Source organism: Equus quagga, chromosome 16 (genome assembly GCF_021613505.1).
Source record: "Equus quagga isolate Etosha38 chromosome 16, UCLA_HA_Equagga_1.0, whole genome shotgun sequence".
Taxonomy (NCBI): Eukaryota; Metazoa; Chordata; class Mammalia; order Perissodactyla; family Equidae; genus Equus; species Equus quagga.
In genome coordinates this window covers 14,974,512-15,046,600 of record NC_060282.1, presented here as the reverse complement: position 1 = coordinate 15,046,600, position 72,089 = coordinate 14,974,512, and the positions used below count along the sequence as shown (strand labels likewise).

Sequence of the window (72,089 nt, the reverse complement as noted above, 5' to 3'; positions counted from 1 at the left end):
TTATCAAATGCTTATATGTCAGGAATTGTTGTATTTAATATTCCCATAAAGAGATAAATATCAATATCACTCCCAATATTGCAGAGGAGGAATCTGAGGTGTACAGAAGTTAAGCAATTTGCTCAAGGTCACTCAGCTTGTAAATTTCAGAACAGGACCCAGCACCCAAACCACCCGAGTCCTGAGACTGAAATCTTAGCCCCAACATTATGGCAGCACCTTAGGTTGTATAAAAAAACCATGAATTTCAGACTCTGAGACTTTAGAATTGGATTGGTTTTTTGGTGATGGTGATATCTAAGGGAGTGGTGGTGTGCGTTGGGTGGTTAAAGGGCAGTGAAGGTGAAGGTTAGAGAATTACCTCTAGATACTGGGTCAACAACAGGAACGCTGAAATTTCCCCAGTCAATTGCCGGAAAAACCCAGGCATATAGAGCTCTCTTGGACACCATCATCTCCCCTTGTAACCATGTGTGTGCACATGCAGATTGATCTAAATGTACAGAAGCTGAGTTAGCATCTGTGTTTGGGAAAGCTGCACAAGATGCCGTGAAGTTCTTTTTCCTTCCTCTATCTGTCCTCAGCGTGTTTCCCAGGGGGATCACTTGCACTTTAATAGCAAGAAAAAAGACATTCATCTCCATGGCTGAACAAGTTTTCGGAAAAATAAGAACTAATGTAATCCTAACTGTCTGGCTTTTAAGTCAACTCCTTAATTGGGAGTTGACCAGTTATTGGCAATTAACTTGGAGTTTGATGAACCTTGGTCTTCTTTGTCATTAGCTTGACCACACTCTGATAGATTTGCCTTCTTACTGAATGTGGCGTGTCCTGGTCAGGCATGTATTACCAAAAGATACTCAGGTTTTGTAGATAGTTGTTAAGACGCTTCCAGCCTAGGAATTGAGAAAATCCTCTACACAACCTATCCAAGTCAAACAGGTTTCAAAAAACGAGAGGGATGACGCCTGATTGATCACGTATCCTCATTTCACAAGAGAAAAAACTGAGGCTTAGAGAGACAGTAGTTTTCCTTCCCAAAGATCTTGGATAGTTCATACCATAGCTGGCTTACAAAACATTGTGTTTTTCGTTTTTAGCTATTTCATGGATGACCATGGCAGAGATTATCTATAGCTGAGCTCATAAACCATTCTACTTTTTTGTTTAGTATCAGACCCTAAGTTTTACCTGGGCGTATTGCTGCCTGGTCAAATTTCCCACCTTTCAACAAGATGTGGTCATGTGAGTACATTTTGGCCAGTGTAATATGAGCAATAGTGTCATTGGGATCTTCCAGGAACTTGCTTTAAAAGAGAGGAGGCTTGTCATTCTCTCTTCATTCTTCCTTTTTGCTTCCAGAATGTGAGTGTGCTGGCTGACTTCAGAAGGAAATTTGGATCCTGAGGATATTTTGGGAATGGAAGTCATACATTTGCTGTTAGTGCCATTGAGTCAATTCCAACTCCTAGTGTACTCCAGAGCAGAACCCTGCCCCATCCTTTTGCGCCATCCTCTTACCTTCCAGCACTATATCAGACAACGTTACTGCTATTCAGAGGGTTTTCATGGCCAATTTTTTAAGAAGTGTGTGGCCAGGCCCTTGTTCCTGGTCTGTCTTGGTCTCAAAGCTCCGCTGAAACCTGTCCACCATGGGTGACCCTGCTGGTATTTGAAATACCAGTGGCATAGCTTTCAGCATCATTACAACATACAGCCACTGTAATGACAACAGATGGATAAGTGTAGTTCCCTGACTGGGAAACAAACCCTGGTTGCAGTGGTGAGAGCAACGAATCTTAACCACTAGACAACCAGGGAAGCCATACAATAGAGGACTACATATGGAAGGATCCTGGTTGCTAACATTGTGGACCCCATGTATCAGCTCTTGAATGCCCACCTCAAGACTTGTTAAACATGAGAGAGAAATTAACTTCTTCTTTATTTAAGCAACAATTTTCTACATCTCTTTTAGTCATAGCAGAACTTAATCCTAATGAGCTCAAATATGTATGACTTTCTTCCATGGAAATACCATTCTGATGTCATTTTAACCTCTGGTGTTTGAATAAATACAAAGATACTTTGGGTTCCCACCTACTTTTCCATCGGTGTCAGTAATCTTGAGATGCTGACAGCACTGGTGGTTTGACACATTCCCTGTTCCTAAATCATCCATTGTGATGTTTCGGTCTCCTACATTGCTGAGGAATTAAAGAAAATCAGGATTCTTTGTGGCTAGCTAGATTTTGAAAATCAGGATTTCTGTGATTTGGGGGCTCCCATTCTGTTCCAAAGATATCAAAAATTAGGATTTCCCTGGGTCTCTGGCCTTCTGTAACTGCCTCCAGCTTTAATGGTCCCTCTGAAAACCCCAAGAATGGTTGGTGGCCAAAATCAATCTGATCTTGACCAAAGAAGTCATTTTCCAGTAATGACACCTCCTCCTATGTGGAGCACTCACACACACAGCTCTAGGCTGAACCACTTGCAAGAATGAGTGTGAGAAGCAATTTTGCAACATTCTAGATTCTTTATGTGGAAAATCCCAATAACCAGAAACTATGTGGGAGAAGGACATATGGCAGTGTTGTTCTCTCAGTGCTTGGCACGGGGTCGACCCTTTGAAGAATGAGTTAAAAGAAAGAAAATAGAAGAGAAACAAAAAGAGGATACAAAAGATGAAGAGAGGATTTTATGCATAAATGTCTAAATGATATATAAATATGTGTGTGTTTAGATCAGCTTTAGGCAAAACTTTTTGATAACTAGACTCCTCTTTTCCATTTCTCACCTAGGTTCTGTCGGTTATTAGTGAATTTGGCCAAGGAAGTTATTCTCTTGAATGTCAAGATGCCACTGCCTTTCACCCAATTAATCTCCCAATGCAGAGTTAATTCTGCTGCTGGTTTTAAAAGGCCCCAAGCCATTGACCAAACGGATCCCTCAGAGTAATTAGCTTTAACCTTCCAACCTTTGTTTCCCATTTGCTGCCCCTACAGGCTGGAGATTTCTGCAGCTTCCTTGAACTCTGCTATAGGGCATCTTTTTGAGGAAATGGTTTTCAGGAAGGGCTTTGGGAGATTGGTCAGTTTCTATGAATACTTGGCAGGCCCCGAGGCACCTGACCTGTGACATGGAGATTGTTCTCGAAAGACTCCCATTTCAAAGATTCTTGTTGAAGAAAGACTGGAAGGCTCAATCTAGCCCCGTGGGCTCCTGTGAAGTAAGGGAGATCATGAGCTCATGGCACCCAAGGAGATGATAGGAGGTCACCAGCTGTCTCATAATCAGGAAGGTTAATGGTGGCTTTATGTCTCTCCAACTTAATTGCAGCCTAAGGGCATAAAGATACCTCCCTTAGCTTTGCGACACCTATACCTGCGGTAGCAGAAGGTACAAAATAAACAAATGAGGTTACTTTTTAAAAATCACGTTATTGAGATATAATTCACATATCATACAATTCACCCATTTAGAAGTGTATAATTCAATGTGTGTTACTATATTAGAAACACTTTATTCAAAGAACTGCTGATCATCCTCCAAGATCTTGCTCAGGATGAACCCTTATTCAGATGACATTGCCACTGCTCAAAACATGTTTGGACATTCCTGAGAACCGCCTTCAGAGCTTATGGCACATACTTTGCAGTCTTCCCCATGGTGCTGAATCTTTATTCTTTGAAGGTAGAGTTGATTCTTTGGAAACAGAGCCAATTCTGTTGAATTAAGGCTGTGATCATGTTGTGTAATAATATTTGGGGTCAAAAACCAATGGGTGGATTTAAAATCTTCATTTATTTTCTCATGTGGCTAGGAAGCAGGTCCTAAATGGAGTGAAGAAATCATTTGACTTTAATCTCACTAGCTAGCCTTGTTGGATTAATTGGCCAAATTTCCTTTCAAAAGGATAAATCAATTTCTTTCCCTTATAGTCACACTTATATGTACACATGTTCTCTTCACCAGAAAGAGAGGGGTGGACAGAACACTGGACCAGGAAATATAAGATCAGAAGAAAACTCCAGGTCCCACCACTTAATATCTGTTTGACCACAAGTCTGCCGCTTAATAGGTTTCCATTTCTGCTTGTGTAATTGAGAATAATACCACCTACCTCATGTATTAGGTGAAATTATACATGTGAGTCTGCTTTATAAACAGTGAGTTGAAAAGTGCTATACACGTGAAAGGGAAAACATCTAGTCTAAAAATGCTCAGCGTTGCCACTTCAAGCAAAAATATCATACAGAGTTGAAAACCATGAGTGTTAGTGATTGGATGGAGATTTTGCCTGGAGGCATCAATTTCTCAGAGGGTCAGGTCTGAGAGAGTAAATCTATGAATCTCTTATCCTGGTTCAATAATCTTGGTTAACTCGTCCTTAAGGAATCCTTATGGTTCACTTAAGATACATTTTTCTGTGTTTCTTTATTCCTACTCTTCACCTGGTTAACTCCTGTTCATCCTTCATATTTCTGTTTAAATATCACTACCTCTTGTGTTCCTTCCTGATATCCTCTTCGCACAACCAGTTAATGTCTCCCTGACACATGGTTCTATAATGTATATCCTTCTAGTCTATGCAAATCTTTATCTATTTACAATATTTGTTAATATCTTTCTCTGTTTAGCTTACCTCTACGTTTCCAGTACTTACCATGGTGCCTGGCATGAGTTAGCAGCACAGCAAATATTGACTGTGTTTACGACCAGTTTCTTCTTTCCCTATTATCTTTAAGCTTGATAGGATATTTCACACAGGAGCTCATGCTATATTTTTCTAAAAGTTCTCATGGGGTGGTAAATTTGAAGAAGAAGTCTTAATTTAATGCCCATATTCTGCTGAGGGGAAAACTGAGGCTTTAAAAAAAGAACTGATTTGTTGAATGTTAACAAGCTAACTAGTGATAGAATCTGGACCAGAACTCCCCTTAGTTGTTATCAGTTATCCAGTAACTGTTTCCCAGTCCGGTGTTCATTGTGTTGCAGCAGGTTGAATGAATAGCTATTTTCTAAAGGTTTCTGAGTGTCAGCTCTGTATGAGTCAGGATTCACTTTAACGATATGGGAGAGAAAACACCAAAACACAGTTTTTGTTTTTGTTTTTATAAATTGAGGTCTATGTCTCTTTTAGGTCTGAAGGGGTCCATATTAGGGACGAGAGTTTTCCTATCTTTTACTTTTTACATGTGTCTTCCATGCCCAAGTTCTTCCCAATATCCAAGATGGTCATCCCAGCTAGCTCTTCTGGAGAAAGGGGGAAGCAAGAACAGGCCCCTCTGGTTAAGGACCTTTCCAGGAAGTTGCGCTCAGCACTTCTGCTCACGTCCCATTGGGCAGAACTAATCACATGACCATATCTAGTTTCAGTGGAGGAAGGAAAGTACTGTGTTTATCTGGGGCAACCATGTGCCCAACTGAAAAAGCAGGCTTCTGTTACAGAGGAGGAAGGGGTGCATTGGAGAACAACACCTACAAAACTCTTAGATTTCAGAGGACCTTTTGTTCATGTATGTATGTATGTATGTATGTATGTGTGTATGTATGTATTTAAAATATCAGAGTGGAATTTTCCAGGGCTGGAAGAAAAAACAATTGTGTGGTTATGAATGTAAAAACATCAAGAGAGTAAAATACCATGGCATTTTGTCTTCAGATAGACTAACTTGGGGAGTGGGTAGGTATGTGTGAAATTGAAAATTCACAGCACTGGTCTTATAAAATATTCCATTCTTTTTTTCATTTGTACATTAATTCACTAATTCATTCACTGAACACGTATTGGGGGCCTGCTAGGTGCCATGCATGAATTCAATTTCCAAATGTTGTCAAGGCTAGGATAAACAAATCTTGACTCCCCACTTCTGCAAGTCCAGTGCTTTAACTGAGTGCTGATGGAGCCAGGCAGCCACCATCCAAAATGTTCTGTCATCTCAATGATCTTATCTCAAACCTTGAGAACTAAGAACTAATACAATATTTCCTAAGAGAATGAGCAAATGTGCTCTCGGGCAAGAACGTGAATGTTCAAGTCACACCGTGGGAACCCCCTGAAGGGCTGTGTCCTTGTTTCTACAGAGCTAACTGCACTTGGGGCAGGAGGAGGCTGATTGCTAATGTCTGTGCACAGCCAAGTATCTCTGCAACCAGGCAGTGGACCATTTAGAACTTTAAAGCAGGACATTCTTTCAAGAATTACATGCAACTCCTTTATTTCACAGTAGAATAAATGGCAGCTGAGAGAACTTCCCATGAACACACATTGAACAGGAGTAAGACAATAGCCCAGGTCCACTGCCTGCTGCTACTGAAGACACTTTCCACTCCACTACTTGCGGAATGAGTAAAGAAGGGGTAGATTCATAAGACAAAAGGATGTGTAATCACAGAGTATAAGGATCTTCTGTTTACTGTATTTAGACGTTAACATTTGAGAGCTGTGGAAAGATTAAATTAGGGCTGATTGGTAAATGCTGGAGGGAAGGACATTTAAATCATTTCCTACCCCCTCTTGGACTGCGTGGATATGAATAAGGCCACTCACTCCCTTCCCACTGGAAGTGGTTCACACCTTAGTTGTTATCAGTTACACCTTAACTACCCTATCCTGTAACCATTTAATAAGGATTAGTTGATAATCAGTTGAATAGAGGCAGATGATGTCAGAAGGAGGATCATGGGGCCTCCTAACAGTGTACTTTATATATTTCCTTGGTGCTGATCATATTTCTTGAGAAATTTCATTTGTGCCAACATCATATTGCAGAAAGTGCTCCTCAATTAGAATCCTGGTTCCCTCATGTGCTACACTCAATTGGGGCACAAGTTAAGCCCAACTTCAGTGATAGGAAACTAATGCTCCCTACAAGATGTGTTATGACAGGGGCCCTGTCAATCTGTTCATCGATGTATCCTCAACATCAAGTGCATGCTGGACATAGTAAGTCTTCAATTAATAATTGCTGAATAAATTGAGACTTGTGAAAAATACTCAGAATTAAAAGGGTACTAGGAGTTGGAGTGGGACTATTTAGAAGCTATTTTCATAATAAGGAGAATAAGGAAGGAAGAGACTCTTTGCCCAGTACAGAAAACATGATGTTAAGAGATGACAGTGAGGAAACAGCGCTATACAAGTCTTATGAAATACATCACCTCTTCAAGGAGAATAATCTTCCAACTGCAAAGGGTATAACATGGAGAGGAGGACGCAAGAGGAAACACTATGAAAGCATGGAGGTCAAGATGCAGAAACAAAACACACAGATCTGCACGGGACAGGGACGGACTTTTATTAAAGGACATGTCAGGCACTGTGTTAGGAGTTTTAGATATGCTATTGAATTGCTTTCTCATAACAACTCTGGGACACACAAATTATATCCATTTTACAGATAAGAAAACTGTGGTGCAAAGAAAATAAATAATTTGCTCAGGGTCACCACCTTGAATAAATTACTTTAAATAAAGACTAGATCTGAACTCACATCTAAATGGCATGCATTTCCTACTAAGAACATAAAAATACAATTGGAACTCTAAGTAATCTCTAAGGAACTGAAGAGGACAATTCCAGAGGACTGAAGATGGACAAATTACTCAATGTTAAATAGGAAGGAAGATGGATGTTAGAATTTACATGTAAATTTTATATCTATCTCTAAGAAAACTCTGCAGTTGAGAAATATATATATATATATATTTCTCAGCACTTAGAGAAGGAAGCAGTGATCACAAGGAACTGGTATGGATTACCCAAGAATAAGAAGAGGTGATGACAGGAAAGGAGATTCCCCTTTTTCCTTTCCTGATAAGTTTGTTAGACCAGCAGAGCAGTGGGTGCCACTGAGGCCGTATGTGTCAATTTCAGCAAGGGACTTGGAAGTTTCCTTCAGATTATTTTGGAAGAAAAACTGGAGAAATGAAGGCTGAATGATGGCAAATTTCAATAGATACACACTGGTTGAAGAGCAGGGTAACCTTTGGCTACCCGATGTATCTGTCTGTCCTCGCCTTTCCTTGTAAATATGCAAGTTATTGTGTGAAATGAAGACTGAGTTCGTTAAAATGTCTGATGCCATGGCGTCGGGAAAGATTTCTGGATAGGGACCTGGGATCAAGACTTCAGTCCAAGAAACAAGTGTGATGAGAATGGACCAGTCATTAAGAAGGGTGAGTTTAAGACAGGGACACACTCAGGAAATGTCAACAAGACCCAGTGAGGAACTGAGCTACCAGTCGGAGAGTTGGGCAAAGGGACACAGAAGGAATATAATTGTAATAATGACCACATAATTGCTGAGCTGGACCATCAGCAAGCTTCACTTTACAGGAAGTCTCCTCAGCACATCACGCTTTACTTAAGAACAACATCAGTAACAAAGTTTTAAAGAAGGAGAGTTGAACCCGCCAATTGACAGTGTATGTGTGCATGCATGTGCATCTGGGGAGAGAGTCATGTGACTCTGGACCTGGGAGTCAGAGCTAGGCAGAAGTGGTATTTAAGCTGATGGAGAAGAGAAAGATTATAGGGATTCATTAGTCATCTTCAAATAATCAATAGGCTTTTTATGTGGAGAAGAATTCATTTGTTTCTTTATTTTATTCATATACATTTGCTCTTCATGTCTTTCTTCCAAAAAGGTTTTGAAGTCACTAAAAAGTATTCAAAATTGACTCTGAGTAGCTTCAGATGTCAGAACTAGGACAAATGGTGAATACTATAAGGAGCCCATTCTAACTACTTGAGTTATGAAACAATGGCGTGACTTGCCTGGGCAAGAAGTTACCTCCCATTCCTGGAAGTATGCAAGTGCAAGAGTGACCAGAAGTGATGTGTGCACACACACACACACTCACACACATGCTTACACTGATTTGACTCAGTTAGCTTGCTAAGGTGTCTTCCAATGTAGTTTCTATACATATTTACGTAATTAAGTTGGATCATTCTCTTGCATATATTGGTTTATTTTCAAGATTTTCTTTTTTGCTTTTTTTGGTGAGGAAGATTGTCCTTGAGCTAACATCTATGCCAATCTTCCTCCATTTTGAATGTGAAACGCTGCCACAGGATGCCTCAATTTGTGGCGTGTAGGTCCGAGCCTGGGGTCCGAACCTGCAAACCCTGGGCTGCCAAAGAAGAATGTACGAACTTAACCACTAATCCACAGGGCTGGCCCCTAGATTTTCTTTTTAATAACAAACATGCTATGTTCCAACAAATTTTAGGCCGTGGCTCCAGTCGTTAATGTCCTGCACAGCTAAACCCAAGCTTGTGAGGATAAGATTGTCTTTTGGAAATATAGCTAGTTAGATCTATGTTCCTGAAACACATAGTGATCACGAGCTTATTATTAAATAGTTTCTAGTTATTTTGGAATGAGACTAGAAACTGTGGCAGAGATGGGAACAAAATATACAACAAGACTTTTCTCCAGTGCCTCGGCCCCTTGCTCTCTAGGCAACTCTCTTCTGCATATATGGACTTTTCGTTTTCCCTCTTCTCTGCCCATGTGCAAACTTGCTTGCCCTTGACTACTCTTTAGGTCCTGGGGGAGAGGGGACTAGAAGAAGCTGTTGACACAACCGAGAGAGGCATTTCACATTTCATCAAGGGAGTTTATGTTCAAAGAAAGGGAAAAAGAAATAGAACGACTCACTGCTCCCCACCCAACCAAGGACAAATCAAGCAGGTATGAAATTACAACCATCAGACTCTCTCTGTTGTCTTTAAAGTCTTGGCCAGAAGAATATGGACTCTCGTATTTCTACAAGACTCAGGTTTGCAAATGCAAGAAAACAGACAGCATTTCCTGAGGAAGCCTTCTCTGGCTTCCCTTGGAAAGTTATCCTTTCCTTCCTCTACCCTTTGTACGTGCATCTTCTGTGTTGTCATTTATTTCCATATACTTGTCTGTCTTTAAGAGGAAAAGTAACAGAATGCTTGGAGCATGCAACCTGGAGCAAGAGTGCCTGGGTTCAGATCTTGGGTTTGCCACCTACTAACTTTGTCTTGGACAACTCACTCATTGGCATGATGAGAATAATAATGTCTACCTCATGGGGTTGTTTGAGCACATCCTGAGATCACGATGCATTCAAGACCCTCGATCAAAGTTAGCTACTGTGATGACAGTGGTTAATAGAATGGGCTCTGGAATCTGACCTGCCTGGTTTCAAGTTCTTTAGGTTTGTTACAATTCTCCCCCATTATCCTCAGTCTTCCTTGGCTGTAAGATGGGTATAACCATGATCTCTGTCTCAAAGGGATTGAGCAGTAACGCAGGGGAAGTGCCTGGCTCACAGCCCTCAGGAAAGGCTATACACCAGCCTCAGGTGTTTCAGGGCTGTGACTTGTTTTAATTCATTTCTGTACTCTTAGCAACTATCCTGGGGCTGGCACATAGTAGGGACGGGAGAATCTTTCAACTCTGACTCCCTTGGCTAATCCCCCTTATCCTGCCCTCCCTCAGCACACACACACCACAAACACCATACCTACCACACATATATCAGCACAACACACCACACACATAAGCACCACACACACGTATACCCTGCATATACAGCATACACATACAAATACCACACACACCACATACCAAGTTCACAGGCTCAAACACCATACACGCCACACACACTCACACATACATACAACACACATTACAAACACAAACACCACACACACACATACGCACACCTTCGCCTTCTCCCTCAGCTGCTCTATTGAGCTGAAGGGAGCTATGTCAGTTTCAAGGATATGATTCAACTTCCAGGGCCTGTTGCTGCAAGCATGAGGTCCCTCATCAGCTGTGGCCACGTCCCTGGAAAGGCATTCAGGGTGAGTTCCAGATTTGCATTTTGGTCTAAGGGAAAGGGTGTGGAATTATTTTCTTTCCCCTTCTGATTGTCAAATAACAATCTGCTACAGCCAAGAGACCATTTCTCCAAACAGAGCTATAGGTGAGGCTGGTTATTCTTTCTGAAATTCCACACACCTCTAATGAATGCCATATGTGTCACATTTAACAGGCGTTTCTCCCTGAGTGGCCAGCAGCAGAGAAAATGATATACTTCAATGCTACCTTCCAGAGAGGCACAGAACGTCGAGGCTGGAAGGCTTATTGGAGAATATTTCTCTTGTCCAGTTGTTCTCACCTTACTGGATTTTAAGAATCCTTGGAGCTCATATTACTCATACATATTACAAGGCTCCAATCCTCAGAGATTATAATTCTGTATGTCTGGGGTAGGTCTGGAGTAGTATCCAGAAATTTGCCTTCTAAATAAACAACCTAACTGATTCTGACACAGATGGGTATACAGATGATACTTTGAGAAACACTAGACTGTCTTATTTTATTTTATTTTACTTTTTTAAGTATGCTTTTTGGTGAGGAAGATTGGCCCTGAGCTAACATCTGTTGCCAATCTTCCTCCTTTTTTCCTCCCCAAAGCCCCAGTATATAGTTGTATATCCTAGTTGTAGGCCATTCTAGTTCTTCTATGTAGGCCACCACCACAGCATGGCTTGATGAGCAGTATGTAGGTCTGCACCCAGGATCCGAACTTGTGAACCCAGGGCCACCAAAGCTGAGCGCAGGAGCTTAATCACTTGGCCATGGGGCTGGCCCCCTGGAATCTCTTATTTTATATGTGGGGAGAACTTGATCCCAATCATCAACTGACTCATACGGTTAGTTAGTAGCAAGGCTGGGACTGGCCTCCCTTGGTCTGCTTCTTCTAGTCCAGCACTTTATAAGTATTTGACTTGAGTCCATTTATTCTTTCTGACTTTACATCTCCAACCTCTTTAGAGTAAGTCTGTGGCAGAGAAAAGCACTGAATTTGTCTCAGAGGGAAACAAGGCTCCTCTGTGGCCACAGTCTCATTCTTCCTGGGAGACTCAGTTTCCCCCACAGAGCCTGCCTCTTGGCTGTCAAGTCTATTGGTTATCCTGTAATTCTTAACCAAGTCCGGCTAGGTTCCAATTGCAGAATATCACAAAAAGGGAGAAGTTAAACTTCTCAGTTGAATTGGCCTGGGCCTCCTCCTGCTCAGAAGCCAAACCTATTCTCCAAAGCAACATGCTTCAAATCTTCAGAGACTTCCAGAAAGTTTAGATCAGTTTTCAGAAAATTATAGCCTGCAGCCCAAATCTGGCCCTCCATCTATTTTTCTAAATAAAGTTTTATAGGAAAACTGCCATGGACATTTGTTTACATATTGTCTATGGCTGCTTTTGTGCAAAATGGCAGAGCTGAAACATAGGCCAAATAGCCTGAAAAGCCTAATATATTTACCATCTGGCTATTTACAGAAAAAATTTTATTGACTCTTGGCTTAGATTGTTACTTGGGGCACTCCCAGTGGCCACAGAACATATAATGCAAATTAATTCCAAACACTCGAAACAAAGAACCTCCAATAAGAGCTATGATATACTCTACAATGTCGCTTTCCACCCCATAGTGTATAGCCTTTATTGATGATGAAATCACAGCAACCCAAAGACTATCATGCTGAGCACTCTTGGTCATTTCAGAAGCTTATTTAATAGACTAATGAAATTTTCATTAGATGAAGTGACTTTTTACTTCGAGGAATTTATCGAAGAGTCTATTGTATGAAAGTATGTCTTAAGACAGGCTTGATAGGACATGATGTTGGTTTCTTTATTAAGTGCCAGGCATGTCTTCTTCATTCTCACCCACTATTAAACATGGTTAGTGGTGCTTCATGGTTGCATAGGTACGTCCCTTCCTGGATCCAGCCACTTTGTGAAAGCAGATCTAGAAGGGAAGGACCCAGAGCAGAGGGATGCTTCCAGAAGCAGATTCTTTCCCCTTCCCATTTTTGTTGTAGTTGCTTAGCAACAATTTGAGAAGGGCAAGAGAGATTCCAAGAGCCTGAGGAGTTGGCACAAAATGATGCAACGGCCATTACTGAGAAATGATCCCTGAGTTATATTTTTCATTGAACTTCTCAATTTCGTATGTGCTTGTATATTCACACACCCATGGGCCATTCAAATAATTTGCTCTATAAGAAGAGGTTTAATGTACAAATTCTTCAACAAAGAGTTTTACTGGGAGACAAGAACAAAGTATAGCAAAAGGCCATCATCATGATAGATGTTCCTATAGGAGGCATAATTTCAAACCTGCTTTTATAGGAAAAGCAGCCTCATGCTTAAGCCCATGGAGTTTGGGGTTAGAACACTTGACTTGAAATAATAATGGTGTCTACTTTATAGGGTTGCTGTGTGGATTAAATAAGAACATTTATTTATAGTCTAAGCACAGCAGTTGGTGCTACATGAAGGCTAGTTGTTGTTGTTGTTGATGATAATGTGATTTCCAGCAGGGATTAAATTAGGTAGGGCATTACAGCTATACTCTTAAGAGGTACGCAAGTCAGAGCGAGAATTTGGAAAGTGGTAAATCAGTTGCACTGATGGGCCCACTTAATGGTTTCTTGTTATTCATGCCTTTTCTCTTGTAAGTTGAAGCCCCTCCCCCTGTGACTTTGGACTAAGAGTGTTCTTTGCCTTGACTATTAGGATGCTGGCAAACATGCCACAAGCAGAGACTCAGAAAGCCCTTGAGTGTCTCTGCTTCTCTTGCACTATTGAGTTTGCTTGAACATAGAATCCTACCAACTCCAACAGCACCCAGCCTGGATTAGCCTGCTGGAGGATGAGAGATCAAACAGAGCTGAGTTGTCACAGCCAAATTCATCTTAGACCAGTCCATTCGCAAACATGAGACACAGAGCCAGCCCTGATGGCCTAGTTGTTAAAGTGCGTCATGCACTGCTTCGTGGGCCCAGATCTGCTTCCCTGTCATGGAACTACACTACCCATCTGTCAGTTGCCATGCTGTGGTGGTGGCTCACATAGAAGAACTAGAACAACCTACAACTAGGATATACAATCATGCACTGGGGCTTGGGGAGGGGAAAAAAAAAAAACATGCAAAATAGAAGCTCAGCCAAAATCAGCAGAGCTGCCCACCTCACTTGGTTGACTGCAAAGGTGTGAGTGAGCCCAGTCAAGATCAACCAAGCTCAGCTTAGATTAGCAAAACTTCCCACATCGTCTATAAATTAATGAGAAATACTACATGGCTGTTATTTAAAGCTACTAAATTGTGTACTGATTTGTTGAACAGCAATAAGCAACTGGTAGAGAGAGTGTAGTGTCCGTTCAGTACTACCAAATGATTAGTTCATGAAGGGACTTGAAGTGTGAAATGTTCTGGTGACATCAGATATTTTCCTTCCCCATACAAATGGTGGTGGTCTAGAAGCCCAGAAATTAAAATCATGCTCAAGTTAACATCTATGTCCTTTGTCAAAATATCAACCCAGCCTATTGAGATGGCTAGTTCATAAATACCATGATTGCTAACATGTTAAAATTGAGGATGCATTCTAAAGTATTTCCCACTGCCTACAGAAAGGAAGTCTCCTGGAAAGAGACACACCTAATTCATGCTAAAAATAACACAGCTAAATTTCTGGGAAAGAGAACAGGATTGGAGGAAAAAATACTCAGCCAAAAAAAAAAAGTGGTTTTCTTTTTCTATAGACATCACGGGCTTCCTGAATGTCTGTGCCAGCTTGCTTGTGATAAGGGAGGCTGAGTGAGATACTATTATGGTTTAAAGTGCAGCAAGAGACAGAGCTGGTTTAGCAAGGGAGAGCAGAAAAGCATAAAGAGAAGACCATGGGTGAGAGGGATGTTATCACCCAGCTTCGATATTGTGATTTGTGGATGATTCAGCTCTGGGTTGAAGAGTTCTGCACCTCCCTGGCCAAATTTAAGTGTTCTCAGCTCTGGGAAAATCAAAGCAGAGAGGAAGAGCTGCAAGTTCTTCAACTGTAGGCTTGCAGCGAAATTGTGAGGTGCGGATTGTTCAAGCTGGTAGGCAACAGGTGATAAGGAATCAGAGTTAGTTATAGAGAGTACACAGGTATATGCCATTCATTCATTTATTCATGCAATTCTGTTATAAGATAAATTACAAACCGTAAGTATGGTATAAAGTTTTCATTCATCTGTCCATTCACTCATGATACTTATTGGGCCAGATAATGTGATAGATACTGGAGACATAAAAACAAAAAAGAACATCATCGCTGTCTTCCGGAAATTTACAGGCTAAGGAGAAGACACAGAAGGAGAAACTGGTATTGACTATACTGAAAACCATCATGAAGGAGGTATGAGGTGCTGCTTTTTTCTCTGTCAAGTTCTGAGTCCATTGAGAGGCACAGGGGAGGAAAATCATGGACAGAAACATGTCAGTTCTATTAGTGATAAAAACTGGACTTGAGGATATGACGCCAAATCTGTCACCCAGAGGTCCCATTAAGAACACTTCAGGCTGGAAGTGAACTTAGCCACCCAGCTTCTGTTATACTAGGACAGCCACCGCATCCCCCACAGAGAAATGCTCTTACTAATTGGTGAAGAGCTGCCCATAATGCAGACATCCTGCAGATAGTCAAGCTTCGGGGAGTAGAGGAACGGAGAGAGAGAAAAGAAAGGAGAGGTCAAGATAAACTTGCTGAGTCCCTTCTCCCGGACTCAGGAATCAGATACCTCGCTCTTTCTTCCATGGGAAGAAATGAGTGAGGAATGGAAAGAGACAATCCAAGTGTGTTTCTCTCTCAGTGCTGTCTCCTTATGGAAGGAGGGAGCCAAAGACAGATGAAGGTTTTCCCCTAAAACTTTGGGATAACACAGAAGGAACCCTAAACCTAACCTGCACTTGAGAATCAAAGGACATTTCCCTAAGGAGTTGACCCATTCTTATCCCTGAGGAGGAGCTGTAAAGAGAAAGAAACAGTGTGTTATTGGGTTTCAGAAAAGACAGCCGTGAAGACATAGTTCACAAAGACATAGTATCTAAAATGGGCCTTGATTGGTCAGTATATTGCAGTAAGTGGAGTAGCTTGGTAAGCTCATTCAAGACAGGGGGAAAAAAGCTAGCTGCCATACAGTGATAGGAAAGCCCATGTTCACGGAGATGAGCTGCCAACTTCAGTGTGGAGAATATGTAGAGTGTGGGGGATAAGACAAGAACTGTGTTTGGGGCCAAGTACTGGAACTTCTAGGATGCAAGGATACCAAGATGGAATGTGAGTCCATTTTCTTTGTACTCTATCACACTTGACCTCCTGGCAGGAGCCCAGTGAGGGGTAATGAGGTCCTGGTATGAAGTAAAGTGGGATGGAGAGAGGAATAGATATGGGTAAGATATCATGGAGACCAAGAAAGTAGAATCTATGGGACCCAGCATAACTAGTATTGGTGAATGAAGACCCAAGTATGATAATAAGATGTTTGAGGAAAGGGAGATGCGAATAGAAACTAGAAAGTCAATACCCATGGGGACCATTCAGTTCTCTGAATGTCCGGTTATAGAACAGCATTCTCCCCAAGGTGGAAATGCCTGGCAAAAGTAGGAAAAATGGACAAGGTAAGAAAAAAATGTTGAGTTGAGATTTAAAGATTCTGGCTAAATTCTGAGAGTAGATGAAATCTCATACATATAAAAAAGTAGGGAAGAGAAAAAAAAAGTCAAGAAAATTACTTTAGAGAAACTCTTCTGTCTAAGAAGTAGGCACAAGAAGAGCATCCCTCAAAGAAAAACAGAAGATGTAATTATGTTGGACAATTTCCAAAGTGCAGTGCCACTAAAGTGACAGATATTTAACTGGAGGTGTTAATATATTAGGATTGATGTCCACTCACTTTTATTTCTGATTTTCTTTATTTTTGTCTTTCTTCTTATCTGCAAAATGGGAAGCAAAACTGCTGCTCTAGCATTTGGGGACTGAGAATCTGGATATCTAAGGATAAAAATAATGTTATTTTAAGATATCTATCAATTGATTTTACTTTAATATTTATGCTGTTCCACATCCTGACTGCCAATATAGCACAGGGAATGGGGGAGGGTTGGATGTCCTTGGGACAGAAGAGGATCCTGCATAGGGTAAGTCTCCCTCTCTCTGAGCCTCCAGGACTGAGAAGGAACCCAGAGATGGGAAAGGAAGGCATCCCCATTTCCCCCATAGGATACCTCCAGTGCCTGCTCTGGAGGGGGAAGGAGGTGTGCTGGATAGACTGGGAGACTCTGTAGGGCAGAGGGCTCTGGCCCAGCTCCCTGCTGAGGACTTCAAGGAGGACACTATAAGGCAGAGCAGCCACAAGCCAATACAAAGAGCTCTGGCATGGCTTAAGAGGATGACCTGACATACAGAGAAGGTTTTATTGGCAATTCTGAGATTCCCTAGGTTCCAGTAGCAGCATAAAGAACACTAGGTTTAGAGCCCTTGAACTTGCAAAGGGCTGGCTAAAATGGGGTTGAGGAAAGCCTTCAACAGAAGCCAAGGGATGGCTTCTCAGCCAAGGCTAGAGGGAGGAAGTGGTGTAGACTCAGAGAATTCTGTGGTGTCAGTGAGAACTGAGGAGGGTCTTGGTGGGGGCTTATGGAGTGGAGGCATCTGACCCAAGTGGGCTGAGAAAAGTCTGCAGAAGAGTTTACTATTCATCGATGTCAGCATCAGTGTCCCTGAAAACCTGGGGATGAAGCAAAACCAAGGATATTTAAGAAGATGGTGACCAACATACACTCAAATATCAGTCCTTGGGAACTGCCTTCCACACAGCTCCATGGGGCCATGTCAGCCATTCTCTCACATAGCCAGAGATGAGCAGGGATGCAGAGGGCACCCAGAAAAACAGCAATTTTTTCAAAGAGATGGCCTTAAATACAAACAAATTATTTGACTATTGACTAGATTCATTCTTTAATTAGCAGGGACTAAATTTTCAAATATTTTTTTCCTTAAATATTTAGCAAATTGGGGTTCAGGTGAAGAAGAGTGAAGTAACAGTAGAGAAATAAAAGAGCCACGTGTCCTTTGTATATCGAAGTTTCACTTAATTCTGCTTCAGAACTTCAATCTCTCTGGTTTGCCATAACTCATCTACTGTCTGCCTAACTCATACAATCTCGTGACTAAGATAGTAAGCTCTGTTAAAGGTGGGTGCACTGTGTATTGTTTGCTGTTTAACTTGATGTTTGTGAAATAGTAGGTATTTGATACATATTATGAAAAATGAATGCTTCTTTCTACTGTTTAGCATATCTGAATCATGGGTCTTAGCAAAAGTATAAGAGGGTTGACATTTGGTTTGGGGCCATCTCTTCACTCCCTCTCCATCCTTATGTCTCAGAATCCGTGTCCTAGTCTTTCTCCAACCAATTTTTAATTGGAAGAAAGGATCAGAATCTCATTTAGACTAACAAATGGCAGATAACAATGTAATATGTCATGTCTGCTACAGATGTTGGTTCATTAACTGATTCCGTCCTTGGCCTCAGGATGGCATTCCTGCAGTGAGGTGGGACCTATGACAACAGTTGGAGGAGAGATCTTAGGTTGAGAAACCCTTCAATTTATACATCAATGGCACTGGGTTATTCTGCTTAGGTGAATTCCCCTGCTCCCATAGCAAGTTCTACTTGTGATGACTAACCCATACTGCAGAGATTTTCATGAGGGACAGAGACAACACTCTCTTAATCTCCAGAAAGGGAAAGAAAATCTAGTCTTGAAGTTTTAAATTCCCACCCAAAATGGGCTTTTTAGTTTAGCTTTTTTTTTTTTTAAAGTCCAATTTCATTGCTTCCTCCTTGTGAATGAAATATCACACAGGCATGGGTTTCTGAAGGTTATCTATAGCATTGCCTAAAATGGTTATAATTGGAGAAATGAAATAGCGCTAACTGCAAAGGCTGAATAAAATTATAACATTATGCAAAATGAAGGCACTTTAGAAGAATAAAGGAACGATGACAATGCAAATCAGAGCCAGTGAAGGTCAGATGTTTTGCATAAAGTGCCTTGCAATCTAATTCATGTGAACTTCGCCCGAGGAGAGAAAAGTGAGTTATTAAAGCACAATGCTTTTTCAAAGAGCATTACTGTGGAGCTCTGGATCTGCTTACAAGTCCCACAGGCAGCTGCAAGGATTGGGTGAGGAGCTGGTTATAGGCATAGCCAAGCTGAAATTATAGAACCTTTGTTCAGAAATAAAATATCTCAACCTCGTGATTGCACTCAAGCTGGCTTTCTTAACCCTTTGACGGCTGAACTGAATGGATGTTGCTTAGGGAAACAGACGGAGCAGTATTTTAGTTACTTACAGGCTACCATGATTATTATCTCCTTCTGTTTTCAGAGCCATTTAAAGCAGAAAGTTTTATTTTGTTCTTTTTACAATTGAGGCTTTTGAACCTCAGAGTGTTAAAGGCATTAGCTTATGGGGCCCATACTTGTAAGTGTTGGAGCTGACATGCAAACTCTGTTAGACTCTGAGGTTGAAGGTTAATCCACTGTATCATATGACCTAGAGATAAGTGTTATCTGTGCCTTATGAGAATATTAAGTCCATGGACTTAGGGTTAGGTCTTAGATGATAGGAAGCTTCTTTAGCTTGACATCATTGCATTCTAAGTCCCCTGACATCTAATGGCTGCCCTTGTTTCTCCTATATCAGATTCCCTTGCTCTAAGACAAAGGTCCAGCCCGATCCTGGGTTCTAACTCCTCACCCTCCTTTCTGGCTCAGTAGAAAGGATAATACTTTATAATACCATTGAGAGGCTCAAATGTGATCTAGATGGAGAAGCACTGTATGGAGCTAAAACCAGAAACTAAGGGTCAGACTTCCTGGATTGGACCCCTAGCTCCACCTTGTACTAACTGGGTGACCCTCCGCAATTTTCCTTGATCTGTAAAATTGGGTAATACAAATACCCAGCTCAGTAAGTAGTGTAAAGAAGAAAGTAATCAGTCATTTAAAGTTCTTAGTGATTTACATTATAGTAGAAGTTCTATAGATGTTAGCTCTGTTACGTTTTCCAAAAGCTCCTAAGATTCTGCTGGTACACTCAAGCTTAGGACCGGAATAAATTCTCCATCATGACCAGACCCAAGAAAGAATTTGTACTTTTCCTTCAAAAAAGTCATATATGTGGCCAGTCTTGCACAGGCTAGCCTGATCATTTGAACCCCCTGAAACTGTTGGGTGAACATCTCAGTTCCATCTTAGAACTGCAATCTGGGGTACACATGAAAACTTAGAGGGGTTTTAAAAAATGCTGATGTCTGGCCTCCACTCAGGTCCCACCCAAGCCTAGTTAAACCAGCCATGCTGAACTTCCACTGTATACCACAATTTTAACAAACGTACCTTATTCCTTGATAAGGCAAGGGCACCAAAGTCAAATGTTCATTGCGAAGCTTTCCTTTAGGCTCTGGGTATAAAACCCTACAAAGAAAGCTGGCTTGGCTAGTTAGATGTGATTGGGAGTAAATGACCAGGACAGCTAGAAGAACTTCCTGCCTCTAGGAAGTGGAATTCTTTTTGCATAATTTACACAATAAATAATTCATAGAATACAGGAGAGGACAGAGGCTCTGGTGATACTCTAAGTTCCACCGGAATTCAGCAGAGAAAATGAGCACATATGTTAGAGGGAACAGAGAGAGAAGGTCTTTGGCTCCAGATAGAGTTGAGTTCAAATCAACGTCCCACTTCATGCTGATCATGGTGACCGTGGTAAAGTTACTACATGATGAGGGATGTTACCTATTTGGCAAGATTGTTGTGAGAATTAACAGTAGTATTTCAAATTTAGCCTAGTATCTGGCTTATAGTAAACATTCAATCAACTGTAGCTATAATTTCTATGGGCCAAAGTCTTCAGAGATGGTTTCCTGGAAGAGAACATTGGGAAAGTCTTAAGCCAAGCCTTAAAGAATGAGAAAGTTGTATTTTCTGTTTGGGTTAAAGGCAGAGGAAGGGAAAGAAGAGACTGAGAACAAGGCACTGAAGATAGAAAATGGTCATCTGATGCGACAGAGGTGTTAGTTATCTGCTTAACGTCCACTTCCACCATCCTCCTTGATAACAACAGCCTCTGCAATGTGCGCAGTCCCAGGCAGCAAGTCATGATTGATTGAATTCAGTCATCAACATTTTTTTCTTTTTGCAAAAGGCAATTTTCTTGCCTTCCTTCAAGCTAAGGGAGCTGTTGTAACCCAGTTCAGGCCAATGAGAGAGTAAGGGGAAGTTGGCTGGTAGACTGAGACATTTTCTTTCCAGATCAAAGGGACAGATAACCTCTTCCCCCTTTCTTCCTGCCTTTACTGAAGTTGTGTTTCTTGAAGCTTTGGGATCCATTTTGTAACCATTAGGTGATAGCAATGAGTATGCAAGACCAATCTACTAAGGATAGTGAAGTTGAAAGAAGCAGTGGGTATTCCTGATAGGTATCCTTGAGCTGCCATATTACTTTAGGACTATCTTTCTACACATTTCTTCATATATGAGGGAGAAAAACCCAACATTTGCTTAAGCCACTCTTAGGCCAATTTTCTCTTATTTGCAGCCCAAAGCATTCCTAACTGATATACATAGCTGAGGAACTGAGAAATATTACTTCCTTTTCCCTCTCCAAAAACACATGGCTTGACTGATCTTCTTCATATAATTATATTCACAGATCTAAGAGAAGAAAGACCCAGAAAGGGACGTTTTTTGGTAGAAGATAAATAAGATGAGAAAGAGACCTTGATCACCTAGGGTTTTTCTTCCAGGAAATACTTCTCAAATATTTCTTTTTATAGCATATATTTCTCTGGAAGCTTAAGGAAAGGCCACCTGGAGTCCAGCCAATATGGAATAACCATTACCTGCTTGAGACAAATGATTCATTGGGTTTCTGGAAATCACAACCACACCACCCAAGAGAAGAGAGCCAGTCCATTGTTTCAATACAATGTGAAGCATTCCCAACAGTTTGCTCAGTGTCTTCCACAAACCATAAGAGTTAAATTCTTCCTCCTGAAACCTGAGTGAATTTGGGCACTCTGAGGGGATTGGAGTCACATTTTCTGCAAGCAGATGATTCCTTTGTCGCTTCAGGTGTAAGCCATTATATGTGAGGACGGCTGGGCACAGCTATTAGTGCAAAATTTGCTTCTATCAAGTTTCATGGAACATAAGGGTATGAATCATACCAAAATTGTATATTCTCATGAAACCACCATGTGTTTGGTCTAATGCGCTGATCATTGTTGCTGCTTAAACATCAGATGATGTTTTTCTTGCGTTCAGAGCTATCAAATACAATATGCTGATAGATGGAGGGTGTGGATATCCATATAATGGATGGGCTTCCATGGAGCCCATGAAAATTGCTGTTCCCCAATTTTTCCCCCATCCTGGTGTCACACTGCTTGAAATTCCTGCATTCTTTTGCTTTCAATTCTCTTTTAAACACATATGCTGCTAAAAGAGATGACACATTGACTAGCTTATTAAGGTAGAGGTGGTTAATTTGACCCTCTTCTCTTGGTTGGAGGACCCAGATAAGCTGGGGCAGGAAGTTCTAGCTACATCGCACCATATCTTGTTCCACAAACATGCCCTTCACTTTTTAGCCTTGATTCCTTTGATCACACGTTCTTGGCTGTACTGTAGTTTCCTCTCCCATCTATATCTGCAAATATGGTATTGGCCATCCAGTATTTAGCTCAAGATGTGGTTCAAGGGTCCTCTCCTCCATAAAACTTCCAGCATACCTGCTCAGAATTAATGCTTCTTTTACCACCTTTGTGCTCCCTAACTCATGTGTTGGTTCATTCACTCATTCACTCACTTGTTCATTTCTCATCATCCCTGCCCTGTGCGGAGTTTAGAAAGGGAAATGGAGGTTACTCAAACAATCACAATATTCAATATAGTGTGACTCAATATACTGGAAATCATTATAACGAAGAGCTGCTTGGCTGTAAGAGTGTGTTGTAGGAGAATTTGACCTGGTCCAGTAGGTCAGTGCTTCCCTAAGGAAGTGAGGATTGATCTACGTGTGGAAGGGAGAAAGGGGGTTAACTCAGAAGCTGCAATTGACTCTGGGTATTCACAGGGTTGTGAATTGTTAGGAGGATTAAATGAGTCTGTGACTGCTCTTGTTAGGGTTTCTGGCACCGCATTCAATAGTATGGCCTTTTAGCCTTTGGCAAAGTAGGCTGAAGTCATCTAGATACAAGGTCTGTCCAGGAACTTATTCTTTCGGTAGTTCAAGTTTTATACCATGGTATGTGGGACTGAAAAAGCAACCAGACTGATACCCCAGGTATGATATTGGTCTCATTTCTTTTCCTTCCCTCCTAAGATATGGATTTTTCTCTTCTGGCCACTATTGTAAGTTGAAAAGTAGAAATCATATTTCAATGTTTATCAAAATTGTAAATGTGCATATTATTGGACCCAGCAATTCTCTTTCTAAGAATCTAACCTGCGGAAATATATAAATTCCCAAAAACTTAAGTCCAAGATTGTTCATTGCAACATTCGTTATAACAACAAAACAACTAGAATCATTTAAATGCCCATCAGTCAGAAAGTGGTTCCAGGGGCCAGACCCATGGCCAAGTGGTTAAGTTTGCGCTCTCTGCTTAGGTGGCCCAGTGTTTTGGCAGTTTGGATCCTGGAGGTGGACATGGCACCGCTCATCAAGCCATGCTGAGCTGGTGTCCTGCAGAGTAGAGCCAGAAGGGCCTAGAACTAGAATATACAACTATGTACTGGGGGGCTTTGAGGAGAAAGAAAAAAAAAAAAGGAAGATTGGCAACAGGTGTTAGCTCAGGTGCCAATCTTTAAAAAAAAAAAAGAAAAAAGAAAGTGGTTCCATATATTTCTCTATATCCTATCTATGAAAGACTACGCAGGGGTTAAAAAAAAATGAGGCAGATGTACATGAACTGACACATCAGGAAGTCCAAGGCGTGTTTTGAGTGAAAATAAAATAAATCGTATAGAGTATGATCCCATTTGTGAAAAACAAAGCCTAAAGCAAAAACACTACATGAATTGTTGAGATAACAAATAGCATAATGGTCAACAGAGCATGCTCTGAAGTCAGACTCCCTGGGTTCAAATCTCAGTTCCCCAACTTCCTGAATGGGTGAGTTTGGGGAAGTTATTTAACTTCTCTGGCATCAGTTTTTCCATTTGTAAAATGGAGATAAAAATAGTACATACCTTAAAGGGATGTTGTGAGGATTAAACAATTTAATATGTATAAAGTGCTTAGAATACTGCTATGCTCTAAGGGCTTATATGTAATGATGATGATGATGATTAAATATTTACGTAAGTACATAGAAAAAAGACTGTAGAAAGATTGCATACTTTTCAGTAGGTTATGGATTAAAAAAACAGATGACACCTATATATTTATGGTAGGTTCCTGCTTCATTTAACCAAGGATGCTCAAGGTAAGGAAGGCAAGCATGACCCCACCCAGCTCACCTTGTCATGGCTTTCACTCTGCAGACTTGGATCCTCATCAGGGCCAAAAGCTGGAGGTGGCACTCTTTTCTCAGGTTGGGCTCTGCAATGTTGAGAATAGTCGCTGTGGGGAGAGACCTCACAACACTGCAACCGCGGGGGAAGAACTTACTTTTACCAACTGGGTATTTTGGTTTAAGGGAGGGTTTGCAAACTTCTTGATGACAAACTGAACTAGGTATTAGGAAGGCCATATTCTCCTACCGGGGAGAAAGCAGAGTGAGCACCCAGGTGTCTTTCCAAAAATAATATACCGGCATCCAGCCTTCCAGCGATTCAGAAAGCTCGTTTCCTCTTATTCTGCTCCTGTTCCCTACCCCGCCCCATGACTCTGCTTTTATCATTTTCTTCCTGGATGATTTTGGCGTTGAGTTTGGCCCAAGGACACAAATCCGTTTTCCTACTCACTTCCACTAAACTATTAATGGTGGGGAGAGGAGCGGGGCAGGAGCTGCTGGGAGGAGTTGACGGGGAGAGGGAAATCCACAGGGAGGGAATTCACTTATTACTCCTCATACTTCTTGATGGTTGGAAGCTTTTGCAATGAGTAAATATTCGTGTCTTAGTTACCTGTATGCGTTTTTTGCATAAAAGACAGGAGTTCTTGTTTACTTTATCCTAAGAACAATTTTGGTGGTTGATCTTTGGTTGGTCAAATAGGATAACAAGAGATGATGTTCCACGGTTTGTTTTTTTTTTGCTAATTCTAACAGAATAACTTTACTTCTTTTTTTAATTTTTAGTATTCAATTTTTTACACACAGAAAAGTAAAGAGAATATGATAATGAGTATTTATACCTTGACTTAACATTTACTAAGCTTTTGCTGCATTTGCCTTATCCTTTTTAAAAATTTTCTTGGTATTTTAAAGTAGCTTATATTTTAAAGCAAAATACAGACATCATGACATTTTACTCCCAAACATTTCAGAATGCATCTCTAAAAAGTGAGGCTATTATCTCACATAATAATAATAATACAATTTTCATACTCATTAAATTAACAGTAATATCTTAGTTGCATGTAATGCCCGTCCAATTCAAATGTCTTCAGTTGTCCTAGATGTTTCTTTCGGAGCTGCTTGGTTCAGACCACACACTGCATCACTGCACTGGGGAGTCTCCTGTGGCTTTTGAAAGGCATCTGAAGGGCATCAGGACTAGGAAGGCTGCCTTGATCCTCAGCAGGAAAGAGGCAGTGATGAAGAATGGCTTTGCTTTCCTTGGGTGATGACTGCCTGGCAGAGGCCAAGGTACTCAGCATTCTTGCTTCATGACCAAGAACCAAAACAAGAACAGGCCTGTGATTACCCACTGAGGTGAGTTTGGGATTGGGTGACCAGTATGGAAATCACATGCAAATCTAAGCAAACTTCACTAACTTCCCTCAAAGGGGTTACTGAGAAATGACACGTGTGAGGACGATTGCATCTATTAGGAAAGACAATATGTTCTGTTCTTAAATTTGTTGAATTGAGGCTTTGTTGGTTGATACCAGTTTTAACTTCATTTTCCCTCTCCAGAGAGGCAAATTTGGCCACTTATCCACAGCTTCCTGCTTAACTGTTGAAACCTGAATTATTTGTGTTGAGTGGCAAATCTCCTTAGCTGATCACTCCTTATGTTGCCCCTTGATTGCCACAGGAGTCCCACATTCAAGTCCTAATTCTACCAATAATTGCATGTGACCTTCGCTTCAGCTTTAAAAATCACTCATACACATTGGAAAATGGGGAGCTTGACTCAGTACTCTTTAAGACGATTTCTGGTTTTGAAGTTCCAGGTATCTTTGAAAAAGTCTGACTTTTTTCACTTCAAATTTCTCTCTCTGTCGTTTGGTAGAGATTGAGGTAGTAGATATTCCTTTAGGGTGCGCTAATGGGAAAAAAATTCCTGTTAATTTTACTAGCTCTCTTCTTGTATTGCAATTTTATTGCCCCATTTTGTTTTTTGTTTGTTTATAAGAGAGACTATCAGTAGGGTATTTGGATGTCTTCGTCAAAACTGGAGTTTTGCTTTCTCTGAAGGATTTTAAACAAACAAAAACATTTTTTTAAAAAGTGTCATGGGTGCTCTGTGACAGATCTTGATAACTTGATACTGGTTAAGACAGAAAAACCAAACCCCTTCAAAGACGGAGGATGAGTGAGGGGGCCTGGGAGTTTGCAGATTGTGTCTAGTTTCCCTGCACAACTGCCAGCTTCTATCCTTGAACTCCGGAAGGGGAAGGAAGAAAACATTCCTTGAGCCCTTGTCATGGGCCACGCCCCATCCAAGCATGACTATTTAATCTTCACCACAACTATAAGAAGTATCATTATCCCCACTTTCCAGATAAGGAAGGTGAGGTTTAGAAAGCAAGTTTAAATCATCTTCTCAAGGTCACACAGAAAGGAGATGTCAGTGGCTCCATGGCCAGACTTGAGGCTGAAGCCCTCACTCTTCCCCCTTTTCACTGCCGGCTCACCTGTCCTTCATTTTATGTCTTAAAATGACAGATGTTGACACTGGCCAAGACTGAAAATTGAGAATGCATGTATGACAGAAGTAGCATTCAAGAGGTTTTATTTGTGAGTATATTTTTAACTGGTTTGTATTTGAGGTTCAGTCTTCTTCAGAAATCAAGCACTATTCTGTCATCTAATATTAAATTAACTAAGCTCTCAGTTATTCTGGTCCTTCAACCCTATTCTTGTGCTACTGGGATGACTCTTTGCCTCCTTTACCTGGGTTCTCATCACCTCCTTCTCATCTTCTTTCTCATCACCTCCTTGGAGAGCCTTCTCTGACCCCTCAGACTAGGGTAAGTCTCCTGGTACACTCTCCTAGCTCTCTGGCTATCTCCTTTTGGATCATCTAATATATACATTTGATTGGCACGTTAGCACAGAGCTTAAGTGGGCTCCAGAATGGACCTGTCTGGGTTCTTAACCTAGGCTGTACTACTTGCCAGCTGTATAGCTCTTTGACAGGTTTCTTAACCCCTGTGTGCCTTAATTTCCTCACCTGTAAAATGGGCTAATGATAGCACCTAGTATCCATTGGCCATCAGTGATGATTAAATCATTTCATCCGTGTAAAGTCCCTAGAACAGTGCCTCGCACATAGCAAGCACTCAATCACTCTTACTTATTATTGTGTCTTACTTTCTCAATGGACAGTGGTTCTACTGGAGCAGACACTACATCTGTCTCATTTACTGTTGCATTCCCAGCGTCTACCCACATTGTGGATACTCAATAAATATTTATTGCATGCTCTAATTACTACCTTTATGAATCACACAGCACTCCATCCTACTGAACACTTGGGGACCTTCATATATGTATGTATAATCTCATGACTCTCGTACGTTAGTTATTATTGGTATAACTATTTTACTGATGGGGAAAGTAAGGTTCAGAGAGGTAAACTGCTCTGCTTTGGGTCACACAGCTATTAAATAGTAGAGATTGTATTAAAACCCAACTCTGGGGGACTCTGGACCCACTGCTCTTGCTCTTTTCTCTTCCCTAGGCTGCCTCTTTGTGCCACAGAAAGAACAATGAACCTTATGTAAACCCTATGTAAATAGGAGGTTCTGGTTTCAGGAAACTAAAGCCAAAGCAAAGTAAGCAGAAGTTAACAAAAGAGTCACAGTCATCTGATCTTTTAATTAAGAAAAAAAAAAAGATATCTCCTCCTTCTTTCCTAGATACCAAAATGGATGTTGATTCCTGAGTGGAGATGGAAAATCATTAAGGCGTCTCCCATGGAGGTCACAGATTTCTGTATGGAGGACTAAAGAACCTATCACCAATGCTGACTTACAAGTAACCATTATGGTCCTCTTGGGCCACTCTGAGCTATAATAATTCCCAGTGTTGGACGACTGAGCTAGAAGGCTGTTGGGAACTGTGACTGTACTGAATTAAGGACAGTTTATGTTGGTGCTTCTCAAACTTCCCTGTGCACATGAATCACTTGGGGACCTTATCACAAAAGCAGATTTTAATTGAGTAGGTCTGGGGAGGGGCCTGGGATTTTGCATTTCTAACAAGTTTCTAGCTGCTGCCGATGCAGCTGGATCACAGACCACCATTTGTAAAACGAGAGTTTATAGGACTTCCTTGGGCTGTATTCTAACCAAAGGACCCCAGTAAATGACGGCCTTTGCAATCACAGAAAGAGCAGGAGTCTCCTGGAGGAGTCACCTGCAATCAAATCCAGCTCTGTTACTTAACAGGAATGGACCCATTGGCCAAATTCTTTCCTTTTTTGGGTGTTTTCTTGTATAATTGGGCATGCTGAGTATTGGGAAGGAGCAACAGTTTGATGCAAATTATCTCTAGGGCCCTTTTCAGTTCTAAGATTGCATGACTGCTTGACTCATTCTAATGCTGGCATTAAGGTTTAAATTTGTATTTTTTAAGAAGGGAGCCAGGAGGGGCTTGGAATCTTGTGAAAGAGACTTCTAAGCAGTAGCCTTGGGAGGCAGTCAATGCCCACAAAGACCCCTGTCCATGATCCAACTCCTCTGCCCCTTTCTGCTCCTCTGTGGTCAATGACCACTCCATCAGATAGCCAAGAACATTTTGTCACCATGATACACTGGTATTTGGTCCTAAAATTTCCGGACCATGAAAGCAGCCTTAGAAAAATGATGGTAAACTTGAGCTAGAGCCATACATCCACGGACCGTCAGAGATGGAGTGACACGGATGCCACAGAGCCAAAAGACCTCATATCAGAGAGGAGAAGACACTTATCCAAGGACAGTCAGCTTGAAAGAGATCTGGGCCCAGAGTTCTTGTTGGCCTACTGCCAGCCCCATGTTTTCCTGTGGAGTAAATGAACACAATGTGCAGGTTTTTATAATATGCCTTGGATGTCCTTAGGTAACTGTCATAAAATAAATTAACACTCCAATGTGAGGAACACTACCTGTGTTTTCAAGTTCCTCTTGATGTTCTTATTTTATTTATTTATTTAGGCCGTCTAGTTTAAAAATAAAATCCCTAAGACTGGTCTCAGGTATTAGGTATTGTTGGCAGTAATTGAAGACACTGAACTTGAAAGCTACCTTCCTCCTCCAATTATATGTAGGGAGAATTAGGCCTATTTCCCAGGAACTGGTGCTGCCATCTTGCTCCAAGTACACTGAACACTGAGAAGTGCTTTTTTATATTAGAGAGCGAGGAGAGATCAAGGAAAGGCAGAAAAGAAGACAAGAAACACAGGGAGAAAGACTCTAATGCAGTTCACGGCATCATGGAAAACTAGAAAACCCACTCACCATCCTTCATGCTTCCCATCTTCCTGGGTCCCATACTTTCTGTGAAATTTGCATTCTCTGGCACATTCGGGGCTTTTAGAATGTTACTATGAACAGAAAGAAAGTGAGAAGGAAGGAGAGAGAGAGGGAGGGAAAAGGAGAGAGAGGGAGGGAAAAGGGGAGAGAGGAAGGAAGGAAGAAAAGCTTACTGTTTCCCTATGTTTATTAACATAAAATTTTATGAAAACATGCTTTATCATAGAGTGTTATTAATATTGGCTTTCTTCCCATGAAATGAGATATTAGGACTTCTATAAGAAGAAAGATGTTTCCTCACAAGTAGACAGAATCCACATGTCACAGTGAGATCATCACCGTGACCACTGTCATTGACTTCTTTGCATAGGCCGTCCGGCAACGTATATTCAAAGTTGATTTAGTGTCAGGTGCCATGGAAGGTGTCACAGGAGGTACAGACACACATCGTACTCAGAACCAGGTTCCCAGCATGGTGAATTGTCAGGTCGTCTCCCGTGAGAGCTGCCAGAACTATAAACTATCAGGCATATCCTCGCCTTGTCACAACACAGCCAAGCATTTCTCCCTCCCATCCCTCCCACTGTTCACAGTGCCTGTCTTGACCCTCTTACCCCTTGCTCCCTATATCATATCTTAGCCCGCCCTTGATCTTCCCAGTTCCTTACCTGGCTATTTGCTTCATCCTGTCATTCCATGTTAGTGCTGAGGATGACTATTCAGGCTCTGCTCATCTTTCCTCGATTTGTCAGGTCACATTCTGTTCCTGGCCACACTATTCTTGGCCATCTGAATAAACTTTAAGCCAACACTGTCCGTGGGAGATCCCACGTTACCTAACTTCATGGGTCAGTGTATTCACTTCCTATTGCTGCTGGAACAAATTACCGCAAACTCAGTGGCTTAAAACACAGTAATTATCTTACAGTTTGGAGATCAGAAGTCCAAGATGGATTTCACTGGGATAAAATCAAGATAGCAGCAGGACTTTTGTAGGCTCTGGGGAAGATTCTGTTTCCTCGCCTTTTCCAGCTTCTCAAGGCTCCCACATTTCTTGGCTCATGACTCCCTTTCTCATTTCTAGAGCCAGCAATACCCCGGTGAGTTTTTCTCATGATGCCGTCTCTCTGGTTTGAATCCTTCTGACTCCCTCTTTCCCATTTAACGACCCTGTGATTACAGTGGGCCACCTGGATATTCCAGGATAATCTCCCCATGATAAATATAGCTGATCAGCAACTTTTATTCCCCTTTCAATGTAGTATAACCTACTCATAGGATCCGATCTCCAATTTGTTCCCTGGACCTGGGAGAAGATTACACCCGGAGATAGGCAGGAGACAGCTTGGGTAGGCAATTGGTCAAAGAAGACAAAACATTCAGAGACATTCTTGCCACTGTACTGCACAGCTTGCTCTCGCCAGCTTTACAGTTTTGCCAAGAATCATCATATCTTGCTGAAAACATCTTACTCACTCTGAGACTACAACAGAAATTTGATATGTAGCTATTGCCATCAAAAAGACAAAACAAATATGCATTAAATATTTAGATCACAACCTATGGAACATCTATTATTCAATGCAACATAGTTAGAAATGCAATAAATAATAATAATAATAAATAGTTTTAAATATTTTTAAGACACCTCTGTCAAACAATGAACTGAGTACTCTACATGCATATTATCTCTTAATTTCTACAACATCTCTACAAGTTAGGTGCTATTGATATTGACACTTTTAAAGGAAGTATAGGCTTAAAGAGGCTTGGTATATTACGACAGATTACACAGCTAGTATACGGAGCAGAGGGATTTGAACCTGGGATGGATTCCATTGCTCAAACACAACCACTAGGCTACACCACCACATTAGCAGGTCAGAGGAGGGGACGATCAGAATGGCATGTGCAGTAGCTGAGAAATGCTTCCTGGAGGGGGTGATACACGAACACACATTTAAAAAGTTGCTCAGTGGGAATCCCCTTAAAATTCCTCTAAGACTGTAGGGGCAATCACAATTTATTTAACTCCAGCTACCTAAACAAGTTCACTCCCTAGGGCTTGACTGTGCTGGAAGGGCAATGTGCATTTACGAACAGTGCTCCTTTTATTTCAATTTCCCATTCCCACCTTGGTGAGGCCATTAAAAGAGAAGTCACCTTTGTTTCCTTTAGGTCTTAGATTGGCCTCTTCCCTGTAGCCCTTGAGGGACCATTTCCCAGCATGGCCAGATGAGGGTGTGTTTGAGTGTGAGGGAAGGACAGGTGGGAGGTACTGAGTACCGCGTATACGCCTAGCGGGCTCTAGAGGTCAGTTTATGGAGCATGAATCAATATGATAGAAATTACTTGTATCCCATCAGAGGCTCTGCAGACCACACAAGTCATTCATTCATTCATTCATTCATTCCTGATCAAGCATTCATTTTGTAGACAATGTGGATATAGAAATGAGCAAGATATGGCCCCTTCCTTGAAAGATCCAAGAATCCATAGGAGAAAATAAACAAAAATCATCTTCTGTGAACAAATAAATTCAGACGCAGATGCAGCAAATAAGTATTAAGTACAAAGTGCCAAGAGTCTATCGTCTGAACATACACCATATGTATATCACTGTATTCTAAACTATTTGTATACACATTGTAACTTCTACTAGGGTGAGATCTCTTTGAAGATAGACTGTTTGAGCCACCATTGTTTCTTTAGAGAGCACCACATGAATTCTTACCCATAGTAAAGCCTAATAATGCTGGTGTTGGGGCAGATATAATCTGCTTTAATGTACCAAGGAGACTCCATGGAGATGGCCATGCATATTTGTTTTGTTTTGAACCAAGTCGTTAATTCTGAGACAGGAAAAGACATGGTTTTTCTCCTTGGAGTGGCTTTTGGAAAGGCCCTAGAATTCATGGGTAGCTTGGTTTTCAAGCATCACAACTCCCGGGCATGTAAAGCAGGACAGCCTAATGCTTAAGATCCTGAGCTTCAGAGGAAGACAGATCTGGCTCCTAAATTTCTTTCTGCCACTTTTCCTTTCTAGGAGACCATGGTTCCATAGGTTAAAATATATCCATGCTGATAATGATGATGTTTTGATGATAATGATAAAAAGTTCATATTCATTGAATCCTCATTACGGCCAGATACTAGTTTGAGAGCTTACGTATGTAAAGTCATTTAATTCTCACACAAACATCATTATCCTCATTTGTGAGATGGAAAATCTGAGGCACAGACAAGTTAAGTAATTTTCTCAAGGTTACCCAGCTAGGAAGTGGCAGAATGGGATTCAAGTGGCAGATTAAGCTGGCTACAGAGCCTGTACTCAATTATTGTTAAAATTCCTATGATATTTGTCACTTCTCCAGGGGAATTTATATGCGGAATTGTGATTTCAATAGAACTGGGATGGAAGTTTCTCAAACCTGAGTTTGGAAGCAATGATGGCTCTCTCTTTTATCTTTTCCCTCTAAAATTACGAGCACTATAAAAGCAGAGGTCACCTCATCTGCTTATGGATTCTTTTGATTTTGTTTTAATCCACTGAGCAAGTGGCTGGTGCTGCCATAGAGTGGAATTGCTCACCACACCCTTCCGTTCTTCTATTAGCAGATGAAACTTCTGCTGTGTGATATGAAATTGTTCACCCTATGGTGGTTAAAGAGGAATTGAGGGGAACAGCTGTGTTCAAAGGAGAGAGGCCATTTTGGCAAGAAGACTTGAGACAGTGGTAATATGCAGGTGCTCAGTCTACAGAAGAGAAGACTTGGGGGCCATGGTTGTGGTCCTCAACCATCTGACACACAGCTGTTCCCTTGAGGCCACTGAGCATCATGGGTAAGACCCTGATGCACGGTATGCTATGGAGTGAGGATGACCTGTGTCTCACACCAACTCCACACTTCTGAGCTATGTGCCTCAGGGAAGCTACTTCCGGAGTCTCAATTTCTTTACCTGCCAAATGGAAATAGTAATACAAATCCAAAATGCCTCATTTGCATTCCTAAAATCCAAATATATCTGAAAACAGAACATATTTTCATAAGTCCATGACAAACTCATTTGGCAGCTAAACCTGACCTGAGCTGGCATGAAGCTTGTTATAGTCTGTCTTTATCCTACTCTGTGTGAATATGCATGTGTTTTGTTGCAAAATATTAATGTGTTTGATTAAAACACATATCCCAGGTCCTGCTGATGGTGTCAGATTAATTACAACATATATACTATATTACCTTTCTAAAATAATAAAAATAGTTATGAATTTCAAAATACATCTTGCTCCGAGAGTTTTGGATAAAGGGTGGTGTGCCTGTACTAACTACCTCATTAGTTCCTATGTGGATTAAGTGGAATAAAATACAGACAGGGTTTAGCAGTTACTAGCACATCATAGATCAACAACAAATGTTTCATTTTCTAAATTGTTATTGCACTTAATGTATTAGGCACATCAGTTAAGCCATTTGTTGTATGATGCCATTAATTTTATTCTCTTTATAAGAACATTGTAATACACATTGTTGAAGAATGCTCTACTATGGTCTTCATGATTTTTCTTTTCAAGATGCCTTCTGAACATTTTGATGCTGGTGCTGTTGTGATTTTCAGAAAGTTTAAGTTGTTAAGGTTTTTTTAGGTCCCAAAAAAGACTTCTGTTCCTTATTATAACAGTACTTCAATGGTTTGATGACTGAGATGTTGAGAGCCGGTGGTTTTCACCACACTCCGAGGAACAGCCAAGCTCACACATGCACAAACAACATATATGTCACATCCACTGCCCAGCCAAGCACAGTCAAAGATGCCTTCGATTGTTAAGAAGCACTCCAAGTTCAGAGATAAAATGTAAACAAATACGTATCTTTGAACTGATGAATTGCAGGATGGTCCTACAAAGAGTAGAATTTAGTTGGGGTTCAGGGGGGCCACTTACAGCAGGCTATGAAAAACCAAGCATCGACCGCAACAAAACTTCCTCACAAATAGATTTGTTCAAAGATGGAATGGGCTACCTTTGGTTTTGTTAAACTCCAGTTCTCCGGCAGTGGGGAAGCTGAGCCTGGATAAATGCTTACAGGGGTTATTGTAGCAGGACTTCAAATCCCTCAAGGTGGTTTGCATTAGATGACTTTCGAGAACCTTCCCAACTCTGAGATTCTGTGAGACTCGAGGAGGCAGAGGAAATAACCCAAGCATCTGGGAGAGAAGCCCATGAGATTCCCTCAAGCTCCCAGGTTTTGCTTGGCTCTTGGACTCTTCTCTTTCGAGTGACTGGTTTTGAAGGTTGAGTTCAGTTCTCATCAGTCATACATTCTGCTGTGCTACTGTCCAAAAAGTATAGAAAGAAAAGGTGTTGAGTTTTGAGACATCTTTCAACGGGGATGAAGTAAAGCATTTACATTTCCCATGGAATTGTGGATCAACTTGACACTTGTAGAAATCTTGAGGACGCTACGCTGTCTTTAAATTAGCTACTGCTAATGCATGTTGACATTCGCTGATGGATCGGGTGAATGCAGCATGCCCTTTATCCCTGTCGGAACTCTAAATCAATAGGAGACACAAGAGGGTTGACAGAAGGAGAACAAAATGCCAGCTTTAATACTGACAGAAAGAATACTGGAGATTGAGGCAATAATGGGCTTGGTAAAATTGGTTGACTTTTCCACCTGGCCACTGACAGTGCTAGAAAAAAAGACATTTTTCTCTTTGTGGCAAGATCTTATCCTACATGGCAAGAAACACAGCTGCCCTCTGCTAGCAGCTATGGGAGGTTAAAGGGGAACAGAAGGATGGTCTATGTCCCAAACTCTCCAGTTAGATGACTGGGGGCTCTCTCTGGGGAACAATAGGCAGAGGGACAGGAGTATTTAAGGGGAAGTTTCCTTCAGGGAGACCTGTGAAGTGGGGAATAAGTATTTCCTACCAGATTAGCCTTTCCTTGGTTGAAACCTTTACTTTGGAGAAGAGTCTATATTTTTTATGGTTTTGGAAGCATTCCACACTCCTGAACAGAATTTTATATTTGCAAACTTTCACATACAAAAAATTGTGAATAACCCTGTCCTCGATATTTGGGAAAAAAGAAGTGATGACCTCTATCAAAAGAGGCCTCCATTTAATCGCATACCGATGTGATGGTGACGCGTTTTGAGAAGAGTTTTCTTTAGATAATTCTGTGCAGAGCGAACCAGCTGTGTGAGCTTGGCCAAGTCACATCACTCTCTGGGTCTCTTTTCCCTCAGGGGTTAACCCAGTGGTGTGTTGGTTGGCTGACTTAATCCCTTCCATCCCTCGCATTCTCTCATACTCTGCTCTCCTATTTCCAAGAACAATAATTGCCGCAGAAAATATCATCTTGCCCTAGATCGTAATCTTCATGACTTCATCCGTGTGAACGGACAAACATCAAAAAACAGCTGAAGCAGAACACAGGATCTACGGCGATGTCAAGCAGCCCTTCCTTAAAACCTCCCGTTGAGATAAACTTTCAAACAAACAGCACTTGTGTGTCAGCGGGGAGGCGGCGGAAGGTGGTACAGGATGAAGCAGAGTCTTTATTCAGCGTATACGCTCCCATTTCCTGGGACAGCGGGAACTTTGTCTTTTCTGACATGCTTGCCTGTGTTGTCGCTTGAAGATAGGGAAGAACAGGACGTGTATGAGCTGCTTCCTTCCTCAAACCTTCAATCACTCTCTCAACCTAAGTCTGAAACTTTTGTGGCTCTGAGCTAGGCTCCTGTGCAAGGGAAGCCAGGTCGGCTTGCACACATGTACACACACAAGAGTAATGATACACACACCTTTCTACTGCTGAGCTGAGCCAGGACTGAGACCCCTGTGAAGGAAGGGGCACCGTGACACAATGCCCTCACACAGTGTCCACTCCTCTCAGATCACATCCTTGATTCACCTCTGAGGACTTCACTGCTCCCCCCTTAACGTCGCCACAGCACAATAGATACATGTCTCCATTACACTTTTTCTTTTTTGAGGAAGATTAGCCCTGAGCTAACATCTGCTGCCAATCCTCCTCTTTTTGCTCTGGAAGACTGGCCCTGAGCTAACATCTGTGCCCATCTTCCTCTATTTTGTATGTAGGACGCCTGCCACAGCATGGCTTGATGAGTGGTACACAGGTCGGGCTGTGCTGCCAAAGCGGAGCCCAGGAACTTAACCTCTAGGCCACTAGGCCGGCTCCCCCATTACACTTTTCTATCTTGTAGGGCACCTATTTTGTCTTCATATATGTCTATTCCTTCTAGACCATGAGATCTTAGAATGCAAGGGCTGTCACAGATTTATTTTTGATTTCCTGGTCCCAAGCCCTGGCATATAAACAGCAATCCATAAATGATTTTTGAATGAATTTGGGGCTAAGGAACATAGTAAACACATTCAGACTCTCTGCCCATTTCACAATCACCCCCATTTCCTGAAAACAACCACTGTTCAGTAAGAGGGGTGGACCCCTGGCAGTGGGTTTATAGTACCTGAGACCCCCTCCCCTGCAACAGTGGAATAAACCTTGACTCAGTCTGGCCAATCAGATTCCCTCTAGCAGGTTCAAAGGTCAGTTCCACCTTTCTCATGACAGGAACCAAATGGGAGGCGTTTCTCTTCCGCCAGGTGCCCAAAGAAACAATGTAAGCTCTGTAGAAGATACAGAAACGAAGACTGTTTTTATTAATGGAAGAAACGCCTGTTTACTATAAAAATACTGACAATGTATACATATACGATGTAGAAGTTAATGTTTAATAATAGCTAAGAATATGTTGTAAGAGAAAAGTAGTAAGTGGTGGGGGCTTGTCCTACCAGATGAAAGCGGTATGGTAGTCGAGATGCATAAATATGTTGGTGGAATAGACAGGACCCAGCTATAAATGTGCACTCACTCTATGATAAATGTGCCATTTCAGTTCAGTGGGGAAAGGACAGACTGTATTTTAACAGTGCAGAGACAACTGATTTCACATTTGGATCAAAGTGAAGTTAAGCTATGTTAAAAGAAGTATAAAAATAAATCCTCATGGACTAAATGTAAACATAAAAATAAATAATTGTTAAAAAATAATATTAAAGGGGCTGGTCTCGTAACCAAGTGATTAAGTTCGCATGCTCTGCTTGGGTGGTTCAGATCCCGGGCACAGACATGGCACCGCTCATCAGACCCTGCTGAGGCAGCATCCCACACAGCACAGCCAGAGAGACCTACAACTACAATATGCAAGTATGTACTGGGGGGATTTGGGAGAAGAAGGAAAAAAAAAGTTTGGCAACAGATGTGAGTTCAGGTGCCAATCTTAAAAAAATAATATTAAAAACAATATTCATACTTTGAGGTGGAGGACGCCTTCCTGAGCAAGATGGGGAAACCCATAAGCTGCAAAGGAAAAGGAAAATTAGCAGCTATAGTTACGTTAAAAATTAATATTAATAATTTTAAAAATTCTAACTGTTAAGAAACTCCACAAAGAAAGAAGGCAAATAACTGATTATGAGAAAGTATTTGCAACTCCTATAACACACAAAAGGATAATGTCGCCAGGATACAAAGAGCTTCTACAAATTAAGAATTAGAAGACACTCTAACAGAACAATGGATAAGGGCATAGTTTTAAAGCGTTTTGGGGGGGGGGTGAAATACTGATTTTTATTCAAAGCAATAAGTCAGCAAAAGCATAATTTGTCCCGTGCCCTCTAGATGTACAGCCTATGAAGTTCTGGGAATCAGCTCTTCTTAATATGAGCTGCACAATTTGACACTGAATTCACCCAACCTATTTTAACAAGAGTCATCAAGAATGTGTCGAGTGCCCGCTTACTTTCATTTGACGACTCTGTGTCAATATCACCGCCTACCACACAGGGCTTTTGTGAGAATTAACTGCGATAATACACGTAAAGTCCCGGGAGCCCAGGAAAGGGGCCTGGCAAGCAGTGCGCTTAACTCAGCTACTTCCCTTCCACCTTACCTTGTCTCTTTCGCCACAGTGCTTAAAAGCAGGAGCTGTTTCAAATGCATGTTTGTATCCCAGAGTTTGTCCCAGTGGAAGGAAGGAGGAAGGACAGAAAGGAAGAAGGGAGAGGAGGAAGAAAGGAAGAGGGAGGGAAGGAGGAAGAAAGGAAAGGAGGGAAGAAGAAAAGGAGGAAAGGAAGGAAGGAAGGAAACGACAAATGGGTCCACATCGAATGTGGCCCAGTCCATTCACGGAGCAGTTCCTCCTCCAGCCACATGATGGCGGCATGAGTATTGCGGCGCTCCCGCGCTTGCAGGTCTGGCGCTTTAAATCCCCATATTTTAAAGCCGAGGCGCCTGGGTGTGTTTGTGTTTGTGCTTAAGAGTCAAAGCTACGCCCAGGATCAGCGCTCTCAGCTGAGCTGTAGTGCAGGTCGACACGAAAATCTTCAAGGGTTTCATGGTCTGTCTTTCTACAAAAATCCCAACAGACGTTTGGGAGTAAAAAGGACTTTGTAGTCCTTTTCAAAATGGGGAGAATTTCCTTAGATACACAGCATCGGCTCCGCTGGGTTTGCAATCTGTGGGCAGGTATTGCGGTTAATGAGCCACTGGCTTGCTGCTCCCCGGGCTGGCTGGGGCGGTCAGCTGGTGGCATGATGGGAACGGCAGTGAGCCGCGCTGCAGCAACATGCCCGGGGATGGAAAATGTGATTTGTGACACAGCAGCTTGGGAATAATCATGAAAACATAATTGCTCCGGGCGGATTGCTGTCTTGTCTTTCCATTGCAAAGCTGCTTCACTTCGTATGAGAAGAACCGTGGGTCTTAGCTTTTGTTTCTCGAGGACAACCAGAGGCACACCCAGCAACTGTTCTTCTGCCCCGGTTACTTCGATGTGTCTTTGAACCCCAGAGAAAGGCTATCCCCAAACCGGGAAGAACCTGCCTGAGCTCCAGGCTCCCTGTGGCAGCCTGTCTGTTCAAGCAGAACCACCCAAGTCATGGATGTGGCTTGGAAACCTGTTCATCCTATCCTCTCCTACCCGGGAACATGCTATTATATATAGACAGATGAATTTATTTTTTTATTTTTTTGCCTTTTGAAAAAAATGTTTAAGTCTTTTCATATGCACTTCTCTTTATAGTTTACACACATTTCTCATTTTGTCTTTGTCATGGCCCAGGAAGGAGGCAGAGGTCATTCATTGACAAGAATTTACAGACAAGGACACGAAAACTCAGAAAGATGAAATGCCGTGTCCAGAATCTCCGTTTCCCAGCTCAGTGGTGAGGAGCAGATGACTCTGAGGTAGGTAGCCTGGGTTTGAGACCCTGTAGGGCCACGTTAGCTTACCTACATCAAGCACCTTTTTACACTACTCCCCATCCTCCCAGCCCCGGATTCTGTGCCAACAGTTCCTTATAGTTTCAATAGCTTTTGTTCCTGAGCCGTCCTCCTGCCTGGGGCTTCTCGGGCTCACGGTAGGACTATTGCGCAGCTTTTAAGGACTGTCTGAGAGATTGATGCTGGAAGAGCCACCCCTGACCAAACAGGGGCTGGAACTGTTGGATAAATGCTTCCCCTTTTCATCCCCCAGGTGGATATTTCAAATGGGGCCGAGACTAAGCCACAGTCACTCCCAGTGGGAACCAGATTGACAGCAGATTTTCCCACTTGTGTTCCTTCTGTGCTGTTTCACTCACCGGAGCTTCACTCTTATTCCTTGGGCTTACCTCCCGGATCAACGACCTCGCTGCGAGCTCTGACTCAGGCTCTTCATTTAGGAACCCAGGCCAGGACAAGATGGGAGGGAAGCCAGACCTCTTACTCCAAGATCAAGAGTCTGTCAATTCATAGACACACACACGCACACACACTTTTCTCCATGTCCACAGCAAGCAGGTGAAGCAAGAGGCAGACTTGATTAGCTCTAGAGTGTTTCCAGAGCATGTCATAAGTTGTTGGGGGCCCCCAAAGGACAGGTCCTTGAAGGACATGGGTTCCTGTGCATTAACGGGTGTTAATGGACTTTCAGGCCCAGACACCTCTGGAGCAGCCACCTCCTTAGACCCAAGGCTGGCATCAGGCAGAGCCAGAAGCTGTCTCCATGGTGTGATTTAAGGGCACCATAAGGCTCTGTAATGCAAATATATGATATGGGTGGGGTGGCACCTTAACCTCAGCCTCTTTGCCACACCGGGGGTACGTTGGAGCTTGCAGGGGAGTAGGCAGTCCAAGGTGAATGCTTTCTGCCCAACCCCACTTTAAACTCCCATTTATTGACCGGTTATGAGTCACTGCCGTTCTGACACTTCTATACACATCAGTCTTTTCTTAACAAGGCTTCACAATAGAATCACCTGGAGAAACTTGAAAGATGCCAGTGCTAGGGACTGGCCAGGTGGTGCAGTGGTTAAGTGCGCACGTTCCACTTCAACGGCCTGAGGTTCGCTGGTTCGGATCCCGGGTGTGGACATGGCACCGCTTGGCAAGCCATGCTGTGGTAGGAGTCCCACGTATAAAGTAGAGGAAGATGGGCACAGGTGTTATCTCGGGGTCAGTCTTCCTCAGCAAAAAGAGGAGGATTGGCAGCAGATGTTGTTAGCTCAGGACTAATCTTCCTCAAAAAAAGAAAAAAAAAAAGCCAGTGCTAGTCACCACTCCCCGTTCTGTTTTAATCAGTCTGAGGGGGGGGCGTGGGCATCCAGAAAGTTCCTCAAGTGGTTTTCATGTGCAGTCAGGTTTGAGAACCATTGTTTGGAATTGTCTGCATTGTCTCTGCTCACTGTCACCCACACCTTCCGAGGAAGTTACCCTTCCCCCTCACTTTGTAGAATGGGAAGCTGTGGGTGTCTTGGAGCACTTCAGACACACAGCCAGTTAGCCATGGAACAGAAAGTCAAGTGCAGGTCTGTCTGACTCTGACATGTCAGGTTCCAACAAAGAGAACACTTGTCAAGTTTCTCTTCTAAAAATCCCAACACAGAGGAGGGTGAGCATGTCCCTCCTGGGGAGGATATTCTGGGGACCAAAAGCAGATTGGGAGTTTTTTTGCAGTCCCATGCTTCATCTTCAAAGCTTCATATTTGTTTTTATAAAAAGATAACATTTTACCTGATTCTCTATAAAATTGATACTCCGGGGAGAGGGCCTGGGGTCATTCATACTACACCATGGTTACAGGGGGACCGCACACTCTGGTTTGAGCAACTTGGTCCAGATCTATATCCCACCCTGCTAAATGGATGAGAGAGAATTGGGGGTCATGGTGAGGGGATGGGGGTGGGTGGAGGAGAAGGAAGAATGTGGGTAGCAAGAGTGATGAAAGTCTGCGGCTCCTTCAGGGTCAATTCTGTTAATATTTCTCACCATATTGAAAAAGAAAAGTTCTTAGCTTTGGAAGATGCAGGCGCTAAAGATGGGCGCAAGGACACCAGCTCACCAGCTGGTAATGTGAATGTCACTTATCTTCCATTTCAGGGGTAAACAAATATTTTCTGTAAAGGGTCAGATAGCAAATATTTTAGGCCAGTGGCGCATATGGTCCCTCTCACAACTACTCAAGTCTGTTGCTATTAGCATAAAAGCAGCCATAGACACTACAGAAATGAATGGGCGTGGCCGTCATCCAATAAAACGGCATTTACAAAGACAGGCCCAGATTTGGCCTGTGGGCAGTATTTTGCTGAACTCTGCTCTATTTTGCTTACTTATAAGCCTGACGGAGGCAATTAACCTAACTCCTCCTCTCCGCACTTGATTCAGCTGTAAAATCTCCAAGTAAGGGCTGGGCTCGATACTCATCACAACTACCATTTTTGCTCTCTCTACACACACATGCACATATACTTGCAGGCACGCACATCTGCACGCACGCTGCTCATCTTCACAACCTGGATTTGATTTCTTGTAAGAACCATGAAGCTTAGGGCAATTTGGTCTAATGCTTCCCATAGAATAAGTACCAGGCCAGAATTTATACTTAGACCTTCTGGTTACTAAAGCCCAGATTCTTCCCCAGGCTATTGCAATGCCTCTAAGCAATTGTTTGAAAATACTTCTAGCCCATGAGTCTACAAGGCTATGAATTCATTTACCTTCTCTAGGTGGCTCTTTGCCCAATATGCAGACAGCACAAAAAAGTACCAGCCAAGCCACTTTTTTTTTTTTTTTTTGATAATGTACCTAAGATTGAAATCTTTTCAGCTGAGCATGTGGACTTGGCATCCTTTAGGCAAGTGTCAGGAAATCAATTTCTATTGGACCCCACCTCCTGCAGCAAGGAAATATTTGGAAATGCATCTGAAGCATCTCCTTATGTCTGACCTTCCAGCTGTCTCCATTATCAGAGGGTCATTTAAGCACTTGGAGAGTCCAAGCCCAGTGACACCAGCCTGCTAATGCAATAAATGCACTTTCTGTGTGTATTACCTTTAAATGCCTTCTCTGGAAATATCCAAGAGGCCAAAACTCGCTGTGGTCCAGATGCCTACTCACCCTGTCACTCATTTCCCTCTACTTAAATTTCAGCTCAGCATGTATTGATGTGTCCAATGATTCTAGACATATAAACGAAGAATAAAAATTTGATCTCTGCATTTGCCCTCTAGGAGCTGTGATACCAGGGTCTATGTTAGATAGTTAAATATATTACTTTCATTATGCCATTTAATTCTTCCAACAGCCTTAGAAGGTAGAGATTGTTATCTTCATTTGACATGTGTAGAAGATGTCTACTGGGGCGGTGCCTCTTGCCCAAGAAAACTGGGTAAACTTGGCTCAAATCTCCACTCCCATGGGTGGGGAGAGTCTTGAAACTTCCCCTGAGATTGCTGTGAGGCTGTCAGTAGGAATGGCCTTCATGTCTGCTCTGTGGTGCACTCAACATGTTTTCAAATGGGTGAAGGGAAAAGGGACAAATCTCAAGTCAGATAGTGTCATATACCATTGACCCTTTGGGGTCATAAATACTTCTGAATATCTGATTAAAGTTTAGCAACTTTTCCCTTAAAAATGTATAATTATCTATAGTTTGTATAACATTTCAGAGGGTTTATGAATAAAAGCAAGTTCCTGCTAAATGTAGGTTACTGGGCTAGATACTGGGCTGTTGCTGACATACAGTAGACACTTGGAGCAGATGCTTCTGGAAGCACCCCTCATACCCCATATCCCAGTGCCCTTACCACTTCAGTGCTCACGGGACCAGCTTCCACCTGCAGCTCCTGTATTTCTCTGCCTAACAGCTTTCTCTTAGAGCTAGGTTCACCACCCTCCTGGCAGCCTGAAGTGCCAGGAAATGAATAGCCCCTGGAACAGCCCTCAATCAAAGATTGACCATTGTATAAATACCCCAGCTCCGTTTCTCTTTGGTGGGATCAATCTGAGGCTCACGTTCTACCTTGTTTCCCCGTTTATTCAGTGGGGTCAAGCTCCATTGCCCACACTGCTGGTTATCTTCTTTTTCCCCACTCCTCTACCAGTGTTGCATTCATTGTCAAATAAATTAGTGGCGCTAGAATCCTTGTTTCAGAGAATGCTTCTGGGGAACTCAGACTAAGACAGCATGTAATAATTATGTGTAGAATGATTTATTCCTTATGCTTTATAGGGTGGGTCTTAATGGGTATTCACTTTACACATGCGGAAATCTGACACATACAGGCTTAGCAACAAGCTCAAAAGTCTGCAGCAAGGTTGATCTAAGCTCAGCCTGGACCAGAGTCTCTTTACCCAGAGACTTGCCCTCTTTACATTTATTTAAACAATAAAACTGCTATATTGCCAGGCATTGGGTGAAATATTGGGGATACATAGAACAGCAAGTCAGATACGGTCTCTCATTATATGGAGCTCATATTCTAGGGAGAAGAGAGAAACAATAAGCACATATAACAATGAAATAATTGTGAGTTTTGATGAGGACTATCAAAAAATACATAGCATGGTATAATGCAAAAAAAGAAAAATGAAATGGAAGAGAAGGCCAGCCTTAGAAAGATTTGAGAGAAGTCCTCATCCTCCTGAGTTCTCCATCTTGGTTCATTGTATCTCCATTACTTACCTACAACAAATTCTTACTGAATGCATATTATGCAGCAAAGAGAATAGACAGTCTCTACTCTTCAGGAGTGTATAATCTAGGCAGAAGAAATAGGGAATAAACAAATAAGTAAATAAATGAGGAAAAATACCAGACAGTAATAACCACTTTTAGAAGAAGAATAACAGGAGATGAGAGAGCATATTTTGCCTTATTCAGAGGGGTTCCCCTAGAGAATTAAGTCCAACTACTCTAAGGCATACATTGGATATAGTTAACTAACTTCTCTTCTGTGCATCTGGAGTGGTGCTAGTAATACACAATCCTTGAGAAAATTTGGAGGAAAAGTTATTGAAATCATTTGCTGTGTTCTGTGGTTCAGATGAGGAACCCCAGTGGAGAGTCTCCCTTAGGAGGCATCATTTAAGCAGAACTCTGGATGTCAAGAAGAAGCTAGCCATTGAGGACCAGAGCTTGCAAGGTAGGGAGAAGGGCTACTTCAAAGTGCTGAGAAGGCCAGTGAGACTGGAGCAGAGTAGATAAGAGGTGAAGGGAAAGGAAGTGGTACTAGGGAGGTGGGAGAGTGCCAAAACATGGAGAATCTTGCACATCAAAGTTAGGAGCATGTGTTTTATTCAAAGTCTGGGGAATAGTTTATAGAAAACCAATAATCAAAGAAGGAAGACCAGTTAAGATGTCATTGCAGTATGTAGCCAAGAGGTGGTGGTGGCTTTATCCAAGATGGTAGTGGAGTCAATAGGACTTGCTGGTGGATTGGATATGGGGAAGAAGGAAAGAGAAATCAAAGATAATGACTGGCTTTATGAGTGATGGAGCCATTTACTGGGACAGGAGAGACTAAGGTGGAACAGGTTGGCAAGAATAAACACAAGAATTCTGTTTTGCCCTTGTTACACTTGAGGAGCTTATTTGAATCCAAGTGGAAATATCAAGTTGACGACTGAGTATGAGTCCAGAGTCTGTAGAGAACTATTTAAGAATCTTTGCCACGTAGAGGATGTGGTCACCTGGAAACACATCTGTGGTCCTATAATACTTATTGCCTGGTTTAGCATCTTAGCTCCCTCACAGTGGATGAAGGTGATTTTGAATGATAAATTAAATCAGCACCCTCCATCGAGAGAAGAATAGATGGAGAAGTAAAGAGAGTTTAAGACAGACCTCAGGATGCTTCAACATTTATGGGTTGAGGAAAAGAGGAGGAGCCAGCACAAGAGACTGAGAAAGAATAATCAGTGAGGTAGGAGGAACACCAGGAAATTGTGTATCAGAAAGACAAAAGAAAACATGTTTTATGAAAGTGAGATGTCAACCATGTCAAATGTTGCTCGAAAGTCAAGCAAGCAAAAGACATCCATTAGATCCCTATATTTCACCTGCTGGAAGTCATGATTCTAGCAGAAGAGGTAACAACTCTCTTCAGGACACAAAACCAACTGCTCCTGAAGCAATCTAGTCTGTGGCATCACACGTGATGTAAGGACAATCTGCAGTCTACTTGGAAAGACCACAGAATATTTTATTTAGCATGCTCAGAACAACTTAGACAAATTGAAATTTCTTGAGATGAAAGAATGATGTCTTGCCTATGACATTGACTCATACTAAGCTCATAAATTTATTTCAGAAAATAGAGAGCCTCCAAGGGCTCAGGTTTACTAATGACTGTTCTACTACCATTATTACTACTGTCTGTTACTACCACTACTACTTCTATCACATCAGCTCTTCCAACTCCCCGTCCGGGGCTGTTTTCTAGCAGATCATGCTGTCTCAGCAAAGCTCCCTGGCTGGTTATATAAAAAGCAATGTGGGAAAGAGTTAATTGGCAAACAGTGACTACATTTGCAACCCAAGAAGGCCTGCTGTGACTTGTTATCTGCAGAGCTAAGCAGCTTGCTGTACAAGTGATATTCCAAGCTCATTGCTGTTAATGCCAATGGGGGCACTTAACACCTCTCTGTAAATGGTCTCAAGATTAATATCTTGCCACTTATTTTATGTTATTTTTTCCCCTTTGGAGGGGAAGCCTTTCCTCATCTCTTGCCTTCAGGAGCCAGAGCTGAGAGAAGGTCAGATCTGGGAGAAACCTGGGGTGAGCTGCTAACTTGACAGTTCCTTCCAAGCTTCTCCCTGTGTAGCATGAATCACAGAGTTGGAGCATTGCTCAGCAGAATGGAAAGAGCATGGGTTTTGGGATCAAAAGCCTGCATCCAAATATTTAGTAACTAAGTGAAAGAGCTACTTAATTTATCTCAGCATTATTCTTTTCATTTGTTAAAATAAATATATATATATATATATATAATGAAACCTGTACCACAGGCTTATTATAAACAATCTATTCTGGCTTCTGCCTGATCCACTTACTGAAGCTGGTCTTGAACTGCTGTCATTTCAGTTGTACGTTCAGCACAATTGGCCCATCCTCCTGCCTGAAACGTACACTTCTTTTAATTTCTGTGACCTCACCCATTCCTGGTTTTCTTTCCACCACTGTGGCTACACCTGCTCAGTCTTCTTGCTGGCTTCTTCTCCTCTGTCTGATCTCAGAACTTGAAAATAGATCCTCTTCTCTCTTTTCTTTATAATGTCTCTCTAGATAAGAGCCATTATCATCTCATTAAACACCGTGCATATGCTGACAACTCTCAAGTTTCTCTCTCCAGCCTAGATGTGTATTTTGAGATATGGTCTTGTTTATCCACCTGACCAGTTGACATCTCCACTTGAATGCCTCCCAAACATCTTACACTTCACATGCTTATGAATCTTGAGTTTCTTAAGAATCCATTAGACCCCAAGTCTACCACATCTTAGTAAATGGCACCATAATCAAGCCCATGACTCCAAATAGAAGCCTAAGATTCATAGTTAATGCCTCTCTCTCCTCTGCTTTCCATATAGAATGTATCTGCACCTTGTGGGCATTCTATATCCAAGCATATCTTGAATTCTTTCATTTGCCTTCATCTCCACCATACCTGGGTGGCATATTTTCTATTTCCCTTCCAATTCTATTCTCCACCCTTCTCCATCCGGCTCTGTTCTTCAGCAGGCTGATCTAAATAAGCTCCATCAGTAAGCCCTGTTGCCCTTGGGCTTCCGGTTGGATTCAGTTCATCGATAGTACTAGCAGGAAATTGGAGGGAAGGAGAACAGTGAGGTCATGGTGTGTGTTCCATGGGCTCCTTTCTTTCAAGATTGCAACAAGCTTGCAAGGATGCTCAAAAGAAAGTCTCATTTCCTGCCAGGAGGCAGCCCTCTGTCTCCATGCTCTAGTTACCCTTCCATCCATTTGTGCCTTTGTGTGTGGTCTAGTAATGGCTGTCTACTGTTCCTTGTCCCCAAGGTACGGCACTGCCCTCTTCTGGCTTCCTTATACCCCACCTCTACCTCTACCCTGTATTAAACTCCCAAATTATTCTTGTTCGAAAGTGCCATCGGTTCCTTGCTGGAGCCTGAATCATGAGTCACTGAAAAACAAACAAGAAAACAAAAAACATCCTCCTCATTGGTCTCCTCCAATACTGAACCCAGCCCAGTACAGTCTCTCTGCAGCAGCACTGAGTGATCATTTTAAAACATATGTCATTTTACCCCTCTACTGAAAAGCATTCAGAAGCTTCCTGTTCTGTTTCTTGTAACCTCCTTGTTAAGGATTAAGTCCTTTCATGGTCTGTCCTCTGCCTACTTCTCCAATCACATCTTGCACTCACTCTTCTATGGCTTATTTCTTCTCCTGCAGCCATGTAGATATTATTAAATTCTCTAAAACACTCCAAGCTCTTTACTGCCTCATAGATTTTACATATATTCTTAAGGAGAACATGCATATTTGCCTCCTTCCCATTGTTGAGGTCTCAGCTTAGTTGGCACCTCATCAGAAACATCTTTTCTGTCACTCATCTTAAGTAGTTCCTTCCCCATTATTTTCTGTCATGCTTTCTCTTCTTTTCTTTCTTTTCTTTTCTTTTTTTGAGGAAGATAGATGAGCCCTGAGCTAACTACTGCCAGTCCTCTTTTTTGCTGAGGAAGCCTGACCCTGAGCTAACATCCATGCCCATCTTCTCCTACATTATATGTGGGATGCCTGCCACAGCATGGTGCCAAGTGGTGCCATGTCCACACCCAGGATTCGAACCAGCGAACCCTGGTCCGCCAAGAAGTGGAACGTGTGAACTTAACCGCTGTGCCACCGGGCCAGCCCCTCTCTTCTTTTCTTTCATAGTAATGATTTCCCTAATAATTATTTATTATTTAATTATGTAATGTATGTATCCCTGCAGTAGACTATATAAGCTTAAGGCCGTGGTGGTGGTGGTGGTTGTTTTTAACCTCAATATGCACATTGCCTGATGTATAGTAGGTACTCAATAAATACTTATGGAATTAAGAATTAGGCAGGTGGAGATACCTGGCTCATAGTGTGTGCTCTATGTATTGAGCATAGACTATTTACCAAGTACTCTCTGATACCTCATGTTAGTTAATAATATTAGTAATATCATCAAGTCCGCTTGCTCTTCAGGTGATTCTGGTTATCATGGGTTGGTTTTTGAGACATAATACATGGAAATATGTAAGGTGACTAAATCAATTGATTTTCCTAATTAGGGGGTGTGGGGATATCTGTTCTCTAAAGGCACTATTTTCTAAATACTGATATTGTTTTGATAAGTCAGAATAAAGAGAATAAAGCATATTCACACTTCTAGAAGCTCAGAAAATGGAATTTATTGGTGGCTATTAGAACCAAACTATCCTAATAAATACATGTTACTGTTTTTTTTTGTTTGAGGAAGATCAGCCATGAGCTAACATCTGCCAATCCTCCTCTTTTTGCTGAGGAAGACTGGCCCTGAGCTAACATCTGTGCCCATCTTCCTCTACTTTATATGTGGGACACCTGCCACAGCATAGCTTGATGAGCGGTGCCGTGTCCGCACCTGGGATATGAACCGGCGGACCCCAGGCTGCCAAAGCGGAATGTGCACACTTAACCGCTGCACCACCGGGCCGGCCCTACATGTTACTATTTTTTTTAGAATTTATTATTCATGTTAAGTAGATTCCAACATGAAGAACTAGAGAAATGCTTTTGGATGAACATAGCATGGTCTGAGACTTCTCCACCTAGTGGTGTTTATCTGAATTACAGGCATAGGCCTGGAAAGAAAGCAACCAGCCTCCGGGATGCTACTATTCCCAGTATGTTTGAACAAAGCCACGTAATAAATACAAATGGACATAATGGCTAAATAGCCTCACAAACATTTTTCAACAATTTAAATGATGGGAAAGAACAAAATGCCTGCTGTAGGACCTAGATTAAAATAAGTATTTTTTTTTTTCTGTAGAATTATAAATTTCAAATGTAGAAAAAAATCTCAAGTGATTGTCTTCTGGGGCCCATGGCACATAGACGTATAGAAGAATCACCAGTCACATCATTCAGTAAATGACGTAACTGAGGGCTATGGAGACTATACCTTGTGCCAGATCAAAACCACTCTTTCAGGTCGTCACTGAGAACACCTGTACTTGACTCCCTGCCTCCTGAGATGCTGATGGTCTGATCCACGTGATACAGAAGTCCTCTCCAGGCTCATATTTCAAGTCTTTTAAATTCATTCAGCATCCATTTTGCACCATGTATGGAAAGTTTAACAAGATGAGCGGTTGAAAGCAGGAGCCCTTTCATATTCCTTTTCTTAGTTAAGCCCCATAACCACTGGGCAAAGTTGGTATTTTGATTAAAGTGAGACTCAGAGAAGGAAGAGAGGAGCTTTCCTGTGGTCGCACAACCAGAAAGTGACAAAATAAGGGCTCAAACTGTGGGGGTGCTGATTTCAAGTCTTATCACCTTTCTACTTTGTGGTGCAAAACCAGTGGAAATGGCACAGAGTCTCTTTTATTCTTTTCTTTCTGTTTTTGTTTTTATGCAACAATTTTCTTTTAACATCTGTAACAAAAGTGTGACATACTTTCTTATTTATCCCCAGCGGCCAAAGGGTGGCTCCTTCCTCTGACGGCTGCTTGGGTCAGCTTCAGTGCAGAACCACCTACAGGATCATGAAAAGAGAATTTAGCCCAAAGGCCCTTCTCAATAAAGGCACTAAGGAAAAGAAAATAGAAGGGAGTGGGGCTTTTCCTTACTATCTTTATTATTACTTTTTATAGGCAATATTGTAGTAATGGATAACTACAGGCAAATAATAATAGCTCTTGTTCTCGGCCCAGGATTCAGGCTACAAGGTTTTGCATAAATAGAACCCATCTGTCAGTGCTGTGAGGTATGGGGGAAGGAGAACAGGTCAGGGAGGACACAGACTGGGATTCAAAGCACAGCTTCATCACCTGCTTGCTTGTGGCCTTGGACAAGATACTTAACATCTTTGATCCTCACTTCTTCACATCTCAAAGAAGGATAATAATATTTACCTCATTGAGTTTTTGGAAGTGTAATTGATAAAATGTATAGAAAGTGCATATTATAGTACCTGGAATCAAATAGACACTTTAAAAAATATTGGTTTCCTTTCCCTCTCCATCTGATGGTGGGTAGAGTAGACTTCACCATAACATCCACTAATGGCAGTGCAAGGGAATCCTACTTTCACCTTGAGTAGAGGTGTGCCTGCAGGGGATTGGATTGCTAAATGTTGGGATGCTGTCAGCTTCTCCAGGAAACCATTAGCCAAGGAAGTGACGTTTAAGCTGAAATTTAAAGGATGAATAAGAGCCAGGAGAAAAGGAGAGAGAAAAGAGTTTGGAGCAAATGTTGTGGTGTGGCTGTGGAACAGAACCAAGATCAGGTGTGAGGAACCCAGAAACTGAGAGGGAGACAGGCAGGGGAAGCTGGAGAGGCCAGCAGGGGCCAAGAGCAGGTGGCACCTTGGAGGCCATGCCAGGGATTAGGGACTTTGTTTTAAGAGCAAGAGAGGTCATTACAGGTTTTAAGCAAGAGGATGAGGTATGATTTTCTGAGTGCTTGGTAAGTATTGGGTATTATCATCCTCACAACAACTTTATGAGTTGGATACAGTTGAGTAGATTGAGGCCTAGGGAGACTGACTAACTTGCTTAAGAACATATAGGTAGTATGTGGCCAGGGCAGGGTTTACCCAGAGGCTAACCTGCTCCAGGCCCTAAACCTTAACCATGGCGTGGTCCTGTTGTTCAGGATGCACCACACACTCTGTGTGATAAATCTCGCTAATCTCTCATGTGGCCTGATTCCATCCAGTCCCATTGATTTCAATCCCACCCCCACAGCAGTGACTTCCTCACTGATGTGTCCAGTTCTGATCTTCCCCAAGAAGGTCAAACTCACCTATCACTTGCCGTCTCCACTTCTATGCTTATTGGCATCTCAAACTTAACTTGTGAAAATGTGGACTCTTGATTTCTCCCCAAAGATCTTCCTCCTGCAGTCTTTCACAACCCAGTCAAGGGCAGCTTCATTCATTCTGCCCCTTTTCCAGGTTATAAAGCTGACTGTTGTCCCCCACTCCTCTCCCTCATACCCCAGTCCAATCTGTCAGCAACTTACTTTGGCTCTACTTTCAAAATATATCCTCCTACTCAGTCTGAATGCAAACTACCAACATCTCTCCCCTCAGTATTGTAAAGGCTCCTTAGGATTCACCTGGTTTCCAAAGTGATCATTCTAAATGGAAGTCATATCTTGTCACTCCTTTGTTCAACCCTGTCTGTCTTAGTGAAAGCTGAAGGCCTCACCATGGCCTTTAAGAGACTACTTGTTTTGTTGGATTTTTATTGTCCGTGTGCTTACCTTCAGTCTATAACTGCTTTCAGCCTACAACAACAGAGCTGAATGCCTGCAACAGAGACTATGGGGCCCACAGTCTGAAATACTTGCTCTTGGCCCTTTGCAGAAGAAGTTTCCAGAGCCATCCTCTATATGACTGCACACACTCCCTAAGATGTGCACACACACACACATACACATACCTTGCTGAACTCATATTCCAATACTCTTACCCTCTCCTATTCTGTTCTAGCCACACTGGCTTCCATGCAATTTCAGGAACTTTCTAAGCATGTCCCCATCTCAGGGAATTTTGCTTGCTCCTCCCATTGCCCAGACCACCCTTCACTCATCTATCCAAATGCAAACCCCCCTACCTGCCTTTCAGGTCTCTGTTCAAATGTCATCTGATTTTAAAAGTCTTCCCAGGTTGCCCCAGATAAAAGACCACCCTTCCCCCGTCACTCTCTTGTCCTCTTACTTTCCTTCTTTATCTTTCTTTTATCCCCTACCTCCACTGGCAGTGTGTGGTTATTGTATATCCTCTGCCCTCCTACTAGAATGCAAGCACCATGAAAGCAGAAACTAAATTTTATTGACTGTTTTATCATGTATGACTTGTAGGGATCCAGGCACATAATACATGCTCAATTAGGATTTTTGAATGAATCTGAAAATACCTAGAATGTAGTAGACAATTACAGCGTAAGTTCTAGAATGTTCCTTGGGTGTCTGCTGTGTACTAGGCATTTGCTGAGCACTTTCATATACATTGATTTCATGTTTACCCTCTCCACAACCTTGGTAGGAAGGGGCCCTTGTTTCTCTCCTGTGCTTTCCGTAACAAGATAAGGCTATCTCTGAAACAAAGCTGTTACGCACAGAGTGGCAGGAAGAGGCCGTCTCTCCGGTGTGCTCACAAGTGACCATTCCTGAGTTCTGAGCCACTTCTTCCCTCCAGGTGGCAGCTGAGAAAAGCACTGTCTCTTTAAAACAACTCACAGCATTAAGATACTAATAATACATCAGAGTTATGTGATTTTTCCTAAAAAGATTAAATCCAGGATCCTTCCCCAGAAATCCAGTTCCCGCCACAATGAGCATCCTGTTTACTGTACTCTCAATAATAGAGTCCTAATTGGAAGATGTCACAATGGAGTTAAAGGCCAAAGGACATATGGGTGGAGCGCTTTGAATTTTTCTTCTTTGTTAAATACTATATATATCTCTCAAAACACTGCCTGGCATTAATCTTTCCTTTTTCGTTGTGCTAAAATGTACATAAAATAAAATTTATCATTGTAGCCATTTGAAGCATATAGTTCAGTGGCATTAAGTACATTCACAATGTTGCATAACACTTACCATCATCCATTTCCAGAAATTTTTTGTCTTTCTAAGCTGAAACTGTACCCATTAAACAGTAATAACCCATCCCGCCCTCCTCCCAGCCCCTGGCAATTGCTATTGTACTTTCTGTCTCTGAATCTGATCCCTCTAGGTACCTCATTTAAGTGGGATCACTATTATGTCTGACTTATTTCACTTTGCATAATGTCTTCAAGGTTTATCCATGCTGTAGCATATGCTAGAATTTCATTTCTTTGTAAGGCTGAATAATATCCTGCTGTATGTATATGCCACATTTTATTTATCCATTCATTGATGGACACAGATTGCTTCTGCCTTTTGACTATCGTGAATAACGCTGTTATGGATGTGGGTGGACAAATATCTGTTTGAGGCTCTGCTTTCAGTTCCTTTGGGTATATGCCCAGGAGTGGAATTCCTAGATCATATGGTAATTCTATGTTTAATTTTTTGAGGGACTACCATACTGTTTTCCAATCAATCTTTTATTAAAGTTCTCTTAAGTAGTGTTTTAAAATCTGAATTAGAAGACCAGTTTTCAGAAATGTTACAAAATAACAACAAGTACTGGTCTCCCACCTGGTCTCAAGTCTTACGAGTTAGTCACTGGCTTCCCAGCCTGCTCTAAAGTCCCCTTTGTCATTATAATAAGGCGCAGGTACTCTGTATTTTTTTCCTGTGTTTTTGTTCCCCAAATGAGTCAGCGGAGGAAGCTAGGAGGCTGAGGGAGCAACGCCAAGCTTTTTGTGTTTTTTCCTTCCCTGTTCCCCTCAGTCCTCCAACTCAATATCATCCGACCCGAGCCAGGGAGCCAAGCATCCAAGCTATTTCCTTGTAACCCCTCGGTGACCTCATGAACCTCCAAATGGGCATGAACAGACCCTGCCAGACCAAGGTAAAGAGCCGGAATCACACAATCGCATTAACTCAGCACCTGGATTGGAGTATTAAGTGGGTGAACTCCTGCACTTCAGGGCCATGAAAATAGCCCTGGGAATAGAAGTTGGAAGTTGTGCTGGGTCCTAGTCTGTGCTCTGCATCCAACCCATTTAGCACAATCTTGGCTAAGCTACTTAACTTACTCTGGGAGTGAATTCCTCCTCTCCCTCCTTTTTTTTTTTTCCATCAATAGGTCCCCAAAAGCAAATAAAATATTACACAGAATCTCACTATATGACACAAATAATAATAAAAGTGCTAAAGGAAAGCTTTCTTTACTCACAATTCTTCTGACACCAAATGTGTGGGATTTTTCCTCACAGCAATTCTCCAGCTCTGCACACCAGCGGGGTGTCCTACAAATTAACTCAATTCTGACACTATTTATCTGGACTAAGCACAGACCCCATAAATTATGGGCTCAGTCCCACAAGACTGCCCTCACTTCAGATGCCACGGAAGTCCAGATTGTTATCTGTACTTCTAACCACCCAGCTCTAACTCAGGGATTCCCACAACCCCCCTCCTCAGATTTGATAATTTGTTAAACTGGCTCAGAGAACTCAGGGAAACACTTTACTTACATTTGCTGGTTTATTATAAAGGACATTGTAAAGGGCACAAAGGAACATCTAGATGAAGAGGTACATAGGATGAGGTCTGGAATGGTCCAGGGCACAGGAGCTTCTGCGCTCCTTCTGGTTTGGGCTCTGCCAACAACCTAGATCAGGGATGCATTCACCAACCCAGAAGCTCTCTGAACGCTAGTTTAGGGGTTCTTATGGCGGCTTCATCACGTAAGCATGATCCATTGTTAACTCACTCTCCAGCACCTCTTCCCTCTTTGGAGGTTGGTTGGTAGGGCTGCAAGTTCCAAACTTCTAATCATGGTTTAGTCTTTCTGGCAACTAACCCCTATCCTGAAGCTATCTAGGAGCCCACCAAGAGTCACCCCATTAGAACAAAAGAGGTTCCTATAACCCGGGAAATTCTGAGGGATTCATGTGCTCTGTGTAAGACGCTCCTATCAGCCCCATCACTCAGGATTACAAGGATTTTGGGAGCTCTGTGTCAGGAACTGGGGCAGAGACCAAATATATATTTCTTATTATGTCACAGATGCTTTGCCTAAAAGAAGATATGGAGGGTATGAAACTCATCTACTCATTGTCAGTTACCTACTTCACCTTTCCTGTCCCCCTAGAGACTTTTGAAGCTCCATTGTGGTACCCTAGTGTCCAGTGGAACCCAGTTTGTAAATCAATGAAGTAAGTAGATAACTTGATATGGATATGCAGCTGTAATATGCAGTGTATGAAATTGGGTTTCCCAGACCCCAATATGGAAGCTCATCTAATTATCAACTGGCTTCCCTGAATGCATTTCATAAATACAGTTATTCACCAGAAGTCTAAAGATACACAGCTAGGTCAGGAGGATTCCTGCCATCTGTTGGCGGTGAGCAAAGCTGATGAAATGTTACTCTGATTCATTGCTTTGTTTGTATTTATGAAAGTTTGTCAGTATTTTAGAGATGGGAAAACTGAGGCTTAGGGATGGTAATAGGCAGAGGAGCCACAATCTGAACCTAGGAAATTTGGCTCTCAGAGCCTCTACTTTAAAAAGTCTACATTACAGCCTCCTTTTAAAGCCAGAAATAGATGAGTAGAAAAGCTTCTGTATACAGCAACTGTGAGAGACAAGAGCTGCATCCCTTGGACAGCCCACCACTATTGTTCCAACACCGCTGTGAGAGGTGACTATCCCTGACCAAGTCACCAACCTTACCTTCAGAGAACCAAGTTCCCTGGGCCAGCCCTGTGCCCACATACACATCAGCAGAGCTCTTCAGCAAATCCTAGCAGTTAAGGTGACCCGTTAAATGTTCAGAGCTACAAAACAATTCATTTGGCCCAAGATTGAGTCTTTGGAATTGAATCCTCCATCAATTTCCGTGTCTCTTTCACTCCATCTTTTTTGCATTGTGGGGGGGGGGGGGCTTGTCCTTTTTAATTATGCAGGTGCTTCCTCTTAGGTTTTATTTTCTTCCTCAGGCCTTGCTGCAGAGAATTTACTCTAGTTGATTGCTAAGAAGTTATTAATTCCAAGGGCAGAGTTCAGGAATATTCTTCTAGATGAATCATGTTGTTAATAAAGGGTCATCCCAAAAGGGCTTTGGGGTAGAGATGTTGCTGAAATCAGAGCTCTCAGCAATGGTAGCAAGAGAGAGAAAATGGCCTGATGACCCATGCTCAGGAAGGGAAATTAAGAGAAAGAAGGGATGGGATCAAAAGTACTATACCTCTGGCATGCTAGAATCTTGGATCTGCTAATACTAACCTTGTGACCTTGGACAGGCTTCTTAACATCTCAAATCTCAGCTGCTTCTACTGTAAAGTGATATAAATAACATCTTCAAAGGGTGTTATTGGGATTAAGTAAAATAGTATATGTAAAGCACCTTACAGTGATCCTGCCACATAATAGGCAATATAGAAATGGTTGTTTTTAATAGCTATTATTACTGTTACTGTGTGCTTTTGTTAAACATTCACCAGCCTCCCAAGTGATAGGTATCAGCTGGAATTCTCGGTTTCCAAATCATGAAGCAAAGATGTTGCACAACTCTTGCTTGTTGGGTGATGGAATACTGCTTCTGTATGAAAATCAGACAGAATGATGGCTGTCGGGCAAGAGAAAGATGCAGAGGAATGAAGCCAGCTGAGGGGGCAGAACTTGTAAATTTTGCAACTGTCCTCAGTTTAACATTTGGCATTCTATCCTCATTACTGACTGTGTATGTCTTCACAATAAATTGGGAATTTGCTATGTGAGAAAATGAAGATTTATATAAAGCCAAATTGAACAAATGGTGAATAATTGATTTAGCTGACCTGACAGCTTCCACTTGTAAATAACACAGAATGTTTTACTCTGGCAGTAATTTAGTTTTCTGGGCATCCTGACTCCTTTTAGCAGTCACTATAAAGATCCAGGGCTTTCTGGCCTTCCTATAAAGCAAAACACTTTAGATCATGAGCTCTGTTTGCATGTCATCTTGGCTTAATCTATAGGAAGTTGGTCTCATATTAGATACTGTCTGAAGAATCTAAGGGTAGTTTATTTAGTCCTCTGATGCTTGGCCTCAACTTAGTAAAACTTGAGATATATTTGGCTGAATTCAAGAATTAACTGTGTTGACAAGTCCTATAATACAGTGTTTAGGAATAAAGTAAAGTAAAATAAATAAATTAAAATAAATATAAACAATGTGTATCATCGTTTAAAATCCCCTTGCTGACATCTGGGTACAGGACATGCCATGTGAGAACACATTAGCAAAGGAAGCATTTATTTCCAAGCTTGGTATCCCAAGGAATGGTATAGATGAATGTATATGAATCTTCCATTAGCATTCCCTCACCCAAGGCTGTATGGATCACAGACAGCTTATTAAACAAGATACGAAAGCAAATGATGGTATTTTAGAAGACATCTTTCTAGCACTCCAAAGTCATGGATTCCTAGGATTAAAAGTGTCCTTGAGAGGTCATTCTGGTTAACCTCTGTAGATTCAGTTTCATTCAATAAACGCAATGAGCCCCTAGAATGTGACAGGCATCAGGCTAGGATTATTGGTGGGGGCATGTGTGTTTGGGACATAGGCTTATGAAAAAAAGAAAAAGAAGAAAATATCTGCCATCAAGGAGTTTATATGCTGGTGGAAGAGCTATTTGGGTACCCTTAGACTGAGGCAAGTGCAACGAGGTCGATGTGAATAAAATACTCTAGGAGCAGTTTAGGAGGAGAACATGTTATTAGCCTGGGCAGCAGGGACCCATTCATAAAGATGAGCTCATTTTCATTTCACTCATTGATCAAAATCTATTGACCATCTTCTATTTGCCAAAACCCTGTGCTAAGCATTTTGGGGATGCTAAATACAATAATCATGATGCCCTCATAGGCCCAAAGTCTAACAAAGATGGCTGGAAATTGCAGTGTCGTAAGTATTCTTAAATGTTGTTGTGTTTCCCTTCTTCAGATAGACCTGTGTGTAGCTGCCCTGGAATGCCTGTGGGAAGAGATGACCCAATACAAGCGAGAGAATTGCCCAATTTTGGATTCCTCTTTCTCAAGTTGGAAAGATAAGGTATATGAATAAGAGGACAACTAGCTTATCCTAATTAAAAAATGTAGACCTCAAATAAACATGAGTTGTGCTAATTTTGTAGGCAAAATGCATAATGATGAACTGAAGAGGTCTGTGTGATTTCTTGCTATGATTTTGTGCAGTTGAATACTTTCTGGACTGTGAGTCAGGCGTTCTAAATTCAAGCTTCAGCTCTGCCATGGAAGTAGGTGTGTATCCATATTGGCGGGATCTTAGTCAATTACATTGCAGCTCAGTTTTCTTTGATGGGAAGTGAGGAACTTGTGTCAGCTGACGTCTAGGTCTGTTTGTTTTTCTTTGACTGGACTGATTTTTCACTCACACAGGTGGAAAGTGGCAAAGCTGGGACTTGAACCCAGTCAGGTATCAGAGTCTGTACTCCATTCACTGTATTGTCTTCCTGCTTGATTAGAGTCCATAAGCTTTAAACATTAAGACTCATTGACAATACGAGCCTATGAAACTCTCCTTCCTGGCGGGCTTTTCATACCCGTCTGTGGACTATTCCATTTACCCAATGAATACTGATAATTATTATTAATAATTCTTCCTGCTTTGTCCTAGGACCAGAATTGTAATCCAAATAAGTTTTAGTCATGATTAAACATTAGGATCTCAGAGTATATTTAAGAAATATCATTAAAGAGGATAATTTTTTGAGTTTTCATCTTTTACGTAGTCACTATTTATGCGTGCCAGAGGTCTCTGATTTCTTGCTTGCTTGAAAGCTCACCAGCTTTTTGATTTACAGGAACAGAATATTGAAGTGGGTGATGGTGAAACGTATTAATGAGGGCAGCTCTTATTTGTTGAGCACATATTACATGCCAGGCACTTTATATCTTTTGTTTCGATTTTCATAATAACCTTGCAAGCTAGATATCATTACATCCATTTGACTGATTTAGAAATAGGGGCTCAGTGAACTTAAATATTCTGCCCAGAGTTTGTAAGTGTCGGAGGCCAGATTGTAACGCAGATTAACCCACCTCCAAAGCTTAGCAAATTTTGCTTTGACTCTGCCTCCCTGGAGTGGGAGGAAATGGTGATCACAGGAGAAATAGGAAGAGAAAGACTTTCTCTAACTGATTACTGTGAAAATGTGTGTGTGAGAAGTGATTTTTTTGTGTGAATATGGTATTCATTCTGAAGACCTTACTACTTAAATGAACCAAGTAATGATACTTTGTGCAAAATGAAAAATATTTTTGTACAGGAAGTAACTTCCCCATAATCACTGATGTGGGAAATCTTCATTTTGATCTAACAGGTTTACTTAATGAGCTAGATCTGCACGCTGTTCTTTTTCTCATGACACCCAGGATTACTCCTCTGACTTCACCCCCATTAGGGAAGTGATGGGGGAAGGGGCAAATAAATACTGTAGGAAGGGCAGCTGTTAAAAAAGTAACAACAATTTAGGTTCATGTGGAACTTTAACGTTCTTATTGGTTCAACTTCACAATCACCCTGTGAAGTAGTCATTTTATCATTGTCCCCATTGAATAACAATGCTCATAGATGAGCCAAGTGTGATAACAGAGAAGTTAAGAGCTGGCCAGATCACAGTCGGAAGAAGCAGAATCAAAACTTAGACCTTAATCTTTGGGTACCTAAAAGAATGTTATTGCATCTATCTCACACTGTTTTGTGGGGGAGCAGGTAGAAATGAAGGGTTCCAAGAGTTTGGGGCAGGAATAACCAACAGAAGTAATCATTTAAATGCAATAATCAGCACAGGTTGGTGTTCTTTTGATAAGCGTCAATTTTTAACCAAGTACTCACTTTAGTCACCTGGAAACAAAATTTAAACTACCAGTCATTATCGCTTATAGACTATAATCTGATTTTTGCTACAATATCAAAAAAAATATTTCAGGAAGGTTAGAAGTAAATATAATTTCTGCAGAATTCATTGAGCATGTACCATGTGCAATGCAGTTTTTATTCTAGGAGGAGAAAAGTAAGTATATAAATTATTATAATAGAATAGTAGTAAGCTTTAGTATAAACATATACTGTGGATGTTGGAGGGGTGTGGATGACTTACTCTTGAGGGTGGCATTAAAGATAACCACATACAGGTATCAAATGGCAAAACTAAAACAATTTAGTAACAAATCTGATGTCCTTTATTCAAGGGAGAACAATGCATGGATTAGGGGAATACAGTGCCTCCCAAGCAGTGGAGCACTGTTCCTGAGAGATCTGGGGCAAAGAACCAGTTTTATAGAGCATTTGAATAGGCAACGTGGAAAGAGTGCATGATAGGCCAGGAGGCTGAGGATTTCTTTATAAGGCTAGCACGTCCTGTCTTCTCGGGTAAAGTAAGCTAACTAAAGCCGAGTTGGAGGATTGTGATTGATGTATGTTACATTTCCTTGACAGGTGTTTCCCATAAGGGCAGGCTGACATGTTTAGATTTGTGACATGGACTGGGCCACTGGGTGGCGTCCATTTTGTAGGTCCTGATATACAAATTAATTTTATTTAGGTTGTGTCTTGAAGATCTGTAAGAGTTCACCAGAAATGCATAGGGAAAACTGAATTCAGATTGAGGGAGATAGCCAACGAAATAACATTAAGCCGTGAAAAGGCATGTTTTAAAAACAGCAAAAGGTGAGCCATTCAGTGTGTCTGGAGAATAGAATACGCAGAGGAAATGTTTGTCAATAAGATCGAACAGAAAATTTGGAACTTGATTGTGCTGAGCTTAGTTTGCTCTGCTAAAGAGTGTAGACTATATCCTACAAGCAGTGGCAAGTCATTGAGTGTTTTCAGGAAAGGGAGTGACATGACCAGGTGTATGAGAAATATTTCATGCTCAGCAATGTGAAGAACGCAGAATGAGACTAAAAGCAAAGAGACAAGTTAAGAGGTTGACGCAACAATCCTGGCAGGAGATGGTGAACCCCCAGGGCAGTGGCAATGGGGATGGAGAATATGCCCAAAAAGAAAGAGAAATCTAATTTTGTGGGAATGTTTTCCAATACCTTGTGTGGACCGGATCTTAAATTTCCACTCCACACCCCCTGTGCCTTCCTCAAGAGAAGAGCTGTGATAAGGATGTTTGATTTTTTTCGTTCATTTATTTAATCTGTCTTCAAAGAAATTACAAAAGAAAATTGTTTTCACTACAACCACTGAAGCACTTTGAAGATATGAAAAGAATAGCTAATAATGTTCCCTCACCCCATTCCTTGTCTCTCTAGGAACCAGTATTAACAGCACGATCGGTATCTTTTCATCCATTTTCAATGTTCATGTAAAACATATGCACTTTGGGCGCTTTTTATTAAAAGCATCAATTTCGTACGCACGTATTTCTTTCACTTGCTTAAATTCTCTATAAATTTCTCACTGTTATAACTCATCATGGACATCCCTTGAGGGCAACAGATAGAGCTCAAACTCACCTTTTTAAATGACTGAATAATATTCCTTGCATGGACGTGCCCCAACATGCAGCCATTTCCTTATTTAGATATATTGTCTGTCTTTTATTTTGTCACTAGAAACTATTAAATAATGATATTTGCATACCTCTTTACTAGATTATCTAAACATTGGCAGCAGATATTCAAAAAAAAAAGTCACTTTGCATCCTTTCACAGCTAGAAAGGACCTGAGAAAGATTTTTCAGCCTCCTAATTTACAGTGAGGCATCGGAGGCACTGAAAGGTGAAGGGACAAGCTCAAAGTCACAGAAGTAGTTTGGTGGCTTCTCTGGAGCCAGAATCCAATCCTCTGGCAGCAATTTAGCTCCCTTTTCAAAAGGAAAGTGCTTGTAGAGAATGGAGATGTGGATTCCTAAATGGTGGGGGATTTGTAATCAGGTCGCAGAATCCACGTGCAGAGCTGATCATCCAGGGCTAATTTAAATCATAAGGCAGCCCCTTTTAGCAGACAAAACCTCCTGGGCCACATGCCAGGGTCGGGGTGATAGGAAGCACATCGTCCCCTCAGCCTGTCCTGAGGCATCTGGGGTGTTCGCCCTTCCTTCTGCTCTAAGGAAGTGCCCTTCTAGCAAGTGTGGGGTTTCCTGGGTAGGGGACAGAAGGTACTTCCTCTTTCCTTCCTCGAGCAGAGCAGACCCCTTTGACCTCTTAATCATCCCTGGAAGCCCTATTGTACTTACTCTTACATGCACAGCCTCCAGGCTCCTGGGAATAGGTAGGAGGAAAAAACTCAGTGTTCCTACCAAGAAATCAAGAAACGCTACTGGGAAGACTGGGGACCTTTTTCTCTAGTGATTTCCAGACCTGTCCAATCTTCAGAATCACCCAGAGAGCTTATTTACAATACGAATTACGGATCCTTGACACACAAATATATATATATGTATAAAATCATGTAACTTTTCCTTTGGAATTGCATTATATGTTATTATTATAATATATATATGACCTATATATTACATATGGCAATTCTGAAAAAAATATTTATTATGTATTATTTTAAGTCTACTATTTATAAATTATATTTATATGTATTTATTAAAATATATATAGGGTATTTTTTCTTTTTGGAGTATCCACGTATTGCAATGATTAGCTCAGTTTTGACCTGTGGACCATGTCCAACATGGTTGTTTTCTCAATGAGAAAGCTGAAGTCAGAAATGTTCTACAACTTGCCAGAAACCATTCAGCATGTCTGTGGCTGAGCAGGGACCACTCCCAGTCTCCCACGTCCTGGGTCAAAATCTTTTCAAAGAATTTATAAATACAGATTCCTTTTAGAACCGAGGAGAGATTTATCTTTGTCAAAGTGCCACTGTGAGAGGATGTAAGAGAAAGAATGAAATACAAACCAGACTAGTGCTCAGGTTTTCACGGTGTTGAACAGAAGCAGCATTTCTGAACGGTCTGATGGGGGTGCAGGAAGGTGGGTAACCAAAGTCCAGGGGACGCATGGGGGGCAGAAGGTCTCCTTCGCTTGTCGTATTTCAAAGGCCAGTGAATGGAGAAAGCCATTGTGGTGGAGGCCAGTCTCATTCATCTCCTAAGCATGTGAAAGACATTTAGAGACTGAATGATTTTCAGTCCTTCTAGGTTTGGGAATTAAAGGTAAATATGGTGCGGAAAATGCTTTGGCCTGGCTTTAAAGGCTTGTGTGAAATGCTTCCCGAGGGGGGAATTGTGGGTCACGAAAAGGTTGCTTCTCGCTAATGCCCTTGATTGGCTGTTGGTGCGCAGCTCCCTCTGAAGTGACAATCAGTCGGAGTGACCACTGCCCTTTGGCTGCAATTATCAATGGTCTGGCAATTTCCCTCAATTTTAATCAATTTGGTTTCTGAATAGCTCTTTTCTTTGTTTTAGACAAAAGAGGCAAGTGTTCGGTCGGGAAGTTTCTCTTCTCCCTGGCAGCCCCTGTTTTCTTTAGGAAGCTCTTGGAGACCTTGTCCACCTTTAGGTGGGCAGAAGGCCCTCATCTTCTTTCATTAAAGCAAGAGCCGTTCTGGCTGACATTCCTGCCCCACCCAGTGTGAACAGCCTTGTGAGTGCTAAGGGTGGGGTGGGATGAGGGGGTGATCAGAGATGGGGTGGGGGTGGGGGTGGAGAGAACTGTGGCCTGAAAATGGACTTAAATGATTGGGGCTGTGGGCATGTATTAGGGTTACCAATTAAAATACAGGACTGCCCATTACATTTTGATTGCAGATAAACAACAAATTCCCGTGGGACATACTTATACTAAATTTTCTTTTGTTGATGATATGAAATCCTGTTTTAACTGGGTGTCCTGTATTTGTATTGGCTGTATCTGGCAACCCAACTATGACTAGATGAAGGTGAGAAGGGAATCAGATCAAAGTCCATGAAATCAAGTAGGTGATGGGTAAGATGAACAATAAAATAACAACAATGTGACAAAGCAATTTCACTCGTTAGCGCATTTGCTTATTTGAAGATTCAATGATTTAGAAGAGATTTCTTGAATCTTGCTATGCAGCCAGCATTATGATGGGGATATTAAGATGAACGGAGCAGATTAGTGTGGTAGAAGATGTACAAATCAATGTTATGATGCAGTATGATAAGTCAGCACAACTAGGGTTCTTCATGCTGTTTCCCATCCATCACCCAAGAGAGCCGTGACCAGCAACAGCAGAGATCTCAAGCCAATAAGACTTTGGGATATACCAATCTTTCTTAATTAGGAATCGCTCCCTTTTTATTATCTTCTTCTTCTGGCCACATTCTAAGTAATTCTTCAGGAAGTAGATGGAGAGGGTGAAGCATGAATACTAAACACCTATATGTTTTATTTGTAAAATAAATGGGTTTCAACGGAATATCCCTCTATGTATGGGAATTGGGCCATAGCCATCAATAAATTCCACAGCTGTGTAAGGAAAAGAAAAAATAAAGGAAGATGTGATATATCCACCTCAAGTTCTCTCTAGATGGGAGGCCCTAAGGCATCTTATTAAAAATTCTTTTTAAGCTATATCAAGACCCTTTGCTTGCCATTTGTTTTCTGTAAAGGATTATAATACCTTTCGAGTGTGTTTCATGCAGTCTGTGGTACGAGCACACACACAAATATCACATGCACAAAGACGCTCTTTTCAAACCAGAGTCAGAATTAATGAGAAGCTAAAACCAATCTAGTGAGAAATCAGTAAAATTGGATTTTAAAAGCATTCGTGCAGTACCCATTAGTTGCTGTTGGGGATGCAGAGATGTATAAGAGACTGTTTATCTCATAAAAGGAATTTAGAGAGAGGTAATGGAGACAAGACGGTTCACTGGAGAGTCCTTGCTTCAGATGACTGCACACCATGGCCACCTTTGTTCGAGTTCCCAAAGAAACACAACCTACTAATGGAAGAAGTCTTGCTGGTGCTAGGTATGAACACAGCACCATGGCCAAGCTTAATTTGCTTGGAGTAGACACCTAACTCAATGACAGTCAATTGGCCAGCAGACTATGGGTGGCGTGGAAAGGCTGGCCAGTGGGCATAACAGTGACCAGCTTGACAGATTTTCTCTGATGGAGATTTGCAGACAGCAGACACGGAAAAACAGGATAAGGGGAGTGGGAGTCAGGGAGAAGAGAGTCCTGCTCAGCAGCTCCACAGGCAACCCATTTCAGGAGAGGCACAGGTGCCCACTGGGCCATGTGTGGATGCCCAGGTGTGCACATTGTGTCTGTGTGACGAATGCTTGCTGGGACCCAGGTGACCTTCCTGTTCCTGAAAGTGTTTCCATCTCTCTGAGGCCTAGATGTGTGACTGTTTCTGTTCTTCTGGTGGCCATATTGGAGGGATGCTCCTGGTTTCCATGAGATGCGGTGGAGATTCCTGTTTTTCTTATGGCCATGCATTTTCTCACAATAACTTTTTACGTGAGGTAATCCAAGGGAGACCTGTGCTCCTTCCGTGCAGAAGCTGAAACTCACAAATCCAGGCCCAACAAGATAACTATGTTGCAAGGCAGCATAGGACCTGTGCTTAGAATGGAAAGAAAAGAAGCTGAAAAAGTGAAGATGGGGCTGGTTTCTGCTGGGAGAATTAGACAAAGCCTCATTAAAGACACAGCATCTGAAATGGGCTCTCAAGGAGGGGTCAAAAGTTTCCTAACCTAGCCTGGTGCCTTCTAAGAAATTAAATAGAACCATGTGGTTGTAATAAGAGCATTCCTCTGCCTACTGAGTTGAAATCAGATGTCCATATTTGCAACACACTAACCCACACACATTTGGCATTTACTTGTCTCACTGTCTTCATTAGGAAACACTTCCATGTCTTTCCATTTGCTCCTTACAGAGAAAAATTATGACGGAGAAAGAAATCTAAGAAAATAAGCAGACGGTCATTGAATACCTTGCCTCATCCCAGATGCATATTACCTGATTGGAAACTCACAAGAACATGCTGATATAGTGCTCCCTTTTTATAGTTGAGTTAACAGATCCAGAATGGGTAAATGATTTGCCCAATATCACACAGACATTAAGGATACAGTTTCCTTTCTTTTTAAATTAAAAAAAATGTGAAAACAAAAATTCAGGTTGTCATAGTGGACCTGTTCTCAAATCCCGCATATGCTCTGGACAAGGTCCTCTCATTGCTTCCCAGTGGCTCAGGACCCACTATGGCCACACCTGTCAGGTCAAGGTTCCTTTCAGTGACCCAGGATCTATGATCATTTTGACTCTCCAGACCCCATCTTAAAACTTACTGCCTTATGTCTCTTTCCCTCAGATTCTTGCTAAAGAATTGCTTGTAAAATCAGCAAATCAGACACTGAGGTATTAATAGATGATCATGGTCAAAGTACAATACCCTCTTAAGACTGTGTTTGCAACTTATCCTGGAGAAACTGAGAACTCAGCGTATCCCTAAGAGTGGGAGTCACCTTAGCACCTCAGATTTTTTAACAACAGGTCAGGCAGATCATTAGAACTGCAAAGTGGTCCTGCTTATGAGTTCTGCCCTGACTCTCTTCCCCAGAGAGTACTGTTTTCAGCTTTTCCTTATAAATGCTGGAACTCTCAAATACCAGACCTGAAGAGTGTAATAAACAGATAGAGTTTTTAAAGCCCACCTCACATTGCAGCTTCAAGTACAACATCCTTTTGAAAAAGGTAGAAATTAATAATTATGTGCTTAATTTGAATTGAAACTGTATTTGGAATCCACCACAGCTGTAGGCTGAGTGACCAGTGTTTATTTTCTTAACAACGGTGGCCTTCGGTGGCCTTTCCTCGGTGGCGTGCAGTTACTGCCCTGTCCCAGCTTGCAAGAATTGAGTATTAAATTTTTAAAGTTTTGTGAGCTTGTTGACTTGACATGGAAAGCTAGTAATTGGCCATATTAGGAATATTTACACCACAGAAACTGGCAAACATTATAAGTCCAGGATTTATTTATTTATTTTGACCACAGAATTAGTTGTTAAGTTGTTAACCATTTATCAGGAAGGAAGGGAGGAACTCCCTCCTTTCCTTCCGTCTCCCTCTCTCCCTCCCTCATTATTTTTCTTTTATTTTCTCTGTCTTCTAATATTTCCAATCTGTACTGAGTGTTTCAATAGGCCATTTACAAAATATCTCATTTCATAACTATTTTAACTCAGTTTTTTAAAATAAAGAAATAGAGGCTCAGAGAATTTATGTAATGCTGAAAGGACACTGCCAACAGATAGTAGAAGTGGTATTGAAATACAAATCTGTCTTATTTGAAAGCTATATTCATTACCCAAACCTGTACTAACACACATACACACACAGACAAACACACCCCAGAACAAAAACAAACAAAAACACTAGGTTGGCGGTTCCCAGACAGACTCGCTCTGTTTCCAGATCTTGCCCTGAAAGATCTGTTTAGATCTGTTACTGGATGCCAACGATGCCTTGACATCCCCACCAGACTTCTGCCTCCAAATTAACATATCACAGTTAATAATGAGGATGGGAGGTGGCAACCTGTCCTGCCATTGTCTGAGAGTAGAAGATGCAGGTACAAGGTTTCACTATCCATTTGAGAATGTGCGATTTCTTAGAAGGTTGGTCCACAAGAGGTTGCCCTATCTTGGCGGAGAAAACTAAGGGCAGAGGTTACTAGGTATCACTGCCACCCCCACCAACTCCTGTAAAATTCTGACGGGAGATATAATTTAGAAATGTTCCAGCTCTTTTTTCCTCTTTAATCCCCTATCTCTGGGGGCTGCTTTTTTTCCCCTCTCTGGGCACTGGTTTACTAAAGGAAAAGCTCCATAATGTAGCTCTTACAACATCAAATTCTGGAGAATTCGGGGTGGATGGTGCAGAAACATCTGGGTCTAATTTCCTTGTTAACACACAAGGGATTGGAAATTAAGGGGAAAAGTTTTTGGCACATGGTATTTGGGGAGATTGTCAAGCCCCAAACTAAACTCAAAACCTAAAATAGAAAAGGATGCATTCGTTTACTCATTCATTCAAGACCCATTGATTCAGGAGGCCCTCCTGTGTGGCTGGCACTGCTCTGCGCACTGGAAACCAGTGCTTGGCCACCAGGTAAGGCTCCTCTTTCTAGCAGAGCAGGATGGAAAATGAATTTGCAAACCTGGAAATAAACAGCATAATTTCAGATGGGGTTAAGTGCTGTGAAGAAAATAAAATGGGGTCTTTAAGAGTGCACTTGCCAAGTAGATTATGGATGGTGTTGTTATTTTGGACTGGGTGTTTAGGTAGGGCCTACCTGAGAAGAGAAGGTTGGAGCTGAGACCTCAGCCACCCAGAGAAGCTCTGTGAGATATTTGAAACTCAGTGATAAGTAAATCTCTTCAGGGCTCTCATTCTCCCGCCCGTACTACTGCTACACGTCTCAGTCAGCCGACCCTGTTTTATTAATTCCCAGGCCAGCTACTTTCCACTACTACATTCTCCCTCTTGTATGCTAAATCTTCACACAGATTTCAAGGTCTGGTTCAAATGAGGCAAAAAAAAAAAGGGGGGGGTGCAAAATACATGGATTTGGAAGTCAGCTTTGGTTAAAATCTTGGCTTTACCACTTAATGATAGTATTATCTAATATATACATTTAATTGTACATGATTAAACCGGATAATTTGATTTTTTTGAAATAAGTAAATACCCACAAAACCATCACAAAAATCAAGATAATGGACGTATTCATGATCCCCAAAGTTTTCTCATGACCCTTTTTAATACCTCCCTCACAAATCCATCCTCTTCCCATCCCCAGGTAACCAATGATGTGCCTTCTGTCACTATAGATTAATTTTCATTTTCTAGAATTTTTATGTAAATTGAATCATACACTTTTGTAGGGGGGCTGGTTTCTTTCACTTAACGTAATCATTTTGAGATTCAACCATTTTGTTCCATGAATCAATATTTCATTTCTATCTTTAAAATTTTTAAATTTTTTAAAAATTTTATTGAGGTAACATTGGTTTATAACATTATGTAACTTTCAGGTGTACATCATTATATTTTGATTTCTGTATAGATTGCATCATGTTCACCACCAGACGACTAATTACCATCCATCACCGTACACATGTGCTCAGTCACCCTTTTCACCCTCCTCTCTCCCAATTTCCCCTCTGGTGACTACCAATCCACTCTCTGTCTCTATGTGTTTGTTTGTTGTTGTTTTTATCTTCTGTTTATGAATGAGATCATACCATATTTGACTTTCTCCCTCTGACTTATTTTGCTTAGTGTAATGCCCTCAACGTCCATCCATGTTGTCACAAATGGCAGGATTTCATCTTTTTTATGGCTGAATAATATTCCATCGTGTATGTGTACTACGTCTTCTTTATCCATTAGTCACTTGATGGGCACTTAGGTTGTTTCCAAGTCCTGGCTATTGTGAATAATGCCACAATGAACATAGGGGTGCATGTATCTTTACACACTCATGTTTTCATGTTCTTTGGATAAATACCCAGCAGTGGGATAGCTGGATTGTTTGGCAGTTCTATTCAAAAGTTTTTGAGGACTCTCCATACTGTTTTCCGTAGGGGCTGCACCAGTCTGCATTCCCACTAGCAATGTGTGAGAATTCTCTTCTCTCCACATCCTCTCCAACACTTGTTATTTCTTGTCTTGTTAATTATAGCCATTCTGACAGGTGTGAGATGATATCTCATTGTAATTTTGATTTGCATTTCCCTAATAATTACCGATATCGAACATCTTTTCATGGGCCTGTTGGCCATCTGCATTTCTTCTTTGGAGAAATGTTTGTTCAGATCTTTTGCCCATTTTATAATTGGGTTTTTTTTGTTGTTGAGATGTATGAGTTCTTTATATATTTTGGATGTTAACCCCTTATCAGATGTGTGGTTTGCAAATATCTTCTCCCAATTGTTAGGATGTCTTTTCGTTTTGTTGATGGTTTGCTTTGCTGTGCAGTACCTTTTTAGTTTGATGTAGTCCAATTTGTTTATGTTTTTCTATTGTTTCCCTTGCCTGGTCAGAGGTGATACTTGAAAATATGTTGCTAAGACCAATGTCGAAGAGCATACCCCCTATGTTTTCTTCTAGAACTTTTATGGTCTCAGGTCTTACGTTCAAGTCTTTAATCCATTTTGAGTTGATTTTTGTGTATGTTGTAAGATAATGGTCTACTTTCATTCTTTTGCACTTGGCTGTCCAGTTTTTCCAACAACGTTTATTGAAGAGACTTTCCTTTCTCCATTGTATGTTATTGGTTCCCTTGTTGAAAATTAGCTTTCCATAGATGTGTGGGTTTATTTCAGGGCTCTTGATTCTGTTCTAGTGATCTGTGTCTTTGTTTTTGTGCCAGTACCATGGTTTTTTGATTGGTATAGCTTTGCAGTATATTTTGAAATCAGGGAGTGTGATACCTCCAGCTTTGTTCTTTCTTCCTAAGGATTCCTTTGGTTATTTGGGGTCTTTGTTATTTCATGTAAATTTTAGGATTCTTTGTTCTAGTTTATGAAAAATGACATTGTAACTTTGTTAGGGATTGCAGGGAATCTGTAGATTGCTTTAGGAAGTATGGAAATTTTTTTTGTTTCATTATTTCTAAGCCTGTTACTGAAACAGTCTTGTTACAGGCTATTTTTTTTCATTTTTAAAGATTGGCACCTGAGCTAACAACTGTTGCCAAACTTCTTTTTTTTTTTTTCTTTCTGCTTTTTCTCCCCACCTCCCCCCAGTACATAGTTGTATATTTTTTTAGTTGTCGGTCCTTCTAGTTGTGGCACATGGGATGCTGCCTCAGCATAGCCTGATGAGTGGTGCCATGTCCACACCCAGGATCCGAACCAGTGAAACCCTGGGCCGCCGCAGCAGAGCGCACAAACTTAACCACTCAGCCACGGGGCTGGCCCCAGGAAGTATGGACATTTTAACTACGTTAATTCTTCCAATCTAAGAGCATGGAATATCTTTCCATTTCTTTGTGTCTTCTTCAATTTCTTGCAACAATGTTTTATAGTTTTCAGTGTACAGATCTTTCACCTCTTTGGTTAAATTTATTGCTAGGTATTTTTTTCTTTTTGTTTCGATAGTAAATGGGATTGTATTCTTAATTTCTCTTTCTGCTACTTTGTTG

At 41.6% G+C, this 72,089-nt stretch overlaps 1 long non-coding RNA gene across 1 annotated transcript; it reads left to right on the top strand.

The window, feature by feature from the left end:
* Positions 1–39,110: 39,110 nt before the first annotated feature.
* Positions 39,111–59,043, top strand: LOC124228114 (uncharacterized). Its single transcript, XR_006885637.1, has 3 exons — positions 39,111–39,177; positions 39,901–40,025; positions 58,911–59,043. It is a non-coding gene; the product is annotated as an uncharacterized LOC124228114 (long non-coding RNA).
* Positions 59,044–72,089: the final 13,046 nt, after the last annotated feature.